Genomic DNA, 72,089 nt, shown 5'->3' with positions numbered 1-72,089 from the left:
TCAGTATTCGATCCCAAGAAAGTTAGCCAATATTTCTAAAGAAAAAACACTCTGCAAGTTGTCAGTTGCTCACTGAGATTTTATTGACTTTTTGTATATTTTCAGAGATTAATACAAGTCTTTGAGTCAATACGGTGCATATACACACATTGACATTTTTATTGTGCAACCATAACAATATAATTAAATGCCAAGGTGTATGGCAGATAAGCTATAAAGCTAAAGTCCTGGGTATGCATGAGATTGTTCCGGAATCCTGTTTAAATCAATCAGCTGCCTCCCCTACTTCCATCTGGTAGATCTCAGAGCAATTGTGAAGGTTCAGGAGGCCGCCATCAAGAAAAAGAAGCTGTTCACTAAACTATAAGCTCTTCAAAGGCAAGGTGGGATGCTACAGAAAATGTCTTTTTAAAAAGTCCTGTGATATGTACATTATAATTTTTGATACATGATGCTTATTTATGGAAAATTGTTCATATGTGTTCACTGCTCCTTCTGAAAACATGCTTAATGATGGTAGGACCTCCATGGAGGTGACAAGGAGGCCATAGGTATTTTGGAGGGCCATGGTACTCTCCATACATTCAGATAACTTTGAGTTTATTATAATAAGGTCTGGTACATATATTTAACATACTAATATTGATTATGCTATATTATTTAATTAATATTTATTTAATATCCAGTTAATCACTCCCCATTAGTTGGTTCTTGTTTCTTAAATATTTTATCACAAGTTGCTGAAATACCTTTTTGCTGAGTTTCTCCTGCAGCCTTTATAATCCTTTTTTCCAAGGCAGAATGGTAGTGTTATGTTTTGTGCTCAAGGGATACTTGAAAAACTAAGAGTTCTTGAAAAAGGTCAGGCAAAGCTCAGCAATAGAAGATGGACTAAGCTATCTAGCCAGGATTAAATGCACCTGCTGGAGGGACAGAGAGATGGGGAGAGGTGTAAGAGAGAACATAGCTACACATCGAGAAACCCTAGGAGAGAGTTCTCTGCAAATGTCAGGACGTTCCATGAAAGACCCACAGACATTATTAACAGTGAAACCCATACACATTTCATTGTCATAACACAAGCACAGGGACCCAGGTACTGCACCTGATAAAATAAGTACTTTGGGACTGATATAATAACCACTAAGAGAATATGAGGCCATAAAGTTGTTTCCTCCTTCAGATTCTGAAATATTTTATATAAAACAATGGCCATGTGAAGATGGTCTTGCTCAACATTCAGGGCCTTTTTGACATGTCAACCAGTGTGTTCCGACACTAGCTTCCACAAGGTAGAAGACATCAACAAAGGAGCTCAGTAATTTGGAGGAGAGTTTCCTTCAGGCACCCCTGCTAGGGTTTTGAGCCTATCTATTTACTAACAAGAATTAGTTTGCTACTTTCCAGAGACCACTTTTCCTCCAGTTAATCTGCAGGTAATCAGGATTAAGGAGTTTCAGCCTCTTAATAATGTGAGTCACCTCCACCTGTCTGTGGACAGATACAAAATTTGAAAAACATATCCGTTCTCTTCTACCCTCCACAGCTAAGGAAAATTTTTCTAAGGGGAGCTGAACTGTTACAATCCAGCCTTTTTTCATGGATGGGGTAATGGGTAAAGAAGTTGAAAATACATAGAAACACTATTTATATGAGTAAAAGTAAAATTCAAGTTCTCTGGCAAGGGAAACTTCCAGAAGACATAGGGAGAAGAGGAAGCAAGCCTAAGAATCAAGAGCAATAAAGAGAAAGCCACTGGGTCCTGGAGACATAGCACCTGGGGAGGATCTGGAGAATTGCCGAGCAGGTGGGCATTGAGGAGCTGATAGGTAAAGAATTTCAAGGCTGCTCAGTTGGATGCTCTGTGAAATAACTCCTCTTCCAATGACGTCATAAAGACTGATATTTTGTTCCAAGGATGTGGAACAAAAGCAGAAGTGTTCCCTTTTCCTTTTTTGTCTTGGCCTGGACCATAAAGCAGGAGTATGATGGTACCAATGTATTTGAGTAGAATCTGAAAAGGTCACATAAGGAGGTAATGACCTTTGAGGTACCTCCCCCAGAGAATGAAAAGTCATTAGAAACATTACAAAATCTGGCAAGACGTTGGACTCCCACTTGACCTCCAGTGGTACCCTTCTTCTGCTCCTCTCCCCTCAGATAGGCTCCTGTCGGGCATCAGTGACCTCTGAGCTCTGCCATCTCTGCAGTCACCCCCACCTCTTCCCACAGACCTTGCCATATTGCTTCTAGAAAGAAATACCTCCCAAATGTAGAACTCTGAAATTGTTCATGATTCATTTTCTTCATACTGTGATAACTCCTATACATGGAGGTGATAATAACAAGAAATGTGTTTGGTCTTTATCCCAATTCCTGGCAGAGAGTTCCTAAAACTTTTGGAATTTTTCAAGTGATAAGAGTGCCTTGTAATGCATGATGGGCCCCTTTGATCACACCTGAGTTTATGAAGATGAGGCCACTTAGGTGACTTATGTGACCCTTCCATAACCTGGAGATGGTGACGGTCACCAGAAAGACCAAGTGATATCCAACCCAAGTTTTCAGCCCTAGCCATAAACCTCCAGAAAGGTGTGGAAAACTGTTGGAAATTAAACTCTATGAAAATTCTTAAACAACAAGATTTAATGATTCTAGGCTTTGTAGTACCCAGTGACTCAAGAGGCTGAGGCAGGAGGATCGTAATTTTGAGACCAATCTGGGTAATGTAGTGACACTGTCTCAAAACTTTTTAAAAAATTAAAAGGGCTAAGGATGTAGCTCAGTGGTAGAATGCCCTTGGGTTCAATTCCCAGTACTAAGGAAAAAAAAAGAATTGATGAGCTTCCAAGTTGCTGAATATGTATGTGTTAGTATGAGGATAATATACTCAGAGAAACCAGGGAAGCTCCAAGTTTCCCACCCTTACCCTATACCTCCTTTCCATCTGGTTTTGACTGGGTTGTATCCTAAATAATAAACTAGTAAACACAGTGTTTCCTCAAGTTCTGTGAGCTAATTCTTGCAAATTAACAATCATGGGAATCCTCAGTTTAGAGGTGGTTGATCAGAAGTACCTGAGCCTTGACTTGTAGTTGGCATCTAAAGTGAGTACAGCCTTGTGGAACTGAGTCCTTTATTTGTGGGATCCATGGGCTGTAGTATATAAGAGTAGATTGGGAGGGGAGCTAAAATGTAGATAGAGCAGAAAGAGACAATTATATTTTGTTCAGTCTAGTGTCTCTTTCTGCTCTATTATAAAGGGAATCTACATTTTAGCTCCCCTCCCAATCTACTCTTATACTGCAGCCCACTGGATCCATGTCAGGCAACACATACTTTGACAGTGTTCAGAAAGCTACAATATTTCAGCTGACTTAAGTCACACTCCTCCACCAGGATTCCAAGGTCTTCCATAAAAAAACCCACTTTTCCTCAGACCTCACCAATCTCAGCTGACACCTTCTGCCTAATCCAAGTCCAACATGGCCCATGCTCCACCAGAGAACCTGCCCTAGTCCTACTCATTCGGGCCACATCTGCCCTTGCTATCTGAACCCCACACCCATTTTTCTCCTGGCTCCCCATATCCACAAGCCCTGTGAGGTCCTACTCAGATGTCTCCTTGCACCCTCTCCTATTGGCAAGGCTCACAGGCTGCCAAGTTGCACAGCAGGCCTACTGGTCCCTGCCGAAATGTGGCAGTAGAAGGGTGGAGCCATGGAGTGGTGACCCAGGGGGTTGGAGTGCAGGTAGCAAGCATGGGCCTGAGGTCTGGCAGGCTTGAGGTGGGTGGGGTCATTGCCACAGGTGAGCCAAGGTGCACCACCAACCTGTCATTCCACCACAGCTCTTGCCCAGTGCAAACACTGCTTCACATAGTGTGGCAGCTCCAGACCCCACACTGAGCATGCACAGTTCACTAATCTCAACCTCTGGCTTCCCGAGAATCAGGGAGAATGTGGAAGTAGAGCAAACTTGAATGGGATTCTGAGCTAACCAACAACAACAGTATTTTTCCAAACCCCTATTAACATAATTTTTGACCAATAACATTAGTACTTTTCCAAACTCTAATTAGCAGAAGTTTGGACAAATAGCATTGACCCAAGTGCTCTATAAATCCTTAGATTAACACACATAGACAGCAACCCTTGTTGGGTCCTCTCCAGATGTGCCATTTCTATGCACATTGAATAAATCGTACTCTTACATTTCATTCATCTTGGTCTCTGGATTTCATCCTTCAAATTCACAGAACAAGGACCCAGAAAGAAGAAGAAATTGATGGTGAGCTGCTGGAGTCTGCTGCAACACTGGAGGGCATAGCCCCCATTAAGAGCTGCAATACTCCTCACAACCTTATGCAGACTCCACCAGCCAGCAGAAGCGGAGAAACTCCAGTCTCACCTGCTAGCCAAAGTCAAGAATCAAAACTTCGGTTATCAGCCATGGTCCCTGCCATGCCCATAGCATCAAATTTCAAATTTCTTTATTTTATTACTTAATTCAGTCTTCAGTGGTTTTTCTGTGCTCTAATCCCCTTCTTAGTTGTTACACGCAATTCAGCCCTTTTGTATATCAATATACTATGATGCAGGTTGAGCATCCTTACTCAAAATGCTTGGGACCAGAAGTGTCTCTGATTTTTTTTTCAGATATTAGAATATTCGCATATGCATAATGAGATAACTTGAGGATGTGATCCAAGTCTAAATATGACATTCATTTATGTTTCATATATACACCTTTTCCATAGCCTGAAGTTTTAAATTATGGACTTTTTAATAATTTGGAGCATGAAAAAAAATTTCATAGGATCCTCTTGTGGAATCATGCCAGTGTTCTAAAAGTTTGAGTTTGGTGAATTTTGGATTTGGGATGTTGAGATTAGGAATGTACAACCAACACTCTTTTGATGCTGCCATTGCAATAAGTGAACTAATATGGCAGGCCCTCCTGGGAGTGAGTCTGACACATAGAATCTCACCTGGCTCAAATCATCAGTCCATCTGGCCCCCAAAGATCCATCTGCTTCGGATTCTTATTTTAATTGTCTTGGAAGGGCTCTTACTAAGATTGTAAAATGATGATGAGAAAAGATAACTTAAGACGCAATGATTTCACATTATGAGCTGTGGAATAAATTACATTACTGAACATTTAAATGATGTATTTAAATTATACAATAAAATGCATGGGAAATTTGTTCTCTGGGACATTTATAGACGTCATACACATCCACAAAGAATGTTCAGTGGTCATATAAATTCAGTAAGTACTGGATTAAATAAACAGATTTCCCTCTAGCATTGCTCAGAATCCCCAACATGTGTGCTTGGAATGCCCCTGAGTGGGTTAGTGTACACACTACTTTGCCAACTAAACTGACCACAGGCCTTTTTTTGGTACAATTTCTGTTCCAAGGAAATCTTTTTGTCCAACACTGGTGTGGTTTGGGTGTTACCTTCCAGCACCCTCCTCATAGGGATCTTGCTTCAACACTAACTAATGGGCAACTCCAAGAAATGTTTGTTTTCTGATCTTGGGTTCTTGTTGTGTGTAGGCTTTCTGCTCTTTTATTGCATGTATCACATTTCTCCATCTTCAATATTGAGCCACATCACAACTATGGGTGGTTCTTAGCCTTTTTCTGCATTTTCTCAGTTTGAACTTTAGTTCAGAGAGGCAGACTCAATACTGATTAATACCATGGATTCTGAAATCCCATAGCCCAGCTTTCAATTACAGATTTACAACTTACCAGCTGTGTAAAGTGGAGAAATTTTGTAAACTCTCAGTGCTTCAGTTATAAAGTAGAAATAATTAGAGAACATACCTCATAAGAGTTTTAAAGAGGCTAATACATATAAATTACTGTATTAATCTGTTTTCTGTTGCTAATAACACAATGCCACAGACTGGGTACATTATGAAGAGAAGAGGTTTATTTTTGCTCATGGTTCTGGAGTTGTGAGGCCTAGGGGCCTCATTTGCAGATGAATTTCTTACTGGCAGAGTCTCAAAGTGGCCCAGGGCATCAAGGGGCAAAATATAGGGAATGGGCATATGAACATGTCTGTGCATGTTCTCTTCCTCTTCTTATAAAGACCATGATTCAATCTTGGGGGCTCCATTCACTAACTTTATCTAATTCTGACCACTTCCCAAGGGGCCCCATCTCTGAACACTAAAGTTAGATTAACTTTCTACCCTTTTAATATCTCACAATGGGGATCAAATTTCAGTACATGGACCCTTGGGGGGCACTCAAACCATAGTCAAACCAAAAAAGGGTTTATACAGAATCTGGCCTCTAGTGTGTGGTGTTAGTATGAATTTACATCATAATCCTCCATTCTATTTCTGTCTACAGCGATACCTGTAACTATTACCTATTTTTGAAGACTCATATAAATCCTAAAATATGAAGAAGTCCAACTCTTAAGTTTTAAGAACTGCTTGCTTTAATTGCTTGAGAAAAGAATCTTTTGGGGCTTTGTTAGAAAAAGAGGAGAAATAGGAAGAATGAATTAACTAGTTTTGTTGAGAAGAGAACTGCTTCTGGGATGAGTGTTACCTTACAGAGTTATTCCCTTTTAATCTACTACAGAGGTCAGCAAACACTTTCTGTTAAGGGCCAGACAGTAAATACTTTAAACCTCGAATGACATAAGGTTTCTGTGTTAGCTACTCAACTCTGTCATTATAGTACAAAATTAGCCATAAGCAGTATGGAAAGAAACGGGCATGACTGTGTGCCAATAAAACTTTATTGTCATAAACAGGATATTGGCTGAATTTCTCCTGCAGGCCTGGGTTTACAGATGTCTGCTGTACTATTACCAGCTCTGAATTTCCCAACCGTGTGATCAGAATACCAACTCCAATGTGACCCTGTCTTTTCAATGTGAAGAAGCTAATTCCTCTGGGATCCAATAGAGATCAAAGACCTGCCCAAGGAAAAAGCCAACAAATTTTAGAAGGCAGCAGTGGAGACCATGGTGCATCCAACTTCTCTGAAGCCTGCCCTACCCCAAGCTTTTATGGTTATGGAAGCCGGTGAATTCCCATGGTTGCTTAAGCCAGGTAGCGTTGGGGTATCCTGTCACATGCAAACCAAAGACTTCTATTGATGTGACATGATTATAGCTATATTAAATACATCAGTGAATACTTTATGGTGGAAGCTCTTGGCATTCAATTTGTATTTTATATCTAGTTAAAACTTTTGCTGACTTATTCAGAAAAGGAAATTTAACAACCAAAGCCCATTCCAAAATGAATTCAGAGCCATTCATCTAAAAATTTCCAGGACACTTTAGACATTTCTAAATGGCCTGAGGACATTATCTTTTAAGTATCTATTATTCCTAGTTTACTTATAAAGCTCTCTTGTATTTTGGTTATATTGCTTGTGGTGGTTCTGTTATTTTACGTAATAAGAACAAGCGAGTTCATCCATCAATCTATAACCCTTCAAATGTCTGACTCTGGCTGAGAAGGCATCTAAGTAAAAACAGGAGAGGCACTTGTACTGCCTTCATAAATCAACTTCTTCTTGTAAGATTTCTTTAATATTCCAGGATCAGTCTTACGTGGAAAACTCCAAGATGTGGTACCCACGGTTGTATCTCCTGTTTAGAACAAATAGTATACTATGGGGTGCTTAGGTAAAGCATTCAGAAATGCCTTTTAAGTCCACTAAAGAATTTAATCTTGAATACTGGAGATGATGAAGGCCTTGCTCATAGTATTAACTCAGGACAAGGTCATTGCCTGTGAGAGCTCTGAACACACAACAGAAATGCCTCACACAGCAGACACAGTCCCTCACTCACATTCTCACACACACACACCCTGACACACTGTGCTCACATCTGATATGCTAATCACCACTGGGGAAACTTGTGGTAAAACAGTCCTAGGATGTGAATTTCTACACCCATCAAGCTTCAGATCCCATGTAGACTCTAGCAATGGGATTTGGTTCATGTTATGAATTAGTTTTCTACTGCTGCTCTACCAATGTGGGGCCTAAAACAACATGAATTTATTACATTACAGTTCTATAAAGAACAAATCTGACACAAGTCTCCCTGGGATGAAGCCAAGGTGTCAGCAGGGTTATACTTCTCCTGGAGGCTCTAGGGGAGAATCTGTTCTGTCATTTTTTCCAGTTTCTAGTGCATGCCCACAGTCTGGTTCACAACTCACCCCCATCTCCGAAGCTGGCAATAGCAGATTGAATCATTCTCACATGGAATGACTTCAACTTATGTTCTGCCTCCCTCTTTCATTTTTCAGGTTCCCTGTGATTATACGGGGCCCACTGAGATAATTCAGGGTAATCTCCCCCTCTCAAGGTCAGAGGCTTGGCAACCTGAATTCCTTCTGCAATTTTAATTCCCCTTTTCTATAGAGAGTCACAGATTCTAGAGATGAAGCCATAGACATCTTCGAGGGCCAATTTTCTGCTTTATACATGGAAACAGAGGAGAAAAAAAATAACTAAATAAAATATATTGAATGACATGGAGAGCACTCCTTTCTGTGATTCTCAGACTGGGCCCAACCTGAGTTACTCCATTGTATAGAGTAGTAGTTTGCCACTAGTTATTCCATCTTGAGGAAAAGTGCTGGGGTAGAATGACTCTATACCTTCTTTATATAAGTAAATAATTACCATTTGACTAACACAACCATAAGGTACAAACTTATAAATAAATTATTTATTACAATGAAACAACCAACTGTGAGCTTATCAATTTAATCAAAATCAGGTGGATGCAACAGTGATCAACCCCCTATCAGAAAAACCAAGCTCATGAGCTCATTGAACACACCAGGCCACCAAATGTATCAATCCCCTCACCAGAGACCCATAAAAGGAAGAGCACCCCAAGAGTAGACAGAGCAGTACAGTGACCACAACACCTGGTCACTTGTCATGAACCTGGTCCAGGAAAATTGCCACAGTGATGAACCTCCATTTCTGTCCCCAGGCTTAAGCTCAGCACAGTTTCTCCTGCCCATAATGACAATACCTGGCTCACTCCAAGCTGACACCCTGAAATTGATTGATGTCCATCCAGACCATGGCCCAGAATAAGTCTGGTGTTTTGACAGCTCTGCGCCCTGAGCAAGTTATTCAGCTTGTTTAGCTGGTTCCTGGTTAGTAGTCATCTTATCTGACCATCTGCCATGACTCTTGCATTTGTATCTGCTCTGTCTTTGCTCTTAGTTCAGCCTCCTGAACAGGTCGGGCTGCCTTGACCCTTTCATAGCCTTTCTGTAATACACACACATTTTCATCTCCACTGATGTCTTTCTCTGTCTCAGGATTAGTCCTCATGCCTCCTTAGTTTCCTCTAATCTGTGACCATTTCTTATTCTTTTCTTCTTTCTTGACCTTGACTCTTTTGAAGAATAGGGCATTTGTAAAATGCTCCTGAATGTGGATTTGCCTGATGTATTCTCACAACTTCACTGGGGTAATTAATGGGTGGTGGAATGTCCTCCTCACCTTATATCACAGGGTATGAGGCATTGGTGTGGCTTACTACTGTGACTAGGGTCGCATGGTTAAAATGGTGTCTGCTGGTTTTCTCTACTTAGAGTTACCATTTTTGCCCTTGGATACTCTCTTCATTGAAGAGAGTCATAAATCCAGGCCAGACTCAAGGGAAGTATTAAGTTCCATACTTTGGTACGAGGAATATCATTGGATATGTGGACATGAGTTAAAACCACAACAGTGATTAACAAGAATTTTGGAGGAAGTACCTTGAGACAATGAAAATATCCCCATTTTCCTTGAATCGATGCTCACTAATGGTAGCACACCTCCGTGGACCCTGACAACAGCCAGTGGTGTTCTAATGGCAACTTTCTATTTCCTTCATTGCACCTCTGTTTAAAATACTTGGAATTATTCTGAAAGGAAGATTTTTCCCTTTGTTTTTCTTCAATAAATTTTATAGTTTCAGATCTTACATTTAATTCTTCATGAGTTGATAACTGTGGTGTAAGATCAGGGTCTAGTTCATTCCTGCATGTGGCTATCCAGTTTCCTAACCTTGTTTGCTAAAGAGGCCATCCTTTCCCCCGTTGGGTATTCCTGGCACCCTTGTTCAGGATCAGTTGACTATAGGTGCATGTATCTATTTTGGCGCTCTCTCTTCTGTTGGTTTATATGACTATTTTTATGACAGTATCATACTCTTTTGATAACTGTAGTTTTATAATATATTTTGAAACAAGGAAATGGGATGCTTCCAGTTTGTTCTTTCTCAGGTTTGCTAATACATTATAGAAATGCTTTTCAATTTCTATACAAAAGGCCATTGGGATTTTGCTAAAGATCATGTTGAATCTGTAGATCCCTGTGGGTAGTATTTTAACAATATCAAGTATCCCAATTCATGACATACAATGTCCTTCTATTTGCTTATGTCTTCGTTAATTCCTTTATCAATGTTTTATGGGTGTGTAGTTTTCAGTATATAAGTTTTACACATCCTCAGTTTATTCTAAGTTGTTTTATTCTTTGGGGTACTATTGTAGATGAGAATGTTTTCCTAATTTGCTTTTCATATAGTTCATTGTTAGTGTATAGAAATGCAACTAAATTTTGTATGTTGATTTTTATATCCTGAAATTTAACTAAATTCATTTATTCTAGAAATTATTTTATGGAGTATTTAGGATTTGATATTTATGTCAGATTTGTTTCTTTCTAACTTGGATGCCGTTCATTTCTTTTCCTTGCTTAATTGTTCTGACTAGGACTTCTAGTACTATTTTGAGTATAAAGAAATGATAGTAGACAACCTTTCCTTGTTCTTGAGCTTAGGGAAAAGTTTTGTTCTTTACCATTGTGTATGATGTTGGCTATGGGTTTTTCATATATGGCTTTCATTATAGTGGAGTACTTTCTATTAATAATATGTTGAGAGTTTTTGTCATGAAAAGGTGTTGAATTTTGTCAAGTGCTTTTTCTACATTTATTGAGAGGACTATGTGATTTTTATCTTTTATTTTGTTCATGTGGTATATCACATTAATTCATTTTTGTATGTTGAATGAGCTTTTCATCACAGGATAAATCTCACTTGGTCATGATATGTGATAAATTTCATCATGCATTGTTGGAATTTTACATGGTATTTGGATAAGTTTGTTTGCTTGTTTATTGTGGTACTGTATATTGAACCCAGGGATACTCCACTACTAGTATTATTTTGAGACAGTCACTACATCTTACCTCAAACTTGCAATCCTCCTGCCTCAGGCTTCAAAATTTCTGGGATAACAGGCATGCAACCCTGTGTCTGACCAAGGTTTTTTGTAATATACACTTTTTAGCAATAATGGTCTATAGTTTTGGGGATCCCCCTCCCATATAATCTATCTGGCTTTGGTATCAGGTCTCACAAAATGAGTTTGGAACTGTTCCCTCCTCCTCAATTTTGTAGAAGAATTTGAGAAAGATCACTATCATTTCTTCATTAAGTGCTTAATAAAATTTACCAGTGAGGACATCAGATCCTGGAATCTTCTTTGATAGATTTTTGATTCAATCTCTTTAGTTTTTATTGGGTGTTCAGATTTTCTGTTTCTCCATAATCCAGAGTTGGTAGCTTGCAAGTTTCTACAAATTTATCCATTTTTTCCAGGTGACCCAACTGACTAGCATGTAATTGTTTAGTCTAGCTAAATGTTAAAAACAAAACAACCACCAGAAAACCCCAACTCTTAGTTTCATTGATGTTTGCTGATACTTTTCTAGTTTCCATTTCCTTTAAAAATTTTTAAATTTCTTTTAATTAGTTATACTTGACAGAATGCATTTATGCACTTTGCTACAATCATACATAGATGGGATATAATTTCTCATTTTTCTGAGTGTTCATATTGTAGAATCACATTGGTCATGTGGTCACATATATCCATAAAGTGATAATGCCTGTTTCATTCTACTATCTTTCCTATCCCCACATCTCCTCCTCTCCCCTCCCTTCACTTTCCTCAACCTAATGTAAGGTAATTCTATTCTTCTCTAGCCCCTTCCCCCCTCTGTTGTGAATTAGCATCTGCATATTAGAGAAAGCTTTCGGCATTTGGTTTTGGGGATTGGCTTATTTCACTTAGCGTGATATTCTCCAACTCCATCCATTTACTGGCAAATGCCATACTATTCTTCTTTAAAGCTGAGTAATATCCATTGTGTATAGATGCCACATTTTCTTTATCCATTCATCTATTGAAGGACACCTAGGTTGGTTCCATAATTTAACTATTGTGAATCGAGCTGCTATAAACATATCACTGTAATATGCTGACTTTAAGTCCTTTGGGTATAAACTGAGGAGTGGGATAGCTGGGTCAGAGCTTATTTTGTTCTTCTTCTATAGTTCCTCCATGTATAACATGTTGTTTATTTGAGAACTTTCTTTATTTTTCATGCAGGCATTTTCACTGCAAACTTCCCTCTATGAACTCCTTTTGCTGAATTCCATAATTTCTGATATCTTATGTTGCCATTTTCGTTTGTGTCAAGATGTTTTTAAATTTCCCATTTGAGCCTGGCAGAGTGGTGCACAACTGTTAATTCCAGTGGCTCAGGAAGCTGAGGAAGAAAGATCTCAAAATCAAAGCCAGCCTCAGCAAAAAACAAGGTGCTAAGCAGCTCAGTAAGACCCTGTCTCTAAATAAAATACAAAATAAGGCTGGGGATGTGGCTCAGTGGTTGAGTGCCCCTGAGTTCAATCTCCAGTACCCCTCCCCCCAAAAAAATTTCCTTTTGATTTCTTCTTGGCCCTCTTGGTTGTTTGGGAGCACGTTTAATTTCCAAGTATTTGTGAATTTTCCAGTATTATTGTGATTGATTTCTAGTTTTATATCATTGTAACAGAAAATGTGCTTGATAAGATTTCAATCTTAAATTTATTGAGATTATTTTGTGGGCTGGTGCATAATTCATCCCGGAAAATGTCTGTGTGCAGTTGAGAAGCCTGTGCATTCTGCTGTGGTTGGGCGGAAAGTCCTGGGTGCAGCTGTTCTGTCCACTTGGTCTAGGGTATAGTTCAAGTGTAATGTCTCCTCATTGATTTTCTGTCTGGATGATCCATCCATTGTTGAAAGCTGGATCTTCAAGTCCCCTGCTATTATTGTATTATTGTCTATTTCTCCTTTCATTTCTTTTAATATTTGCTTTACATATATAGATGGTATGATGCTGGATGCATACACATTTATAATTATTATACCCTCTTAATGAATTGGCTCTTGTATCACTATGTAATGACCTTGTTAGTTTCTTGTTGCAGTTTTTGACTTAGAGTCTATTTTGTCTGATATAAGTAAAGCAATCCTGCTCTCTTTTGTTTTATGTTTGCCTAGACCATCTTTTCCCATCCCTTTAAGTTCAGTCTGCTCTTAAAACTGAATTGAGTGTCTTGTAGTTTGTGTATAGTTGGTTGGTTGGTGCTTTCTCTTCTATTCAGCTAGTCTTTTTTATTAGAGAATTTATTCCATTTATAATTAAAGTAATTATTGATAGGTAAGGACTACCTATTTCCATGTTGTTAATTTTGAACTGCATATTTTTTCTGTCCTTTCTCTCTTGCAGACAGCAAATCATCAAATCTTCTGTGATTTGATGATTTTACTATAGTGGTTGTTTTGTTTGCTCTTTCATTATCTTTTGTGTATCTAGTATAGGTTCTTCCTTTGGGGTTGTCATCGGCTTACATAAACACCTTGTAGTTATAATGATCTATTTTAAATTAATGACAACTTCACTTTGATGTTTCACTTTGAAAGAGCATGACCCAACTATGTGCCACGGAAGAACCACTTATTTCAGTTTTAAGAATAAACAGACTGAAGTAAAGTGATAGCATATAAAAGCTCTACTCTTTGACCCCTCCACATATTTTGTGTTTCCCATGTCACAATTTACACCTTTATTTATTTTTAAGTTGTCATTGTGTTAATCAGATTTCCATTGCTATGATAAAATATCTGAGAAAACAACTTAAATGAGGAAGAATTTATTTTGTCTCGTGACTTCAGCGGTTTTAATCACTTGCTGTCAGGGTAGATAGGTAATTAGGTGGGTTCAAGAAAATGAAGGCCAGTTTGGGTCCAGGAAGTTGGAGACTGCTGGAGAATTAAAATGTTAATGCCGCCAGAGCCCTTCCTCCACCCTTATCAAGTTAACCTGTCCCTGCTCCAACCTGTTGCTAAGCTAACTTGTTCCAGGAATTGTCCCTCCCTACAAGGAGTTGTAAAAGTTGTTAATGCTTCCTTCCTGGATCACCCCATTTGGTCCTTCCCCTTGCCCATCTGCTTCTCACCTTTTGGCCATCCCACCTGCATCTCCTGAGCCTAATCACAGTATACAGGAAGGAGAGCTATAAGCAGGGAAAGAGCAGGAAAACAAAGAAAGTCTAAAATATATAAAAGGGGAAGAGACCCTCACTTCTTGGGATACCAGGATACCAGCTATGGCCCCCATCTCCCTCCCAGGAGAAGTCTATGTTACTATTTTTGAATAAAACCTGCTTTACACGCTTGCCTGGGCCACTTCTCTTAAGTTCAAATTTCAACGTTTGAGGAAGCAGAACTCATCACTGATAACCAGTGGGTCTCAATTGCTTGGTTCCACTGTTTCTGGGCCTGTGGTGAGGCAGAGCATCCTGGCAGGGAGCACATGGAGCCAGGAAGCAGAGGGACAGGGACAGTAAAAGAGACACAGGGGTTTGGGACAAAAAAAATCCCTTTCAAGCCCATGCACCCAGGGACCTACTCCCTCCCTCTAGAAGTTTCCACCACCTCCCAGTAGCCAACCAGACCTTTAACACATAGCCTTTGGGTGACATTTCAGATGCAAATTATCACAATCAGACAATCCACAGATCTCCAGTTCCTAGGGGTTGGTTACTGGAATGTGATTTTATTTCTTTGGTAGTGTTACATTTTATTGATTTTTTTTATGTTCCTTGAAAGTCTTGTATTGGTATATTTGCATCTGAAGAGCCAACTCTTCTATCAGTACTAATTGGCTTCACCAGACAGCTCATTGAGGGTTTCCCTGCTCTCTTTTAGACATTTTCTGTGTATGTGCCTGTTCCACCCCTATCATTCCCTCCTGGTGGGTAATTCTTAAAGCAGTATGCCTTATCTTAGTTCTACAAAGCCGAGCTGTGTTAGCTTTTTGTCACTGTGACCAAAATACCTGACAGGAACAACTTAGAGAAGGGAAAGTTTATTTTGGCTCAGTTTTAGAGCTTCAGTCCAGCGTGGACTGACTGTATTGCTCTGGGCCCAAAGTGAAACAGAACATCATGGTGGAAGGGCATGGTAGAGAAACTCCAATCCATTTATGGTGGCCAGGAAGCAGAGCAAGCAAAAGCAAGGGCCGGCAGAGAAGATGCACCCTTCCAGGACACACCCCCAGTAGTCCCCTGCCTCCAGCCACACCCCACCTGCCCATAGTTACCACCTCTTCAAACTAGGATGGACAGATGGATTAGGTTATAGCTCTAACAATTCAATCATTTCACCTTCAAACATTCCTGCATCATCACAGGAGTTTTTGGGGACCCCTTATGTCTAAACCATAACACAAGCTGGGTCCTGAGAGCCTCCTGTTTATTTTCTTTATAGTGGTGCCCCCAAAGTCTCAAGTTGGAGTATTCTCATCTTTTGTACTAAAGCCTGCTCTCCATACAAGATGTTTATGCTCTCTGTTGCTGTCTGCAAGTATGTGCTGAGGGAGCTGGTCTGGTAGGGTTGGGGCGGGGGGAGTGAGGCCTGAGCATCATTTAGAGTGGGCCAGTGGGTTGCACAGTTGAGGTGCTCTGAGTGGTTCATGGTGAGCTTCCTGCTGGAGTCTACGGAGCACTTGGTGGAGTCCATGGCTCCTGACCCTGCTTCCCAGCCTCTCCTAACCACTCAGCCATTCAGATCATCTGAGTATTCTTGGAGGGATGAGAAATCAGTGGGCCTCCAGCCTGGTATGCCTCACAGCTACATTCTCACGTTCCCTTATGGGGAAATCTCGGGCTGAGGGTGTGTTTCTTGGAACTGAGCTGTGCAAAGAGTGATGTATGTGGGTAAAGCGAAATTCTTTTCAATGCATCTGTTCTTGTTTTGTTTTGTTTTGTTTTTCTTTTTCATTCAACAATGTGCTGGAACTTCTCTGCTGGACTCCCAGACTCCCATGGAGGTGATCTCATCTTTGAGTAGCTGTCACAGTGCACAGTCTTCTGCAGGGGGATAGTGATAGAAAGTTATTTTGCTATCTTGCTGATGTCATCTTTTGATTTATGAATTTTAAGGATTTGTCTTATTGATTGGTTGAAAGTAGCTATATGGAGATGACTATTGTAATAATCCAAACTCCTTAACTTTAATTTAGGAAAGTTGATCAATAACATACTCACTATGCAGCCCCTCAGGGTTTGCTTTTGCAAACCTCTGCACAGACCACAGATATTCTTCATTCATCAAACTTCGATTGAGCATCATTGTGTCCCAGGCATTGTGCCATTTACTGATGATGCAGATAGGAAAAAAACAGTTTTCTTTCTCTCTCAGGCATCCAGATACAACACATAGAAAAAATGCAGCACTTGTAGTAGACACTGGAGTAAAAATTTGTTAAAATGGACAGTACTGGCACCAAAGAGGGAATGACTATTTTCATTTGAAGCAGAAAAAGCAGAACACAAGGTTAGAGCAAAGTTCTGGAGTCATATTTATAGGGCTGGAATCTCAGCCCTACCACATATAAGCCATTGACACAGAGTCTTTGCGCCTCAATTCCCTCACGTGGAGGTGATGATGAGACCTATCTACAGTAAAAAACCAGGCAGCATGTGCCACACAGTTTCATTTTCAACCTGGATAAAAGAAAAGCTCTATTTCCTGGTTCCCCTGCAGCTAGGAGAGACCATGTGTCAGACTTTGGGCACAGAATGTGCCCAAAGAAGTTGTTGGATACCAGTTGGAGCCTGGGACCCTAAAAATATCTATGTGATCCTCCACATGCTCTGTCCTTTCTGTGGAAAGACTCTGGGATGACTGGGCCATGTTATGAAAGAATCTTAAACCCAGCACTCAATGACTTGATGACAGCTGCCCATTTTAGTCAGTTTTTAGTCACTGTGACCAAAATACCCAACAAGAACAACTCAGAGGAGACAAAGTTTATCTGGGGCTCACAGTTTCAGAGTTCTCAGTCCAGACAGCCAACTTCATTGCTCTGGTCCCAAGGTGAGGCAGATCATAACAGGGGAAGGGTATGGCAGAGGGCAGAGGTTATAGGAAGAACATCTCTTCCAAGGCACCCTAAAGTGACCCACTTCCTCCAGCCATGTTCCACCTGCCTACAGTTACCACCCTGTTATTCCATTCAAACCAGAATGGACTGATTAGTTACAGCTCTCACAATCCAATCATTTCATCTCTGTATATTCCTGCATGAACAGGAGCTTTGAGGGGACACCTCATATACAAACCACAACATGCCCAAGAGGGCTGCCCAGCCAGGCACATGCACATCAGATTCTGCTTGAGAAGACAGAAAGCCCAATCTCACTGCGATGTTGGAACTGCCTTATTCCAACGACCAGCCTGTCCTTCAATGTTCTACTTCAAAGGTCACTGAACGCTGAATGAGTTAAAAAGCTCATGAAATGCTCTCAGTACCTGCTAGCCACTAAGGCTGTCATCATTGCCAGGAAACACATAAGGAGCCCACTACAGAACTGGGACTTGAGGGAATGGAAGGTGAAAGGGTTGTCAAGAGTTTTTGAACAGAAGGAGAAAAAAATATGAAAAGTCAAGGAAGGTAGAGAAAAAGTGACAGAGAGGGAGAAAAAAAAAAAGAATATAAAAACCACTGAAATGGGACAAAGGAGAGCAAGAGCAATCCAAACAGTGGCCAGAGCAGCTGCCCTGAAAATATGTCCTTGCCGCCTAGCGTCCAGCCTGCGCTGCTCAAGGCAGCGTGGCCAAGCCCATGGCGCCTGCTGACAGCTGCTCACTGGCGCTCTGAGATTCCTCCCTCATCCATTCCAGATCCAGATGGAGAGACAGGAGGCCTGGCCTTTTCATTTGTTACCACCGGATGGAAAGCTCTTTCTTGGACACTTGTTTTTACTACTTGAAATGTGTTTCTTTTATCACCTTCCGGTCACAGGCTCAGTCTTAGAAACAGAGACAGCAGAAAGCCCTGCATAGGCGAGGCCAGGCGAACAAAGGACAGAGCAGTCTTTGTCTCTGGGCTGTGAGGGAACAAAAGACAAATGTGTAGAATAGCACTAGGAAGCTGCAGAGGGCTGTCTCCAGTGCCCCTCTGAGTGACACAGTTCCCTAGGCCCAGGGGTTTCACCTGCAGCCAGGCAATGATTTTTCTTAGTGCTAAGCTCACCAGCAGGCTGAGGAGCTAAAGCAGCTTTCATCTCCTTATCCCTGTCCCACAGACCCACTGAGAAGCATCCTGGAGGGGGACAGCCCTGGAACTTATCTGAGCCGAACTTCCTAAGGTTTGCTTATCCAGAAAGCAGTTGTGCTGGGGTCCCTGTTAAATGTTGTTGAGCTTTGAGGACAGTTAAGCCGTCACTTCTGCTTGTGAGAAGAAAAGGAACCATCTACACAGTTAGAAAATCACACCAAACTGACCAGACTAAATCAACCTCTTTAATATGGAAATCTTATGGAACAGAGAGCTACCTGGGCAAAACACAATAGTTGTCCTTTCCAGGCAAAAAGGCTACCTGTGCCTGAAAAACAGGAAGAAGCTATAAGGAAAATCAGATCCAGAAAAACAAAATATGGTTGTATGTGAAATTTATGAAACCTTTACCTTTCTCTCCAAATTCTTCTTCTGTCCAAGTCTTCCCTGCCAATTTCTGGCCCTGGTGTTTTCCCAGATTTACTTTCCATCAGGAAGCATTTGAGAGCAGTGCTTCTTGCTGATGGACTCCTTCTAACCAAGCCCCTCCTAGGAGTCCTGAGCATATAAATTAAAGTGCATTAGCCCCCCTCAGGCCTTTTTCCAGGAGAGGAAATCACGTCTACTTACACATATCTGTAAATCAAAACCGATTTGTCTATGGCGTTTTTGTGGATATGGGCAAAACAAAACCCAGGCTGGCTTGGCTTGCATGAGAGCTGAGCACACAAAGAGATCCATTCATGCCTTTGGGCTTCAGAGAATCCTCTGGTCCAACCAAGGTCAATGATATGATCACAGCCTGATTTCAGAAGTTAGTTTTTTTAAAGGTGCATTTCACTGCTGCTAAAACTATTTTTCCTCTTTTAAAACAAATGCTCAGAAAAAAGAAACAAGCCTAAGAGGGCATATCAAATCTGAATGGTAGTTGGGTCCCTTTAAAATACGCAACGGTGTTATATAGTAGATTAGCTGTAAAGTCTAATCAAAAACACCTCCCATGCTGCAGAATTTGACTCACAATATATAATACAGAAAACTCTCAGAAATGTTCACAATTATTATTACTATGTAAATGCACAACTCCTTCATCTTAGCTGAAATAGTCTCCTAGGGTGGGGAGTAGCTTTTATTCTTTCTTTCACTCCTTTCCTTTCTACTTTCTTTCCTCCCTTCTCTTATTTTTTCTTTACTATCCTTTTTTAAAAAAATGAAAAACAGGGAAAGAAAAAGTGACATTTATTGAGCACCCACTCTGTTGACAAGTGCTTTCCAAGTATTTATGCAACCTCACAGCAACCACGATTCCTTCCATCGGTTTAATCTGATAAAAAATCCTGTCATGCTTCCAATGAGCCCATTTTTAATAGATTTGATTTTTAAAGTAGCAAAGGCAATTTATTAAGTGTATTCCTCTAAGATGTCCAAGACCTTAATATGTCCAATATCTATTTAGATACCTGTGTGATCTGCAAAGCCTACACATTGTCTTTAATTTAATCACACATGCACATCACACATACTCACAAATGCACACTCTTCCTCTTTGTGATGTGTGTGCAAGGTTTCATTTGCTGGTTGTGCTGTGTCCCTGGCTCTCTCTCTACCTCTTCTTCCTCTGCTTCTCAAATGCCTTGATTAGCCTCTGAGTGCAAGGCAGATGAACAGTCTTGAGAAAAGAAGTCCCTCTGCCCTTCCCATCACCGTTCTGATTTTCCTTGACTAATCCCTCCTCTGCAGCCTCCTTGCCCTGCCCTCTGCCCTGGTTGGCTCCTCCAGGATGTTGACCTGCAAGGGGTAGGGAGTTAAGGAAGGGAACTTGGTCCAAGTGAGTGGGGAAGAGACCTGACACTGCCCAGTATTTTTGCAAAGGAAAATTTCTTCAGATCAAATATCTGAGGAATGAGACAATTATTCAAATGGAAAGAAGTTGAATTTATTTAAAAGATTACATGGAATCTCGAGAAATTAGTAGATAATATCCCTTATTTGACCCATTTCCATCTTGATGTTTGTCTCACACCTGGGGCAGCATATAGCTTCCAACAGATGGGACCCAAAGTTGCCTCCAGACCTGCTCTTCCTTGGTTGCGGGGAGGTCTGTATTTTCCCAGTGATGTATTCACTCTTCTCCATGGTTTCCCACACTTATCAAGCTCCTCCTCTCTTGCTTTATCACTTTCTTCCAGGAAGGATTAAGAAAATCAACCTTTAAGTCAGGAATGGTGACTTAAAGTTTGAGGCCAGCCTCAACAAAATCCTGCCTCACAATAAAAAATAAAAAGAACTAGGGATGTAGCTTAGTGGTAAAGCGCTCCTGGGTTCAATCCCCAGTACGAAAATAAATAAATAAATGGAAAGGAAAAAAGAAAATCAACCTTCACACATGCTTTTGGCCAAATAAATTTTACAGTGAAGAAATTTATACTTTTTACCAAAATAGCTTCTAAGAAGCATGTAGGGAAGTTAAATTTTGCTGGGCAGAATTGTGCCCTTGAGTTCTCCCTGGATGTAAGGAAAATAAAAGCTCCTGACTGTTGGGCTCTTTGCTCTTTACAATCATAAAGGAACGTAGCATTATATCTCCTGCTGAGGCACAGAGAGGTTATGTGACTTCTTCAGGTCACAAAACTAATCAATAGTGAAGCTGCGAGTGGCCCACACCTGTCTGATTGAAAATCCTTATCTTACCATACGTTTCACATGCCGAGGGGACTGTGGGGGCTCTGAAAGTCTGTCTGTCCATAAACATCTGTACATACAGATATCTCTACAACTAGCCCCACAAGTACCTTGTAGGGCCTGTAGGTGGTGCTGGTAGAAGCACAAGAGGGACTGCCTTTGTAGGGTCTATTAAAAATGCTTTCATCTACAGTAACTTGTTTTACATATGGAACTGAGTCACAAATTCACAGTTTCTTCAGTATTCCAGGGTTTCTCGGAGCCTTTTGCTATAGTAATGTTAGCTAAGAATCTCAGAGAAAAATGGAGCATTTTAAATTTCCTAAATTTTTGACCAAGGGGCCCTTTGTGTAGGCAGAAGCATGGAGCCATTGTTTTGCCAGGCATTGGCTGGGAGATGCTGGGGTTGGTGGTCTGAGTCTTAACACAACGTTCTCAGGTATGCCAGTGAATTAGTTCATCAGGACCCCCCCCCCATTCCTCTTCCATTCTATTCTAAAAGGAAGCAGAAGATAGAAGATCTGGGAAGATGGTGTTGCAGGGGTACTTGAAGGGTCATGACAGGACTTACAGGGTGAGGGGATAGCAATGGTAAAGGTGGGGGTCATTTGGGAAAGTGATTTAACCTTTCCCAGCCTGAGGCTTCTAACTCATAAAATGGGCATGGCAATGTCCCCCTAGCAGTCTTACACAAGAGATGCTGAGTATGGTATGGGGTATAAGTATCATCAGTGTAGCTGCTATTTATCATCCCATTACCTCTTTCATTGAGCATCATGACCTGGGGAAAATTTTGAAACCAAGTGAAGCCCATTTCTTCCCCTTTAAAACAAAAACAAAGGTTCTATATCACAAGGCTGTTGAGATGTTGTAAGCCTCTGCCCAGTGACAAGCACATGGTGGCTTCTCACTATGTGATGTCAGGTTGTTTTCCTCCACCAGCCCTGCCTCTCGGGGGATGGTGTGGGGTGGGGTGGGCACCCTCCAGCTTGCTTGCCTCAGTCCTGGAGAAAACGCACAGGTTGAAGGCTGTTGTAATTCATACTTCTGAGTCCTTCTTTCACCTTCTATTTGGACAAATTTATTTCTCTTGGGATCATGAAGCTCATTCATCATGATAGGCATTTTGCTGTGCAGCTATTGGGTTCATGTCCATGTAGTAGGATGGACATTAATTACAAAGCACACTGACTGCAGATCTGATGTGACACCTCACAGCAACTGCCACGGCAGAACCCAGCGCTCCCACAGTCTCAATCTTGTGACCTCTCGTCAGGTGCGAATTGTAGCTGATCTGATCCAGGTGTGCCTGGGGTAGGCAGTCTCTGTAATTTTATTCAGTTCCGAATTCTTGTCAGTGTTCAGCAGAATCTAATGGTTCTGTGATGAATATTCCCCTCCTTTTTTCCCCCTCTGGTCAAATAATAACTATGAATTGGGGAAAACATTACAGATGAGAAACAATGAGCCCAGTTTTTGCTTGTGTAAACTCAAGCGAGGGCTTTCACAGGGGTTCGGTTCCCAGGGGCAAACCCAATAGAAACTGCCACAGGCAGCTTCCCCGTGACACTTCATTTCTGCAGAGTCTCAGGTAGTGTTACATAAATTGAATGTCCAACCTGCTTTTCTTTCTAAAATTTCAATAGATCTTAACTTGCAGGTCTTACAGAGACATAACTATACTCCACACAGAGTGGCACACTATAGTTTTGCCAGGTGGAGGAGACTTCCTGTTGATATCAACCATTTTCATTTGTTGCAGGAACAGAAATAAAACCATATGAAAAATTCATATAAGATTCAGACATTAACCAGCACATGGTAAGAGCCAGATAGATAACTGGTAGCAAAGTTCATGCAGAGTCCTGTAATTTTGTGAAGAACCATTTGGTCTTCAAGTCTGCAACTTATTAGATTTCTGAACAAAAGAAAAATCCAAGAGCACTATGAAGTCAAATTTAGTATGCTTGCTTCACTCCGTAGCAGAAATGGAGTTACTAAAGACCATTTGCAATTCGTAGTTATTTGAAGAACATTACTGGATTTAGACACCTAGGTATTTTATGTGCACCTAGTGCCCTCTAGTGACAGGGTGAGCAGGGTCCAGTAACATTAAAGCCTCCTTGACGTTGAGAAAGCCTACCCAGACTTACAGGGAGCGAAGAGTCAAGAAGCTCTTGGATCAGGAGGCTGAGGCAGGAGGATTGAGAGTTCAAAACCAGCCTCAGCAACTTAGCAAGGCTCTAAGCAACACAGTGGGACCCTGTCTCTAAATATAATATAAACAAAGGACTGCAAATGTGGCTCAGTGGTTAAGTGCCCCTGGGTTCAATCCCTGGTACCATGTTGGAGTCCCTTTATAATTGAGAAAGCACCTATCAACGGGCCACCTTAGGTTTATCAGATAAGAGTTCCTAAATACTTTTGAAGTTTCACTTTTCTTTAAGAGAAAGGACAGTTTCTGCTTCATATCTCTAGGAACTTCACTAGGATGAGTGCTGAGTTTTTCAAGGTAATTGAGGTATACTCCCCAAATCACACAAGTCTCTCAGCTCCAGGAGACCCATAAAGAATCAGAATTCAAATGTTCTACAAGCCACAGCCAGAGCAGAATACAGGCCCCTCGTGGGTTGAGATCCTTTCAGGTCAGTGGAGGACCTAAGTGCCTCAGTATCTCCCACACACATCTGCTGGGCAAACCTTTTTATTCCTCCAAGCAGTTCCTCGGCCCAGAGCACAATCTCTGCCAATGAGACCCACATAGTGCCAGGGAGAGACCATGCTGACATTCTTATTTCCTTCCCTGTGGTGGCATGGTCATCAAACTATGTGACATCTTCTATACATCTGTTCCAGACACCGCTGCCTTAATTCAGGTCTTAGAACCATTTCCCACTGAGACTATTTTTTTTCTCTTCCAAATTGAATTTGCTCACCAGTCATTCATCTTCTACTCTGCTACTAGCTCCTTTTCAAAAGAAGCATTTTCTTATCTAGCAATATCATGAAACAGAACAATAATAAGAAATGGCCCCAACCCACTTCTTTGGGCTCCCTTCCCATTTCTTCAGATAAAACATGCTGCCTTTCTCTGAACAAACTAAACCTTCATCTTTTCAGGCTCCCACACACTTTGCTCTCCTTGTGGAGACCTCTGGCCATCCTGAGAGATCTATAAATGCCATCTCCTCCAGGTACCATCCCCCAACATCATGTTGGCTCCCACCCAAGACCCCACACTGTGCTCTGACAGCATTGTTGGTCACAAGAGTCTTGTTATCTCATTTATGCCTTTGTTTCCATGTCAACCTGCTCAAGAGCAAAACTCTAGTCTTTTTTCATACGTCCCGGAGTTGTCTGGCTTGCAGTAGTATGCACACACACAGTAATATATAATTATACATTCATGTAATAAAAGATATGTATGCAATCTTAAAGGCCAGCTTCATTTGATCTACATCTCATCAGTCAAAATTCATTTTGTAAGCCTTGTGAAAGAGCATGGAATTCAGCATCTGACAGGACAAGGTTTGAGTCCTTTTGCCACCTCTTACTCACTGTGTGAGCTGAGGCCAGTAATAAACCTCTCTGAGCCTCAGTGTTTTCACTTGAAAAATGGAGACAATAATACTTCTCATGCAAAGTGAAGACTAACTAAGTCACTATATGTGATAGTGCCTGGAATGTCACAGGCACTCACTGGTTGGAGTTTCAGCTTGCTAGTTATTCTCTATCTATCTGATATACAACATATATATGCACAGGGTAAAGTAGATTTGCTCTTTCTTCCTTCAGGAACAGTGGAAAGTCAGAGAATCCAGTTGTCTCTGATTTCATGCTGAATATATCTACCCTTTACATCATGATTCCTTGTACATTTTCACTTGTATGGGCATAGACTGATTAAAAAAAAAAAAAAACTAACGGAAGCTTATTCAAGGGTCAAGTATTACCTCATGGAAATGTTTGTCTGCCATTCCTCAGTTTTATACTGAGAAGTGGGGGAAAGTGTGTTTTTACTAATAGGTGGTTTAATAATTTTTCCCCCTCACCTCCTATATATGCTCTGGGGTGAAGTCAGCTGAAAAAACAAATCATGTAAGCAAACTGCCACTTCATCTTGTTTCAGAAGCTCCTGCTAGCAGCACAGCGTCACCTACCCAAAATGGGTGATCTGAAAGAGATACGTGGACTCCACTTCCCCCGCACCCCCATTTCCTGCTTTCTCTCCATAGCATTGGATTCATAAAACATTGCCTGGGTGGCTAGCTCACTGTCTTGAGGCCAAAGCAAGGCACAGGGGGACCAGGGAGGAGAACTTGGTTGCCAAGTCCCTGCTGATGAGAGTATTTGTCTACACTCTTTCAGAGTACTTAACACAGGCAAGAGTACAGGGGAAAAAGACCCAGCTTGCCAAAAAACCATTACGCAAATGTAAAACTGTGGTATTAAGGCTTGTCCTTGTAAGTGTTCTTTCCATGACCAGCTCTATTAATTGGTGCTCAGTCTCAAAACTATTTCAGTTTTTATGTTACAGAAGAGACTTAAGAATCCAATTAGTTAACATTTATTAGAAACATTTGTATTTTTCTTTTATTTTTGTATTGATAATGGGCAAGGTTACAGGAAGAGTTTTAGGCTACTGCATTAGACTCTAATTTTTCACCAGGTGTTGGGACACATCCTGCATAACTAACTCTACACAGGGGAAACTCACCTTTCCCCGCTTTGGGAGAAAGAACAGATGAAATAGCTGGATTCCAGGAAAATAAACAGGAACACTGGGTAACCTGATAACTGAATGTAATCTTGGTGTTTAGGATACACGTTATGTAGCATCCCAGCAATTTCAGCAATGATCAGATCTTGAGTTCCATTGGTACCAACTCACCAAACCATATGTAACCATCACAAAACTCTCATATTAAAGCTCTGTTTTATTCCAATAGGTCACAACAGGGAGTCCAAAGGTTGACTGCCAACCCTCTATCATAACTACTTTCATCAGTTACAAGAGGGTGGGCTAAAAATCCAGACATCTTGATTCTCTTGGGGAAAAAAGAAAAAAATATATATAAATTAGATGATTTGACCACAGAGTGCAGTCCCTGAGGCCACAGGTAGCGGACACTGAGTGTGCCTGGGCCTCTGGATGGGTCTTGCTTTCTGTTGCTTGTCACCCATGTCCCCTCCCATCACACTCACTGATGATTGCCTGACCCCTGCAGGTGCTGGCTTTGCCTACAGTAGTTTACGAAGAGCTTTTATGCATATGGTCACTGGTTTCTAATAAGCATTAGATGAATGGCAAGTTCAGTCTGTCCTGAAACAGCCAGCCCATGTTTCTGCCATAATTAGCTTAATCATAATTGATAGGCAGTGTTGGTTCATGTAACCAAGTAACAGCATCTAACTGCAAAGTCACAAATGCAGGGGAACTCCTGAAGCCCTGCAGTTTCCACTGATGACGCTTTCAACATGTGTTGACATTGCCTTAGATGAGTTCTCTGCCTTGCCCTGGAAGTGCTCATTGCACAGTTCTCCCTGAGCCTTCTGTAGTTTATCTTGTTGTCCCCCCCTAAAATAACTTAGTACACTTGGCCCTTTATGACTGCCCTCCCTTTCCATCAAGCTAGTTTCCTAAGTTTTCCCCCCCATTAAGGTAAAGGTCTGTACTGTTGAATGTAACATTTTAATTTTTTTTTTTCTTTTTAGATATACAAGAAGTAGACTGTATTTTGACATATTACATATATGGAGTATGACTTTTTCTCATTAGGATCCCATTCTTGTGGTTGTACATGATGTGGAGTTTCACTGGTTGTGTATTCATACATGAACATAGGAATATTATGTCCAATTCATTCTTTCCTATTCTGAACATCCCCCCTTCCTTCCCTTCATTCCCCTTTGTCTAAACAAATGAACTTCTACTCTCTCCCCACCTGCTTATTGTGAGTTAGCAATTACATATCAGAGAGAACATTCAGGCTTTGGTTTTTTGGGAATGGCTTATTTCACTTAGCTTGATAGTCTCCAGTTCCACCCATTTATTGGCAAATGCCATAATTCCATTCTTCTTTATGGCTGAGTAATATTCCATTGTGTATATATACATTTTCTTTATCCATTCATCTGTAGAAAGGCACATTGGTTGGTTCCATAGCTTAGCTATTGTGAATTGAGCTGCTATAAATATTGATGTGGCAGCATCACTATAGTATTTTTTTAAGTATTTTAAGTCCTTTGGGTATATACTGAAGAGTAGGATAACTGGGTCAAATATTGGTTCCATTAGGAATGTAACTTTAAAAATTTGGGCTATTATAGTAAGTGGTTATTACCAGGTTTATTAGGACTCTGGCTTCAAAATTATAAAGGTTTTGATTAATCTGTCCCTAACTTATCTTTTTAACTTCTGTTAACTTCAAGCACACAATTTTACAAAAAGCAGAGGTTTTCAGGAATACATAAATCAAAGTACAATAGAATATGTAATATAGTCAAAATGACTCCTGAAAAATTATTTTAGAAGTAATTGACATGTCAAATGGTCAAGTCCAACAGAGTTTATCCCCTTGCCCTATATAGTCTTAAGTAATTGGCCAGCATTTGGGGGCTGTTACTCAGCTTTTCATATCTGCAACTAAAATAACTGATAAGAATAACTTAGAGCAGGAAAAGGTATTCTTCTTTCTTCTTTGTATTGGGGGAGGGGGAAAACTGGGGATTGAACACAGGGTCTTGTCTTTAGAACCTCATTAAATTGCTGGCTGTCCTCAAATGCAATCCTTCTGCCTCTGCCTCCCAAGTTGCTGGGATTAGATGTGCACTGCCATGCCTAGCAGAAATGGTTCTTTTGACTCACTGTCCCAGAGGTTCAGTCCATTTTCAGCCGACTCCTCCATTACCCAGGATCTGAAGTGAGGCAGAAGGGTCTGGTAAAAGAAAGTTCTCTCCTCATGGTAGCCAGAAAGCAGAGGGAGGAGAAGCGCGGGGAGGTGGGGGGATAGAATCACTCAAGGGCACACACCTCCAGCCATGTCCCACCTGCCAGCAGCTACCACCCAGTACGGTAGTCCTGGTAGGTTCCAGCTCTCATAATTTCACCTCTGAATATTCCTGCAACAACACAGGAGCTTTGGGGGGACACCCATATCTAAACCCCAACAGGGACCTTTCATGAATAGTCCATATACTTAAATGCTTCTGAGTAGAGAGTTGTTCATGAGAGAGACCAGAGCTGAGTACATATCTTGCTTCATTTATATCTCACAATGACCCTGTGCCTTTGGTATCTCCAATTTTATTTTTCTGATGAAGAAAGTGAGGCCCACAGGGATGCAAAATTTGCTCGAAATTTCTGTACTCCCAAGAGGTGAGCACAAGTCTTAGCCTAGGGTTTTAGGCTCAAGTTCTTCCTTCCTCTAACAGCTTCCTTTCAGAAGTCACAGAGCTCCACTGGACCACCCTTACATCCATTCAAACCCCTTTCTACATCATCATGTAAAATTGTCAATGGATTTTTAAGTCTTTTAAAATCTAACTAGCATGTGGCATTTTAAAAAAAGCGTTTTTATCGAAAATAAATGAAAACATCAATTAACACACTGTATAATATGGAAAGAAAATAATGGCCTATGGAATCAGACTTGTGCTCCTTTTATCAAATATCTATTCATTTTTATTAATGTGTTAGTATTTATCATTATGTTAGGCACTGAGGCAGAGTGGTACGGATGCCACCAGGGTGCTGGAGCTCAACTTCCAGTCATTTAACTTTATATTAAAATGTACAGAACAGAAATATCATCTATTTTGCAGAATTTGGAACTATGAATATAGTATATCACACAAAGGAGCTGAAAATGTAGTCCACCCAAAAGCCTGCACGTAGAAGTTTAGAACAACTTTATTCATAATTGGCAAAACTTAGGATACAACCAAGATGTCCTTCAGCAGGTCAATGGAAAGCAGTCTGTGATATATTCAGATAATAGACTATAATTCAGCATTAATAAGAAATAAATTGTCAGGCTATGAAAACACATGGATGAATCTTAAGTGCCTATTACTAAGTGGAAGAAGCCAATCTGAGAAGGCTACAGAGTATATGAACATTTGACATTCTAGGAAAGAAAAACGAGGGAGACAAAAAAAATATCAGTGGTTGCCAGGAGTTTGAATAAGTAGAACAAGAAGTTTTAGGAATGAAATCACTCTATGAGATTATAATAATGGATCTACGTTTTTTTTATCCAAACAGTACGCACAACACCAAAACACCAAAATGTAATGTGATCTAATGAAATCACCCCATACATTGGGATGATTATGATGCATCTATGAGATTCTTGATTGCAACAAATGAACCACTTTGGTGGGAAACCTTGATAATGGATGAGGCTATGCATTTGTGAGACAGGGGCATATGGGAAATCCCTGTATCTTTCTCAATTAATTTTTCATGAACCTAAAATTAATATTATAAAATTATTTAAAAACACTTCTGGAGGTCAAGGATAAATTAAACCCAGTACTAAAAAGGTTTCCAGAGAAGCACAAGCCGTAACTTCTTGCCTATTACCTTTATTTCTCATGTATCTCTCTCCTAATAGCTCTTTCTCTAACCCTGACCCTACCAACTGTGGTGTATTTGAATGTGACAGTTCCACCAGAAAGATGGTATTTGAAGTTGCTGTTCTGTAAGAACTCTTGACAATCAGTAATCACTTCAGATAAAAAAGTAATATCTAATGTAGTATCAATATAAGTTAGTATTTAAAAAATCACTATACACCTTTGAGAAATAAGTATTTATTTATGTAATATGTACATACTTACAAAACTGATTTTATCTAACACATGATTCTGCATAATATCACAAAAAGAACACCATGTCCCAGAAGTAAAAAGCCACATAATTTATGTTTAACCCAACAACTTTTAAACATAGAATGTTATCAATTTGGCTTTGTAAGTCACAAAGTCCTATTTTGAATTTTTTTTTCCAGCCAAGGAACAGAGTAAATTCAACAGCATGTTAATTTAGTCGACCCTGAGTAATTGCTAATTGCATAATTTGAATAGATATACATTATACAGTTTCATTTATACTCTTAAATGTACTCACACTTACTACCATACTATCTTTTTGCCTTTTTCCATCCTAATTTTCTACTTTATTAATCCTCAAAAGACTGAGGAACAAAGAATGAGAAAGCAATAATAACAAAGAATCAGAAGATGAAACTACCAGCATCACCCAAGGCCTTTCCAACTTAAGAAGTACATGGCATAGCCAGGTCCATGGGTGTCTCAAAAACTCAATAGGGGCGTGGGGTTACAGCCCAGTGGTAGAGGGCTCCCATAGTGTGCTTGAGGTACTGGATTCTACCCCCTAGTACAACAAAAAACAAGAAAAAAAATCCAATACAATAAAAAAACAATACAAGGAGAAACTTGGAACTGAGCAATAATCTGAAGTTGATGTTAAATTAATCTTCTGCATTTTTCCTATTTTTCTCACGCCAATTTAAATAAATAAGTGTAGAAGCTTATAGAATTCACCAACTTGGATTAAAATACATAAAACATGAAACTCAATAATCTGGGGTTCTTCAGAAGAAAAAAATTTCAAGCAACCACAATAATGATAACAAACTGTGTTAAAGACAGGTTTTCCTAAAAGCTTGAGAAAGAAAAAAAGCAAATAGCTATCTATCACAACTTCCCAAAATGCTCTTGTGGAGTTATTAAGGAAATGGACAAGAAGAAAAGGCACAGAGGAGATGGAGGCTCTGGCCTTAAGACTGATGATCACAGCAAGACTGTCTGGCTAAGCTGCCAGGAGAGAGCAAGTTACTTTCCTTGATCATAATGTAAAAGGAAAATCCCAGGAGGTTGGGAAAGCTGAGCATGTGGAGTCAGCCGTGCTCTACTGCCTTTCAGAGAACTGGGCCAAGGAAACGGAGGCCAGACGAAAGCATGTATTTCTCTCTTCTATCTGCCCTTCTCTCCTCCACCTCTCCCACTCCCACTGTTCAGACAGCAGCAGAAGGCTCACCAATAACTAGGTACAGGAACGCTATCAAGCTCCAACCTAGCCATGGAGCAGCTCTGCCCCAGAAGTTTGAGGATTCCAGGAAATGGCAATGTTTGTGATGCTATCAGAACAATCCTCAATGATATCAAATAAGATGTTTCAGACTTGGGAAAACAAAATGGAAAGAAAAACTCAGATTTTTAGGCTCTATAAAATTTCCCTATAGTAGGAGGGAAAGTAGCAGAAATATTTTAAGTTTGGGCATACTTGTCTTCAGTCTATAGTAGACTGTTTCTGTCATGGGACCAAAGCCCTGATAAAATACTGCTAGAGAAGGATGGACTTAAAGGAGTGAGGAAAATAGTATAAAAGGCTTCTCTTTTCACTCACAAAGAGGGAAAAATGTATTTTGATCCTATTATCCCAAACAAAAGTGCACCACAGCAACTTGTTATGTCTTGTTTCTATTTCTCATTACTCTGATTGATATAAAAGTTGGAATTTCACTTTATGGTGCTCAGAAATGAACATACATTATAGTTTCAAAATGAATTCTTAATTCTTCTCACTCTCAAGTTAAAAAAAAGGGGAAAAATGAAATAATTACTTTAAATAACATTAATACAAAGCAAACCTTACATATGAAGACAGTGCAGGATACAACCTTCATCACCCTTTATAAAACTGCCAGATTGTGCTAATTCTTTTACATCAAAATAACAGTATAGAAGAGTAAATAAAATCACATTTATATGTGAAACTATTATCAAAGTTATTTGAAGTTGCATAGAGTTCAACTGTACAAGAAAAAACATTTACTTAATTTTTATTTATATAAATCCCAACTGTAAAATATATTACTTGAGGGAGGAAAAAGCTTTCATTAAATACAAACATAACGAACTAAATAAACCAGATTGAATATAAAATAGTTTATTTGAAAATTTCCATAAAAAAATAAAGGCAGAATGGCAGTTAGAAAAGTTGTGCTTAAGGCAAATGAAAGAAGAAGCAACCATACTTAAAATCTGAGGCATAGCCTCTCATAGGCAATAAAGTAATCACCTCTCAAAAATGTCTTTTGGAAAAGTTTGGAGAATGGGTGGAAGCACATACAAATGGCCACTGTCAGAATTTATTCTTGGAAGTACTGAACAGTATTATACAAAAATAATATGAATACTCTGATCTAAAATATACTCAAATTATTTGCCCTTTAGTTGTCATATAGCAATGAAAAAATAAAATGTATTACCCAATGTTCATAGTATAAATCTATAAAATGCCAAAAATTAGTTTTTTTTTAAAAAAAGGAAACAAGGATGACTTTCCAGATTGTATGTGTACATGAAGACTAGATAGAAATGATCAATTCTGTATTTGGCCCACTTTGTATAAAACATGCATAAAAATGTGTGACATCTCTCTAAATACAAGTAGGTGTCCTAAGGTAAATTGTTGAGCAAGCTGCTCTCCATCAGACCTGAGGCCATGTGCACATACAAAAAAACAAAAAGAACAATGTTTTTAAAGAATATTCAATAGACATGTTCCTTAATTAACTATGTCTTCTTTAAAAACAAAACAATCAAGTACACATCTTTAAATTAAATGTCTTTGCACATGAATTTCCACTATATAAATTTAGTATATTAAACTGTGCTATAAATATACTTGTACATTTTTTTCTGAGAACTATATGTATAATTAGATGATTATAAAAAGGATCTATTTCTTTTCTTCTATTGGAATAACATGCCTCTCTAGAAAAAAAAAATTGCAGCCTACAGGAAAATTACAAAACTGTTAAATTCATTGAAGCTATTCAAGAAGGTATAACGACATCAAGCTAAAAGTGAAGAAAGTCTCAGTATCCTAGACAGGTCTTCCCTCATATGGTCCTAAGGGGCAGGCGCTGTTTATACATGCCTGCAATTGCTTTGGCAGCACTGTAGATCATCTGTCGACGAGACATGCCAGTAAAAGCCATGTGCCAATCAGTCCGGCTGACATTCAGTAAACTTTTTTCCAGAACTTCGCCCACTGTCACCAAAAGGCCTGACCACCTCAGATTATAGTCCTGGGGAGTTAGGTTTTGAGCCTACAGAGAAACAAAATCCATATTACTTATAATGCATTAAAACGTTGGAATTCGATATGTAACATCTCAAAGTAACATCTCTCAGGTTACTTTTAATATAGCTTATGACAAATCCTGAGACACAGTTATACAGGCAATGGTATGAAGTTACAAGGCCATGAAAGAATCAAAATAATACAGCACATATCTACTTTGTTAAAAAATAACACCATTATGCTCTTTGGTTGTTGCTCAAATATAATCTTGTGTGTGTGTGTGTGTGCATGCGTGCATGTGCGTGTGTGTGTGTGTGTGTGCTGGGAGTTGAACTTAGGGCCTTGAGCATGTCTAAGTCTTAAATCTCAGAGCTGCACCTATATAGAGCTCAGAGTCAGAAGACTTAAATTCTAGTTCCATATTCAGTGTCACTAGATTATTATCTTTGCTAAAGTTATCATTCTATAACCATAAAATTGCAACCAGAAAAAAAAAGGAAACTGCAATAATAAAGGCTTCAAAACTGCATGATTAGTCTGTAGAAAGTATCCCCAGAAACATGATTAGCATGTCAAGTAATGTCCAGTCCAGGACAGTAACAATCATTATTATATCATTTGTAGCTGGCCCAACCTAGCTATATCTGCTTCCACTCAAAAGCCAGAAATGGTGTGGTTTTTCATTAGATGTGGTCAGAGGAGGACATCCATATGTAGAATGGATCTACTATACAGTGATCCCCAAATGTGGTGGGTATTACTATCTGAGGGGCTTCCCTCCACCAAAAAACCTTATAGTTTCTCACATCCTAACTAAGAAATCTAATTGGAAACTCCATAGCTGGTTCCAGGAGAAACAAAACAAATATAAAACAGCTTTCAAGTAAATTTGACAGAAACAGCACACCATCTGGTAAACCTGCTCCAGTGTTGTTTTCCAAAATATATATTGCACTGTCAGTATCTGACTATATGAAAGAGACATGGCAGAAAAATGATTAAGGTCTCTAGAGACACTATAAAACTGTGCCTCTCAAATTGCTATATGAACACAAATCCCAAGAAGTTCTTGTTAAAATGCATATCCTTATTTAGTAGCTCTGGGTATGGCCTGAGAGGCAACATTTTTATCAAGTTCGCAGGCAATACTTAAGATGTTAGGCCAAGGATCACACTTCTGAGGGACAATGTATTTGATATTATCTGCAAAAATCCAGAATAGCAGGCTTGTAAAGTGGGAGAAGGAAGAATCGTTCACATTTATCAAGCATAAATTACATAAAACTGTTTCCACATTTTCATTACTATATCTATTATGGTAACAGTTATTCCTTTAAAGGCTGATTTCTATTCCCTTAAATTAAAAAATTCCAATAATTCAGTAGCACAAACTTAACACATTACGGGATGGATAAAAAGAAATATAAAGAGCTGAATAGCTAGAAATAAAAGGAAGGCATTTCAACGCACACACTACTGTATCTTCTGAATGTTAAAACCATGTGGCAAAAAAAAAAAAAAAAGGAAAAGTAAATGCCACCCTTTGAATATCACTCTTCAGTTAACCACATTAACAGACTGCTGTGCATCTTTCCAGGCCTTTTCCCTCTATTCATTTATATATACTTTAAAGGGTATATATGTACCTGTTAATAGGTAGGATCATACTAGCTGTGTTGACTTTGACATTTACTTAGCAATATGTCATAGGTATCTTTAGATACTAGTATATGTAGGTCCACTTTGTTTTTTGAGTATCATGTCTATTTTTTTTCCAATCTATAATCCTAAAAGTGAAACAAAAATTGTCTTTTTAAAACGGTCAGACATCTATCACAGGGGTCAGCAAACTTTTTCTATAAAGAGCCTGAGAGTAAATATTTTAGGTTTGGGAACCAAAAAGTCTTTATTACAACTACTCAATTCTGCTGTTGCAGTACAAATGCAGCTATAAACAACATGTAAGCAGACTGCAGGGTGTGTTCCAATAAAACTCACTCACAAAAACAGGGAGCAGGCCAGATTTGGCTGTGGATCACTGTGTGTTGACCTTGATCTACAGCAACGTTAACAATGGCTGTGATAGGAACATCCTTGTAATTATCAGGTTTCTAATGTTTTATCATTAGACCTGAAGTTTACTTTGATTTTCTGGTACACTTATATCCTTCTAATCTTAATTAACAAAGGCTATTTAATAGTATAGTATTTCTAGCAAATACCTTCAATTCTACTGAAATCCTTTTTATTCTTTACTCTGTTCATATGTTGAACTACTAAACTAATTTGCTATTGGCAAATGGTTCTTTGACTCTTGGAATCAATTCTTTATGGTCAGGGTATATGTTCTTCTAATGTATTTCTAAATTTTATTTATTAATTTTACCAATAATTCTGACCTTTAATTCTTAAGTGATAGGACTAAAATTTTCTATGGCGTTAAGAGAGATGCTCTATCAATACAATCATCACCTGTGAATATTCTGTAGCACTCAGGGGTTTCTGATTAGATGGAATTCTTTCACTATACTGCTTCGCTGAGGTAGGTAGGTTGAATCATATGGAAGTGACAACATTTGACTGTTTTTGACTATGAATGACAGCAACTTTTTATGGTTCAACCTAATACTCTTGAAGCAACAAGTAAAATTTATATTTTTCTAGAAAAATCTATCATTTTATTTAATTTTTAAAAGTTAATGGAACAACAGTAATCTATTATTCATTTACAATCTTTTAATCACCTTCTCATTGGAGTGAATTTAGTTAACATCTATAAAATGGTTTTCTTAATCCTCTGAAAAGAAATTATGGTATAAATAAGTTTCAGCAAAATTTCAAAATTCCAAGCATTAATTCTTGGTCCCTTTTCGAAACCATAAACCTATAAAAGGCCAGTGATTGCTTTTAGCAATTTGATAAACTCACATGCCAAATTAATATGTAACTGTATACATGCATATTCTTGGGAGAAAACCCAATAGTTTCAAATGCCAATAGTTTCAGACTCTCAAATGCCGACATGTGCCAAATAATTGTAAGAGGGGAAAAAAGTCTAAATGCCATTTAACAGTACAGAAATTTCAGTATAGATATATGTTCCATTTTGTCCATTAGAGAATTAGAAAAAATTTACACAAAAATATAGAAGGATCATTACTTATGCTTACAATCTTCTGAAAACTACAGACAGGTACATGGTTAAATCTATTTTCAGTCAACAACCTTAAAGACATACCTGTCACCTAAAGTTTCTAATACTGACTTGTTACTAAAGATGAGTAACTAGAAAGGAAGATCAGATGAAAGAAAAAGGAAATAGAGATAACAATGAAAGTAAAGATGTGAAATAAAGAGGAAAGTAAATGAAATGTGGACATAAGCAGAAAAGCAAACATTCTGATCTCAGAGTAAAAAACATAATCATAAAAAAAAAGAAGCAAATGACAATTGGCCATTGAATGTATACCTCTCAAAAACAGGTAGAAAACAAAAACAGGGAAATAGTAAGACATGGAATGACCAGGAATGACCAGAGATCTGTGCAAAGAAACAGACTGAAAGAGAAATAAAACAAAATTAAAACATTTTAAACAAAAAATAAATTTAAAATTTGAAGGATAATATTGCAAGTTTCTCTGGAGCATAATGAAAAAGCCAAGAAAACCAACCTGTTGTACAAATTCCAAAGGCACCGGTGTGGCTTGCGTGAAAGCTTCTAGGTGAATGCCATGGACAGGGTCTTCAACTATCAAACAACCAATGTCAAACCACCTGCAACAGAACACGAGTTTCATACTGATTACCTGCTAAATACGTTACAATGAACAAACAAAAAGGAAAAACAAACTAATTAAAAGAAAAATTAACCTGTAAGAAGACAATCCATAAAAACAACATAAAAAATTTCTTGGCTGGCTAAATTCCAAGAAGAGAAAAACAATCTAGAACAACAGCAAAGGAAAAGTTTAAAGGTCCCCTTGCTAAGACAGGGAAACAATGGAAACTGGGAGCTTAAATATGCAACAGATGAACTTATATTCATTCAAACATGAATATAACAGCTCCCCCTGAGTGATATTTTTAAAAATATTACTAGGCTCAACATGAGAAAGTTAATATATTACCAATTTCATTAATATTCAACCAATTAGTAAAGTTATTAGCAATTTTTAAAACGTTCCTCCAAAGGAAAAGATACTTATAGGGGCTGGAGTTACAGCTCAGCAGTAGAGCACTTGCCTGGCATGTGTGAGGCATGGGGTTCCATCCTCAGCACCACATATAAAAACAATAAAGGCCCATCAACAACTAACTAACTAAATAAATGAAGTCTATTAAAAAAAATTATAAAAAAGCAAGAGTTTCAAGTTATCACCTAAAGTTTCTAATACTGAGTTGTTAAGACAATTACAGCAACACCAGAATCTCTATTACATGAATTATGAAACAACCAGACACCGTGAAATCATGAATTTAAACAACAAAAGCAAAGGAGCAGGAAAATAATCTCTATTCTTAAAAATATGCACATCTAATAAAGTGCAGTGAAATGTAAGATGCGTCAGGAGACTATTTACATATTCAGGGAAAAAAACCAAGTAAAATATGGAGTAATATAAGCAACTCCGCTGAATATTAAAATGGCAATCTGTAATGCCTATAGAATTCATATACTAAAACTGCTACAAATTGAGAACACTATTACAAATATTTTATAATGTTCTAATGTCCATAAATAAAATTTTTCAATCATCTAATTTATCCTAAAATGTAATTCCATAAAAGGTTAACCCACTAGTTTGGCATGATAGATCACTCCTCTAATCTCAGCTACTTGGGATGGCAAGTTCCAGGATCAACTGGATGAGACTCTGTCTCAAAATAAACACTAAAAATAAACACTGCCTGTAATCCCAGTGACTCTGGAGGCTGAGGCAGGAGGATTCCAAGTTCAAAGCCAACCTCAGCAATTTAGCAAGGTCCTAAGAAACTTTGCAAGACCCTATCCCAAAAATATGTAAAAAAGGACTGGGGATGTGGCTCAGTGGTTGAACACCCCTGGGTTCAATCCCCAGTGCCTAAATAAATAACTAAATAGTGACTTATTTTGTTTGGTATACTAATCAATATTTCATATTTTGTTACAATAATTTTTCTCACTCAAGAAAATGTATTTATGAAATATCCACAAAGCCAAGCTTAGCTGAATTTTATTTTGCATTATTTTGCATGATTTGTGTACAGTAATGTCTATCATGAATAGTATACTGACTAAACTGTTAGGCATGAGAAGCAGAGTCACTGAAGCATAAATAGAATTTCTCTTGTCATGCAAGTGAATATACATCAGAACTTCAGGGTCCCTTATTCTTTAAAATACTACCATGCTAGAGAGTGGCTTCCCCTTCTCTTCAAATCAGTCAACATGAAACTGCAACCACCATTATCCCTCCCCACAACTCCTCCACTTCTGTTCCCAGTGCTTCTTTCTAAGGAAACTTTCAGTTTCTCTCCCTAAACAAGCTCTATTCCTTTTTAGGGGCCATACACCTTGTATTTCTTCTTTAATTGCCTTGCTTTTCCTGAATTTGTCTTTTCTAGACTCAGTTCCAAGCATGCATTTTCTTCAATTCATTTTCTGTGCATTTATTTCCTATAGGAACTCTGAAAGTAGCCACAGTATGAAAGAGCAAGTGTTGGGGATTCTAGCTTTTACTCTGTTGTCTTCTCTTCCCTCTCTCAGCACTCTGTGTACTTTACTATCACAAACCCTCTGTCCTCTTTCCTCCTTAATCCATTACTAGCAACCATCACCAGACTTCCTGATATTATTTAGTATTTAGCATTCTTGGTCTTTGTAGTATTCTACTGTTTTGCTTAAAAGGTATTTTAGAGGGGGGAAATACCACATTAAGGTGTGATGGAGGAATTTATGGCAGATCAGTGCTCCCGGTGAAAAGCCACATGAGTTACATCATATACTGAGAAAAACTGAAGAGCTGCAGAAACAAGGACAAAACACGAGGACAAAAACCTTCCTTCCCCAGCTTAAAGCCTTAAGCTGACCCTGAACAAAGCTGAGACTGTGACTAAAACACACACTGCCAGCTTCCTCATACAGCTCTGCTTATCGGAGAAAGGTGTGTACTTCTCAACATCACTTGAGGACTCTGGAGTGTTTTCTAAACAACATCTGGTTTTTCAAGATTAGTAGGCCTTCATGGAGAGCACCATATTCAGGGACAGACTAGAAGGAAAAGGAGACTAAAGCCCCAAATATTAGGACTCAGAGACAAGGAGTTAAAAATAACTGATACAAAATAACTGAACAAAGAAGAAAGACAGTCAAAAGAGATAAATATATGTAGATACTCAGCAAATACATTTTTTTAAAAAAAAGAATTTAACATATGAGCTGCCAAAAAGGCTGGACACAGAAGGCAGGATCAGTGGACTAGAGAAGGAAGAAATTAATGAGGAAATAGAAAAAGCAGAGTTTGGAATAAAAACCTGACAATGTGGAAAGTGTGTGACTCTGTCAAAAGGTGAACAAGTTGTAATCTGAGTCCTAGACAAAGCAGCAAGTCTTAAAGAGTGACTTAGAATCCCAAACTGATGAAGGACATCAATCTACAGAATCAATAAGCTTAGTAAGCTCCCTGCCCCCCCAGAAAAAAAGAATTATAAAAGGAGGCCGGCAAACAAAACATACCTAGGCATACCACAGAAAAACTGCAAAAACAAAATGACAATGTCCTAAAAGCAGCCAGAACAAACAACAAATTATCTTTACACAAATGAAATAATATGATGATGGCTGACTTCTTTATTTTATTTTATTTTTTTGGTATCAGAAATTGAACTAAGGGGTACTTAACCACTGAGCCACATCCCCAGCCCTATTTTGTATTTTATTTAGAGACAGGGTCTCACTGAGTTGTTTAACACCTCACCACTGCTGAGGCTGAGGCTGCCTTTGAATTCCCGATCCTCCTGTCTCAGCCTCCTGAGCTGCTGGGATTATAGTCATGTGCCACCGTGCCCACCATGGCTGACTTCTTAATTGAAAGTGTTGAAAGAATTACCAACCTAGATTTCTACATCCAACAAAAATTAAGATGAATTAAAGCAATTTCAAGTAAGTAAAAGCTAAGAGAATTCACAGTGAGTAATCCTATATTATAATGTAGTATCAAAGGAAGTTCTTTAGGCAGAGGGAAGATTACTGACAGAAAAACAAAAATGTAGGAAGAACTTCAGAATCATAATAAATGAATACTGACTGCACAGAACAATACTAGTGATGTCTTAGGAGTTTAAAACATATGCAGAATTAAGATACTTGACAAGAATACTGCAAAAAGTAAAAAAAAAAAAAAAAGAGAGAGAGAGAGAGATGAACAGCTTTAAAAGTGATTCTAGTATTATCATAGCTTTTATTATAATGTAATACACCAAAAAGGCACACTGTGATTTCTGAGGTAGCCATTAAATAAATAGTAAAAGGTTACCAGAGAGGGAAAATAAAATAATCATCACTGTGCTCACAAAGTTCAAACTTTTCAACCTAGAATGCAAAGCTCTTCACAAACTGTCCCCACTTCTTGATATCCTATTCAAGAAACCTCTGCTAACCCTAGAATACCTTTTAATTACCTTCAAACATTTCCTCCACCCAGAATGTCCTACCTACTTCTTTCTACTTATCCAAATTTTACCTCCTTTTCAAATTCCAGTTCTAGTCTTAACCATTCCTGAATTTCATGTGACATTATTTCAATACTGAGTTACCTCCACTGAAACTTCATATAATATTATATTAGTAAAAATTAGATAATTTTTATATAATCATATAAAGCAGTTCACCTGTACATAACTCTTCTCTCAACTGGCTATCTAATATGCCCTCAAAATCAGAGGAGTTTTCATTTCTTTTTTCCATATTAGCCACAAAGTACTAGGCACATTGTTATTCTATACCAAACATACCAAAAAAAAAAAAAATTAACAAAACCACAATGCAATTAAAAAGAAACATTTTTTAACAAAGGGTAGTTATTACAACAAAATGTAACAGCATATCCACAAAGGTTTTTCCATTGGGGGAAAAAAAAGAGCCCTCAAAAACAATGATCAATTATGCTATCTGGAAGTTTTCTAAACTAAATACATGAGAGACTTCACTCAGTAGAAACTCAAACTCAGTGACTGCCATCAAGCGGTCTTGCTTGTGCCTTCCATTATTTTGAATTCATCATGTTGAAGGACTGTGTTTTCTACCCAAGGTCATTATAATCAACACTTATCATCTTATATTTAGTACTATCTAGCAATCATCAGCACAATCTTAGAAAGCAGGCATTATTATCTCCGTTTATAATTAAAAAAAAAAAAAAAAAAAAAAACAGAAGCAAAGACAGAAGTTTCAGCTAAGCTACACAGGACACAGCTGGGTAAGGGATGGAGCCAGCATCAGAACACACTTTTCCTTCTGATTCTACAATAGGAGATAATACTTTTTGCTTGGCATTCCGTATGAACTCTCAGACCCAACTTTATTTTGCTTCTAAGAGAAATAAGTCTCTTACTTGTCAGGCAGCAATTCTGCAATGAAGTGTTCTACAGACACAGCAGTCTGCTTTTCATGGATCACTCCAGTTCGTCGCAAACTGTCTATACGTTCCTGGGCACCCTAAAAAACAACAGCATAGACTGGAAACCATTTTTCTAAAATATACTAATTTATGATTACACACATAATATTTGCAAGCATTTATAAACAAACACACATTATGTATTGTTTGAACATTTATAGTGATATAAATGTTTTATAGTGATATAAATGTTCAAACAATACATAAATATAGAGTGAAAACTGAAAAAGTCCAATCACATTCCCTTAGTATTGAGTTTGGGGAGCACATCCTAAATTATTCCCTTCTGTGCTATTATGCTGGATACCACTGTTAAGTTGATTATTTTAAATTACATTTTCTAACTGAACACTAATATAAGAAAATTGCATTTTTTAGTGTTTATCTGGCAAGAGACCATCTAACTTAATAAAATTTTATCAATCCCAGTAGTTTCTTAGCCAATTCTCTTGACTTTTTATGTAGGCAAATGCTTTCTCTCTCTCTCTTTTTTTAAAATAATTTCATTTAAATATACATGCATCAAAATGACTAGTTATTTACAATAAAAACTTGAAAATATATACATTATACCAAAGCTTATTCATGAAATAATTACCATTAATGAAGCAAAACTGAGTGGTTGGGAACACTGCACAGATAACTCAAAATCATGCACTAAACATATCATACAATAAGAATTTAAAAGTTGGATTAGTGAGGAATGGTTCATGTTTACTACTTTTATCTGAATCAGTTCATGAATGAAGTGATAAAAATGTTCATAAGGCAATGTGTTCAAAATCATCCCATTTCTGAACAAAATTAGTGATGATAATATACCAATTTTAAGGAAAGAAGAGCTAAACAAAGAGAACAAGAAAAAAATGATCAATCTCATTCAAATGAAAATTAAGAAGGCTAGAACATTTTTAGGGACAAATAAATTTTTTTAAGACAAATGAAGAGAACATGACCACTCTAGGAGAACAGGTACAACATTTTAAGACACTACCTTGGAAAAATGAAATTATTTAAACTACAATAAAATCAAGACCAGATACTTTTGCTTGCTCTAGCACAGAGCCTAACCTAACAGGCATTCAAGTAAGAATTTGCTACATGAAAAACTAAACTAAAGGAAAAGAAAATAAAGGCTTCCCAAGGCCTAGGTGGCAAATGTTCATTATATAAATAGTATAAATACAATGCCATTAAATCTAATGACACTGAAATAAGGAGGCAACTGCTGACTCTGATAAAAACATAATAGGTAAGATGAACTTATTTCTTTATAGTAGATATTATAAATTTCCCTAATTCACTCATCTCAGGAAGGAGTTATGGCTAGATTCTTCATTGATAAAAAAAACTTAAGGGCAGGGGACATAGCTCAGTTGGTAGAAAAGTGCTTGCCTTGCATGCACAATGCCCTGGGTTCAATTTACAGCAACACACACACATACAAAAAAAAAAAAGAAAGAAGGAAAAGAAATGAAACTCAAGTACATGTTAATTAAAAAAAAAAAACTAATAGATTAGTGGGATTTTGCATAATCAAACCTAGATATCATGCTTCCAGGGAATAGAGACTGTCTCTTCACTTTTTACTATCCCACAGTGCAGAATTTATATTTAATATGATTCACAAAATATTCACCAAATTAATTGGTACCTGCAAGCTATAAGATGATAAACTAAGCAGAAAAGTTTAATTCTTTTTTTGTTTGCGGAGTCCAAAAGAGAAAATGAAAATGAAGTCATATCTGGCCTTTTTATTTCCCTCTACTACATTAATTAAATGTGGCCTCTTTCATTGGAATTACAAGATACTTTAACATCAATCATTCTTTACAAATGTTTTAAGAATAAAATTTTATATTGTAGGAGGGATCAATAATTAGGTAAGTTAGAGCTCACAATGAAATAATCATCAAACTGAGCTATGAAACAGACGGGTCCTAGAGCTTACATTGTACTCTGAGAATTTATACTAGGCAACTTGGTTCAGATAAGTAACTATACTTTTACACATCTTGAAATGGCTTCTAGGTATTATCTATATCTTTATTTGTTGAAAATAAGCTATGAAACACTGATCATAGCTATGATTTGCTTTTTGATAAAACTAATACCTGGCATAGAAGTTTCAGAAACTTCCTAACTTTAATTTTGGCTGAATTGATTTATTTCCTTAAATTATTTCATATATTTAAAGGGGCAAATTAAGTTTAGTTCAGAAAAACCACTCATTTCAAATAAAATCTGATAGGATGAAAAAACAAACTGGCTAAGTTTTGTATTTTAAGATTCTACATTAATTTTTTTTTTCTCATTAGCTCCCTCTGTTTCTAACACACACACACACAACAACAACAAAAAAAACTGACAAATTAATAAAAATATTAGTTTTGATATTTTAAAAATATGTATATATTTTAAAATATCTTTATTTATCTACTTTTATGTGGTGCTGAGGATTGAGCCCAGTGCCTCACATATACAAGGCAAGTGCTCTACCACTGAGCCACAACCACAACTGTAGTTTTTATTTATTTAAAAGATTGTGAAAAAAATATCTAAATTTTAAAGGCAAAAACTTTAGAGCAGAAGTAAATCTGTCAAATATGAATAAAATCATGAAACAAACCAAACTACCAATAATACTCTCAAATAAGGTTTTTCTTGAGGAAAAACTCCCTATCAGCCTTTCAAGTTCAGTGTCTCTTTAAAGTATCTTGTGGGTAATAATATCTAATGAAACAAAATACTTAAGACCCATTAAAAATCATAATGAAAAAGCAGGCTTTCTACATGATCAATTTTTCTAAATTTATATTCTTTTATGCTGCTAAAATTTTGTAAACTGTCCCCGTCTCCATCTTTAATACATTTTATCTTCTTAAATATGTATATTTGCACCCTTTCTTTTACCCAGTGACAAGCTCATACTTCAGTACCCAATCATCTTTCCGAATGCCTGCAATCTCAGCATCTATTCTTACTCTAACCCCTACAGTCTTCACCACCTTTGCCTTGAAACCCAAAGCCATACATTCTCACTGCTTAATACAACAATGGCAAGTTCTAATCTCCCAGATTCAAACAACCTCTACTAGAGAATTAAATGAATATTTTTTTTTTGCCATCACACCTATGTAATACCAATACTGTCCTCCATATTTATATAGTACTTCACAATACACAAAGCCCTTGCTTTAGTCTCTAAGCTCAAAGAAATGTACTTACCATTTTCTTTGTTCAATAACCTGTTTCTATTTTATCCAGGTTATCCTCTCTAAAAGTAAATCTGGAAAAGTCTTCCTTCTCAGATCATTAATACTTTCTAATTTGCAAAAGCACTCTTAAAATTTGGCAAGTACAAACTCAGTATTAGGTATGTGACTTGCATCTTTAAAGTAAATATAATCTTTTACAATGTTAATATTTACCTGTGCACAACTGATCAAATGTACAATTATTGTGTATACAAATTTAACTTACCATACTTTTTTCAAAATTAGATTGAAGACAAACCCCACAGTCCACAGTTAGCTTTGCTATATTTTATAAAGAGTAAACCTCTAGCACCATAGAAATTCTAACTGAAAATGTATAGTGAAAGCCAAGTTCAAGGGAAATCCCCCAGAAAGTAGAAACATTTCAAAGTGCATGTATTCTCCACAGCATTCTTCTGTAAGAACAGATAATTATGAAAAGTAATCTGATTTGTATTGTATATAAAGCACTATATTTATATATAATGTAACCATTACCTGACAGCCTCAAATTCAGAAAAGTGATTTTGGGTGGTGGGGGGCATGTAAAGGGCTTCATATTCTATTCAAATAAAGTACTAAACATGAAAAAGTACCTCAAATTCATAAAGCACTATCCAGTACAATTTAAAATAACCTAGTATCAATGTGGGCTAATTATATTTAGTAGCTAATTATAATCAAAACTTGAAATATGCTATGCTAGTTACCTCATTCTGTTATGAAGAGAGTGAATAAGGTAAAGTGGCTTTCAGATGGTCTCAGTAATGTACACTATTATACATTCCTTATGGCCGGCATGTCATACCAGAATGTATTTCTCCTTAAATGCAAATACAGTTATCTTCATTATTTGTGAATCCTGTATCGGTGAATTTTACTCATCACTAGAATGTATTTGTTATCTCAAAATCAGACATACACAGAAGCACAAGAAATTTGAATTGTCTGATATGCACATTTCCCAATATGCACATTTTCAGTTACATGAACAAGGAATACTACCTGTGCCTTCTTGTTTCAGTTTGTGTACTGGAAACAAGTGTCTTTTTCTCTATCAGTGCCTTGGTTTGGCATTTTTGTGCTTGTTGTTGATTCTCTGTTTCAAATGGCCTCCAAGTGTAGTGCTATATGCTGCCTAGTGTTCCTTAGCACAAGGAGGCTGTGCTATACCTCATGGAGAAAATGTGTGTATTAAATAAATCTCATTCAAGCATGAGCTACAGTATTGTTGCCTATAACATTTCAACATAATGAAGCAAAACAAAACAAAAAACACCAAAAACATGTATATAAAGATGTATTTAAACAGAGCACAAAAAATATAGGCTGGCAAAAATGTAATCCTGTATTTCCCTTGCAAACAATGGTTCAGTATGCCCTAATTCAGTGTCTGAGGCAACCTCCTAAGGCATAACCAGAACAAAAGCTAAGAACTGTCTGTCTCACAAACAAGATTTCTTAATGAATTATAAATGAGAAGTACGAGAAGCTAAGAATGATTCCAAGGTTTCTTGCCTAAGAAAATGGAAGGATAGAAATGCCATCTATTGAGACAGAGACGAGTGGGAAAGCAAGTCTGGAGGACAGAAAAAGTTTAATTGTAGGCATTAAATTTAAGATATTCAAGAAAGTCATCCAAAGGGCAAGTTTTATATAAATTAGGACTTAGGTCTCAGTGGAGACAGAAACAGAACTACTGGTACACCTAAGAGGCTTAAGACCAAGAAAGGTAGGAGATCACTAAGGGAGTAGACAGAGAAGAGGACCAAGAAGAGGCTGAGAAGAGGCACAGAAACATCAGGGAAACAGTGAACCAGGAAGCCAAAGTGTGGTATCAGGAAGACAAGTGAAAAAAAAAAATTAAGAAAGAGATGGAGACAACTGTCTAGAAAGCCACTGGTAAGTCAAATAGCATGGAGAACCCTGAATTGTCAGGGGAGTGATGCAGGCAAACACCTGCTTGGGGCAGGTTTAAGAGACTGCAAGAGAAGAATTAGAGAAAAGTGTTGGCAACTCTCAAAGAAAGCAAATTTAAGTAGTAGGGTATAGGGCAAATGAGGTCAAAGAATTCGGTGGTGCTTCCTTTGGCTTATTTCTTTTTTAAGTTGGGAGAGACGCTTGTATGCCACTATTTATCTGTAACAGTACAATAGAGACCAAAGAAAAAAGAACTTAAAGAGGAGAGTGCAGAATTCCTGGAACTTTAACATTTTCAGGATTATTAATACTAATAATAACAAATTTGTGAGATTCAATATATATTATAATTCTAGGTGCTGATCTGAATGTTGTTACTAAGTTTTAAAGATTTCTTTTGGGACTCTCTTTGTGCTGAGTATATTTCATTCCTTCCACCAATAATTACAACCTATCTTAGATTTCTTTAAATTAAAACGCCACTATATCTTCAATATACCTAAGAATTTTCTAACTAAAAATAATCATTAATTCAACATCATTATAAAAACACAATTAGCTCCATATAAACCACAACATCATTATCACAATGATGAAAAATTAATTGAAAGGTTCCATAACCTGAAAAAGGTGTTTTTACTCACTTTTAATCCAGCTGCATAGCCCACTGGTTGTGGAGCAATATTAGACTGTCCAGCTTCCCCTATAACCACAGCTAAGCCAAAGACTTCCTGAAAGGCATCTCGGACAGCAGCCACTTTTACTTCTTTATTTGAAGTCACCACAATATCCAGCTCACCTCCAGATTCTACAAAAAAAAAAAAAAATACAATTCCAAATTAAAATAATGAAATTCTCATAATTACTACCATACCATATGCTAATATTTACATAATTACTCCAACTTCATAAAACCAGGCAAGATAAAAATCATTACCATTTTTGTATGGCTAAGGAAACTGAAGCTGACAAAGTCTTGCCTTAGGCAACACTGCTGTTTAGTGCTCATGTCAGGACCTGAACCCTCTTTTTACCACACCATTTGATATAACCAGATATATTTTTCACCCTTTAATCAAGTATAAAAGCATCTCATTCCAACATGTGATTAGCCCCAAACTGCTAATTTTTTCTGAGTTTTAAAAATAGGAATTTAATACAGTATATGAAGGAGTCTTAAATGGTACATACCTTCTAATAATTCTGAGTATCATATCTGCCATAACTAGGATATTTTTTGGTAGTCTATGAAATGTTCCTGAATACAACAGTAGTTTGCCTGAAAACAGTATTCTGTAGTCAAACACAGTGGGAGATACTGCACACTGCATCCCCTTCTGTGAAATTCACAACATACACTGACAGAGCAGAGATTCTGAGAAATCTCACAAATCATGAGTTTAGCCAAGTTCTTCCCACATTTAATCTGTTCATTGAATACTATTACAGCATCTAATAATGGTTCCTAAAAGTACTCCACAGATTATCTATTTGAATTCGATGACACAACAGATATGAAAATAGCTTATTTGTCTACTACACTAATTTAGCTAAGCTTCTTCTAATTAAAATTTGGGTGGAGACATTAATTGCATTTTTAAGATTATAAATACAAATAATTATTCTGTTATTAGTTAATAAAAACAGATACTTATTATATGAAACTTCTAATACCATGTGCTTGCAGTTTGCAGTCCTTCAACTATACAGCAATCCTAGACTTAAACTTCCAATTTGTGAAGTATAAGTTATATATTTGTGATATTCCAGAAAATGAAAATAAAAACTATTACTAATGGCAAGTGGTGCATCAAAGAGTTTCATAAAAACTATGAACTAAAAACAAGAACTCTCATAACATATGCTTTTTATCAAAGAAATAGTTTCAGTATGGGGATCATCAAATTTTTTATTCTACATCTTCATCATTTTTTAAAAAAGCATTTATCACACATTTATTTGTAAATTACACATGCACTACTGTCCTAATACAAATATTTAAGCATATCTGAAAACCGAAATAATTTATGAAATCTGAAATTTTAAAAAGGTGAGTATACCACATTTTATTCATCAGTTCAAATACTTTAACTTTCAATTATGCTAAAAACCTGTGTTTTTGTCAGAGTACTAATCTCCAGGATATATGAAGAACTCAAAAAACTTAATACCAACTAAACAAACAACCCCATCAATAAATGGGCTAAGGATCTGAACAAACACTTCTCAGAAGAAGATACACAATCGATCAACAAATATATGAAAAAAGGTTCAACATCTCTAGCAATTAGATTAGAGAAATGCAAATCAAAATTACTCTTAAGATTTCATTTCATTCAGAATGGCAGTTGTCAAGAATACAAACAACAATAAGTGTTGGAGAGGATTTGTGGGGAAAGGCATACTCTTACATTGCTGGTGGGACCACAAATTGCTGCAATCAATCTGTAAAGCACTATGGAAATTCCTTGGAAAACCTGGAATATAATCACCATTTGACCCAGCTATCCCACTCCTCAGTCTATACCCAAAGGACTTAAAATCAGAATACTATAGTAATGCAGCCACGTCAATGTTTACAGCAGCTCAATTCACAATAGCTAAACTATGGAACCAACCTAGATGCCCTTCAATAGATGAATGAATAAAGAAACTGTGCTATATATACACAATGAATACTACTCAGCATTAAAAGAGAATAAAATTATGGCATTTGCTGGTAAATGGATGGAGTTGGAGAATACGCTAAGTGAAGTAAGCCAATCCCAAAAATGTTCTAATAAGTGGATGCTGATCCATAAGGGGGGTGGGTAGGATATGTGAAAAATGGAGGAACTGTAATTGGGCAAAGTGGAGGGAAGAGGATATGAGGGCAGGGATGATGGTAAAATGAGCTGGATACTATCACACTAGGTACATGTACAACTGCACATGTGGTGTGATACTATATCATGTACAACCAGAGAAATGAAAAGTTGTGCTGCAATTGTGTACAATGAATCAAAATGCATTCTGCTGTCATATATACCTAATTAGAATAAATTAATTAATTTTTAAAACCCTGTGCTTTGTTTCTAAATATAACTATTTGACCAAGTATGTTTCATTATTTTAAAAAATCTTAATCTAATATTTTGTGATACAAGTTGACTATTATCCCTTATCCAAAATGTTGGAGATTAGAAGTGTTTTGGATTTCCAAATTTTTCAGATTTTGTAGTATTTACCTATATATACCTAATGAGATATTCTGAAGACAGATCCATGTCTAAATGTTAAATTCATGTCTGTTCCATATACACCTATACACATAGCTGGAAGGTATACTATTTTTAGTGAGTCTGCATTTTGACTGTGACCTATCACAGGTCAGGTGTGGAATCTTCCACATGTGCCATCACAACAGTACGCAAAAACTGTCAGATTGAGCATTTTGACTTCAGATTTCAAGATTAGTGATGATCAACCAGCATGGTAAATTCAAAGGCCTGGTTCTAAGCACAGTATATTCTGATATTTAATAGCCATTAATGGCTATCCTTGGTAAAAGAGATATCTCATAAAAGATGTTTGTAAGTAAAACATCTGCCTCTAAAGCAAGGCTATTTTTGCCAACTAAATATCTGTGGAACAATTGAAGTTTTTTTTTATCAAAGACTCCTTCTCCTTGATTATGTAATATTCCACATATCACTTCTCAACTGGGAATTTCAGCAGTTATCAGAACCTACAAGCAAAGGGTCACATAGCAAAGAGAAGAATAAACACTCCTTTCTCACTTTTTCTTCCACGTGGGACATGTCATTTTTTTAAATTGATGAGTATAATTATACATAATAGTGAAATTCATTATTACATGTTCGCACATGCACACAGTAGATCAATATAATTGACATATCTTGACTATCACTAAATACTGATCCATTCAGCTGCAGCTCAAAGGCTTTTCAGTTTGTGATGAGTGGCCCTGTCTTTAATGATAATAAAGAAAGAACTAGTTAAAGGAATTTAGAAAGATCCAATTTGGAGGCAATTAAAATCTGTTTCTCACAGTAGTTCTTATGATTTCTTTGATATATTTGAAATTTTATATCAAGTGATTTCTAACATATTTGTGTAAAAATGCAATAAGTTTTATTGAGTTTTGTTAGATCAGAATGGTATTGCTTTTGCTGTCAGTAAAGTGTCAGCTTTTACACACTGTTGTATCACATATTAAAGGTAACTAATTATATGTTGTCATAATAACAGAAATTTCATTTCTATATCTTTCTTCACCACCCCTGCCTTTGATTTTATGCCTTTTTCTTGGTGTTGTGCAGACTACTGGTTTGAGAAATTATCTTGGGTTGGAGTCCTGGCTTTATCATTTATCAGCTTTGTTACTTTGGGAAAGTCACTGAGCTTGTTTCTTTGTAGAAAACTACCTGCCACCACCTGCGTAAGGATTAAATAATTGCTTTCACAGTCTAACATGGACTACATCCATTAAAATAGCAAAAGCTCCAAAAATATACATTTCTTTCCTTCATTCAAAATACATACTTCTGAAGAAAAGAATACATATAATGCATTAAGTATGTCAAACTGGTTATTACGAATATACAAAACCAAATATATAGAGAGTCAAACTTCTCAATTCTTGGACTGTTAGAAACATAAAGAACAACTGAACTGGTCTAATTTTTTTTAAGTTTTATAGGCACTTTTTCTTTGATATAATTTAATTCAGAGAATTATCACAAGACTACTTTTTTCATTCCACAATGAGTCAGCTTATTTTAGAAAGGGACATACAAAATCAGTTATGTTGTCATGGTTTCTTGGCTTCTAGGAGTTCTTGTGAGATGCCTTTGTATTTTCACTTGATATATCTCAGCACTATTTTATTTTTTATTTATTTTTTTTCTTATATATGCCATTCTTTTATTTTTTTAATTTGTTTTAATTAGTTACACATGACAGTACAATGATCTTGACATATCATACATTTGAATCAGATGGAGTACAATTTCTCATTTTTTTGGGTCTAATTTTTGATTGAATTTTCTACTTCAAGGGAAGCAAAGTGGCTAAAATGTAAAAAATTAAACTTGGATTCAATCTAGCTTCACCAAGCTATGGGTATGTGACCCAAAATAATTACTAACACATCTTTGAATTCAATTTCCTGACCTAAAATTTGAGAAAAATACCTACCTTCCAGAACTCTTATGAGAATTAGTACCTGGCAGAATAAGTATTCAATAAATGGTACTTAATCATTGCTAGGTCTTGTCCACTGACATGTACTAGACAGTGAACTAACAACAGAGTTAAGACCAGTGAATGCTCTTGATTTTATACTAACACTAAAAATAATTTTCCTATGTACCTATATGAATACAGCATAGTGAATCTTACCATGATGTACATCAACAAGATTGGAGCCCTAATTAGAATAAGATATATTCTGTGATTGTATAATTATATCAAAAATAGATTCTACTGTCACATATAACTATTAAAAATAATAAAAAATATAAACAAACAAATTTCTGTTTGAGTACCTGTAATAAAGCTCTTGTTTGCAAAAGATCTTCTATAGGACTACTAATAATGGTTACTGACCTAGATAAGAGATATTACTTTACATACTGAATATGTATACAAAAGCTAAATAATAGAGAGTATCTCTATGCCAACTGTCTGAAGGATTCTTGGTGATAGGAGCTTAAAGGCATTTAAAATAGTTCTCCCAACAAACCTAGTAAACATTTATTATTAATAACTAGATTAGCATCCTTAAAAATATTATTCTTGACTTAAGCATACATACATTATCTAAAACAACTGGAAAAAATCCCAAACCAAGTATAAACAAAAGCATCACTTCAAATGTCAACAGTGAATAAAATAAAACAAATTAATACAAAGCAGTACTAATTTATATTTTTAAGAAAATAAGTAATGACACTAAAAATTCATATTGTTTTTACAGTCTATTCTGTGGCGTTTTCAAAACTTATTTAATGGTAACTAAGTAAAGGGTGAATTAATAGCACCAAAGCTAAGATGGACAGCTTAATACAAGAATATAAGAGGAATGTCCACTGATTACATGACCAATGGAAATGAACTGAGAATTACAATTAGTGGCTGACATTTATGCACACTTTAAAACATGGCAGATACGTTTAACTTATATACATACTAATATATGGAGCCATGCCAGGGTCCAGCGTTGTAATCATGCTTTCTACTGAATGTTTTGTCTTATCAAGCACAGACTTCACCATAGGATTTCCAGCCACACCCTGCATGAAACAAGTAAGTACATAAATTCATAGATACTCATTCAAAACAAAGAATATCATGAACTTTTTTGACTGTGAGGAAAATTTTTAAGTTTACAATGCATCCCAGACCAGAACTTTTTAAAAATATTTATATATTAAAAAATGAGGTTGGAGCAATGTAAATTGTTATTATTAATATTTCTAAATGGTCCTCTCAAGTTCTCTTTCCATTGGCATCACAGATCCATAGCTAGGTGTAAACTAGCAGCAATCTTCAGACCACATTTTGAATAGCCCTGGCCTGGAATGTATGATATTCTATGTACATTTTATTTATAAATATATTTTTATACTTCATCTCTACTTATTTACCTAAAATATTAGATGAAACATCCCTCAGGTTCTCAAATACAGACTGGAATCTGATGTCTATACATATCCATACATATCCATACTCTGTTCCCTAATACACACAAAAATAGTAAAAAAAAAAAAAAAAAAAAAAAAAACTTTTCATTTGCATCCCCCTGAATGGTTCCCTATTACTTTAACATATAACATTTAGCTATATTCTTCTAAAGTTTCCTTTCTTCCTACTTCCAGTTTCTCATTTTGTTCATTCCCATTCTCTTCTCAGCCAGACCTCTTCCTCTGGAGTCTTAGAACCACACTGTTAGGCTGAGGAACCACATCTCAGGGCCCATTCTTTCCTTCTGCTTCTCCAACAGTGAAAGCACCTGAGGAAGCAGTGCCTCGCTTAGATGGCATCTGAGTAATAAGTCAGATGCCCCCTCTCCTAACTTACCATTAAACTAAGGCAACTCAGAACAAGATGAGTTCCTGAGACTGAAATTTAAGACTACCTACCAACTGCATGCTAGGAACCATGAGCTATTACTATTCCAAGCCCTGGAGAGCTAAGCTGGGGATGACGAGTGGAAAGAGAGACGTTCTTGGCAAGGGATAAAATAGTTATAGTCTCTATGCAAAGAAAAGTTTAAAAAAATTCTTTTGTAGTTGTAGATGAACAGAATGCCTTTTGTTTATTTTTTATGTGGTGCTGAGGATTGAACCCAGTGCCTCATACATATACTAGTCAAGTGCTCTGCCACTGAGCTACAGCCCCAGCCCACAAAGAAAACTTTTAAATTACAAAATATTTTTTAAAAAAGGAAGCTCTGAACAACGCCAGTCATAAAACATGAATGTAAAATTTCACTGAATCACTTACCAATGTAAAAAATATTTAACATATGTAAAAAAAAAAAAAAACCTTCAGAATATTGGGAGTAATTTGGCAGAATGATTCCAAAATTCATTGATAAAAATAAGTGGGAAAGACCAACAATTAATGTTTTGTTTCAATAAGCACAGATAAGACACAACATTTGAAGACAAATCAGCGAGCTTATGCAACTGAATACTGACATATTTTTGAATGGAGAGACTTTAACTGCCCTCTCTATCGTATGCATCACTGAATGCCCCCCATGCCCATCTCAGCACACAGCAGGCTTTCAATATATACTAGTATAATAAATGAGCCTAGAGTTAAATTAACCCATGATGTTATTTATCACTGTGCTAGATCTTTTCTCATATAACATCTTCTTGGGACCCCTGTCCCTACCCTATCCTTTGTCAAACACTGTATTAATTTCTTTCTGTTTTTTGCCTTATTTAGGGTGTCATATATGAAATAAAATATGGCTTAATTTTCACTTAATATAATGCTTTTGAAATTCATCTGTTATTGGAAGAATCCAATTGCTGAGGAGTATTCCATTGTATGGATATATAATTTTTCAATCCATTCAGCAGTTGGTAGATGCTATGATTTGGATGTGTTTTGTCTTCTAAAGGCTCATGTGCTAGAAACTTGGTTCCCAATGCAGTGGAGCTGAGGTTGTAAAACTTCTAAAAGTGAGGCCTAGTACAGGGTGATTAGGTCAGAGCAGCACTGCCCTCAGAAGAGATTAATACTGGTTTCATGAAGTGAGTTAGTTCTTGTAAGAACAAGTCGTTATAAAGCAAGGCTATCCCACAGGCTCAGCCCCTTCTACGTGTACTTCTCTGCCATGTTATGATGCAGCCAGGAAGGCCTTCACCAGAGACCAAACAGAACCACTGGATCTCGGACTTTCAGCTTTCAAAACTGCAAGCTACCTAAACCTATTTTCCTTGTAAAGTACACAACATTAGGTATTTTGTTAAAACAATATACAACAGATAAATGCAGTAGATGTTTAAGATGGCTACTATTAATATTCATGTACAAAATAAAATAAACAGTATGCTAATACTGAAAAGAAAGGCAGAGGGAGTAGAATAGAGTTTAGAAGCTGACATTAACATACAATTTAGTAACTAAAATAAAGGTGACATATCAAGTCATTGGGGACATGAGGTTCAAAAACAGTCCATTAAGTAGCTGAAAAATAATTGTTTGAGCTCTACCTCATATAGTAAAGTCTTTTGGCTATATTAAATAGATGTAAAAAATGAAATGATAAAAACCTTAGAAGATATCAAAGAAAAACATTCATCAAATATTATGGCTAAGAAAAGGTCTTTTTTCTTTGTAGCATAAAAACGTAAAATTGAAAAGAGATTTACAGAAATGACTCCTAAAATTTTAAGAACTTTGTGTCAAAAAGGATAATAAAATTAAAATAAAGAAAACTGCAACATATGATATGGGCTAGGGAAGTGGCTCAGTGGTAGAGTGCTTGCCTGGCATGTATGAAGTCCTGGGTTGGATCCCCAGTACCAAAACCAAAACAACAACACCAACAAACCTTAGGAATTCTTACAAATTCATCAAGAGAAAAGAAAGTTATCACAAATTAAAAATAAAAAAATGAACAAAGAATTCGCCAAAAAAAAGTGGCAAAAAAAATCTCAAGAAAATATGTTCAAATTCACTACCTAGCAAAGAAATACAAATTAAAATGAGGTTTTGGAATTTTTTGCCTATTAAATCATAAAATACTCTATTTCAAATTAACAACTAGTGCTGCCAAATGAAAAATGCTGAACAATGTATGTTGGCATAATACATGATTTTTAAAATGTCTACTTGAACATTGACCAGAAATTGAAACAGAGATGACCATAAAGATTTACATACAAGAATGCTCATCATAGTTTTATCGATAAGAATAATGCTCATCATAGTTTTATTGATAAGAATCACAATTAGGAGAAACTATACAACATGGTGACTTATACTTAACAGCAATGGGTTGATTCTTGAAAAATCACTGAGAATAGATTTCAAGTTTTCTCATGATAAAATTATATGTGAAGTAATACATATGTTAACTGACTCAATTCTGTTATTCTACAATGCCTACATATTTTAAAACATCATACTGTATATGATAAATCTGTATAATTTATTTCTGAATTAAAATTAACTCACTAATTTTCAAAAATTACAATTAGAGAATGTCAGTATTAGATCTGTAAAATAACAAATGGGAAGTAAATGCAATATAATGCATATAAAGTAGCCATTAAAAATGCACTTCTGAAGAATATTTTATGGATGGGAAAATGTTCATGATAACTACTAGGTAAAGACAAACAAAAAAACACAAAATAATACCCACATCACTATCTATTTGATTTTAATTAACAGAATAGACAAATATCCATAAATATGCACAAACAACAGATTATAGCAACCACAGAAAGCTCATAAGAAAAAGGACTTTTATTCTTTCCTTATGAATTCTGTACTTTAAAAATTTCTCTAATGAACACCTATCAGTTTTATAATTAGAAAATTAAATATAATTTTAAAGTAAATATTTCTTACCTTAATAAAACCCCATATTCCACCAGCAGATGCTTCATCCTGACCTCTATTAATTCTAGGATCTTCTTGTTCCTCTGGGAAAGTGATGGCTGATGTGGTTCCAGTTCCCGGTGCCAGAGATGTCAGACTAGCTTGCTGAGAAATAGGAGTTGGCAAAATACCTATTCAATGGAAAAAATTTTAATATGTTAATTTATTCCACAAACTTTGTTCCTGTAACAAGACAAAGCAAATAAGTAGCTTAAAACAATTTTAATAATGTAACCATACAATTAAGCATTTCAAGATTAAGTTATACAATTGCAAAAAATTTCTTTCCCTTTACAGAGGCTTACACCGAGTGTCCTAAAAAAGGACAAATACACACACATGTGCATACATATATATATAAAAAAGTTTTGTATGATTGTCCCATTTAGCACTTGGATACAGACAGCTGTAGTTCTAATCTCCTTAATCCATAAAAATAATTGGGCAACAAGCCCATCATTAAAAAAACATAACAATCAGTACATATACTTCAATTTAACACAAAAATAAAATTCACATAAACAGACAAGGGTATAATACCTGTACTCTGTAATAACTTTTGTTTTTAAAGGCAGATAAGCAAAGTTGGACAACAAAAAAATCACAGCAATGTTGTTTATTTTCCCTAAAATGAGAAACAACAGGCAGAATATGACAAGGATCATGTCCCCACAAAAACTTGAACAAAAACTTCATAGCAGCATTATCTAAATAGCCAAAACATGGAAGCAACCTAACATCAACTGATGAACTGAATACCAAAATACACTAGATCTATTATTCAGCCATGAGAGGAATGAAGTACAGACACATGCTACAAAATGCACGAATCTTTTCAGCTAAACCGATGCTAGTCAGAAAGATCAGTTAATACACAATTCCATTTATATGAAATGCCCAGAATACACAAACCCATGAAAAAAAAAAAAAATCACTGGTAACAGATATGAAGTTTCTTTTTCTGGTGATAAAAGATTATGAAATGAATAATGGCAATGTATACAAAATTTTGTAATAAACAAAAATTAGTGTTTATATGAACTGTATTTCAATAAGGCTGGAAATTTAAAAAGAATAAAACATTTACTATAGCCATATATTTCAAAGCATTAATAAGAGAAAACTACCTGTTACTGGAGGTGCAGAAAATGAGGGCATCAGAGGTGTCTGGGGAGCTCTTCCTGCATGTCCCCTTGTAATATCATAAGTTGTACCAACAGAAAATCCTGATATAGGAGGACCGGAAGTGGGTGCAGGTAAGAGAGCACTCGGGGCAGAAGTTGAAGGTGGAAAGTGGGATAAAGGAGGACTGGTGAAGGCAGCAGGAATTGATGGAGAAACAGCAGGTGGCCCAGAAGTACCTAGTGGTGGTACAGGAGGCACAAAAGGTAGTGGTGCTGCAGGCTGCACTGGAGGATGGGCTGGTGGAGGAGTAGGATAGACTTGTGGTGGCAAGGAGTCCACCACAGACACATTAGGAGAAGAAAAAGAACTGGATGCAGCTGGAAAAAAAAGTGGAGAGGATAAAAATCATAAAACTGAAAATACTTTTTATTTAGTCATCAAACTCTCATTAGTGTCTTGCAAAATTTTTTAATTTAACAGACCATATCCCAAGAATTAAAATGTGTAATTTAAGATATATAACAAACATGATCGAGCGCAAATGACTGTCAACTCCCCTAACTAAAAGCAGCATTATGGCATTATGCATTATGGCATTGTTAACAAGTAGATCTGTTCTTTTTGTTATATTTTGAATAAAATAAAATTATTTTTCACCCCTGGTTTGTAGATAAAAACCTACACACAGAAAACTCAAAAAATCACCACAAAGTCATTGAACACCAGACAAAGAAAATACATGCTTTTTAGGACATTTCTATCATAGTAAAAAAGATGACTTGTAGTCAATATGAATATAAAAGAACAAAAGTCAACCTAATATAAAATATTGGTATTTTCTAAAATAGCAATAAAGTAAGACTATTTTTTTCCGTTCTTTAAATTTAAAAAAGGCTATTTTCTTTCATCCTGACAAATATTACAGAAAAGTTTAATATATTCTTCTTTTAATTGATTCAGAAAAGATAACAGTATCTTCATTTTACTCAAAACACACTAGGTAAGGGCTAGAGATATAATTCAGTTGGTAGAGTGCCTCACATGCACAAGGCCCTGAGTTTAATCCTCAGCACCAAAAAAAAAAAAAAAAAAAAACAAACAAACAAACAAAAAAAAACAAAAAAACCACACTAAGTATGAGACAACACATGTACCTATAGGAACAGGGGTAGAAGACATGGTGGCAGCAGCCAGTCCTGCAGGATTCGGTGGAGGAGTCCCAGGCGGGGTTGTCTCTATTCCACTTTCTTCCATCATTTTTCTTCAACAATGGCGTGCTGCAAAAATGTAATAAATTTTACACAGTAACCAAAATTATACTTTTAAAGCTTACATAGTTAGAGAAAGAGTAATCATTAAAAGACAAATGTCTGCCTTTACTATTTATAATATAACTTATTTACAGATGACGGACTTATCAAAATTCCTAAGAACAAGGTCTACGAAATTATCTATGCAAACAATCTGTGATATTTCCACACATACTTTATAGTTAGAAAATATTTTTATGTTAACTATATAACCAACATTTCAAGTAGCAAATTGCCACCATTGTCTTATTTTCTGCCATATGAATACATATTAAAGTTATGCCTAGATTCTGGTCACTATTTTATTTAAAATAAAAATAAAACACTTGACGTAACTTTGAAATCCATCTTCTTCCCTCAAAAAGCAGTCTATTTAGGTTGCATCAACTAACATTACAAAAATTTCTAAATACGTTTGACTTGATAAAGTATTAATCGCTTCCCACAACTCTTAACATTTTATGTTAACAATGTGCTTAACTTGGTAAGTGCATTCATTTATCATTTCCCTAGTTCACATTGTAAAGGACACTTAGTAACAGCTAAATGATATGTCTCAGGTTTTAGAAATGTTAACTACCAAAAAAAAGGCACTAGAGAGCAGACTCCCAACAGATGATAATAGATTATAAAACATAGGAAAACTTCCTTCACAAATCTTAAAGTTCACCTCAAGTATAAACCAACCTCTAAACATGCCTAATTTGTTTTTAATGTTTTTATTAATGTAACAGACATTCAACAAAGGTCGACTGCTTCCTAAGCACTATATTGGTATCTCTACACAAACAATAACACCAATATACATTGACACCTATACAATACAATAATACCAATGTACCGATGTAGTCTGAATTATGTACCATGAGGGTAGGAAGAGCTGTTTGACAGAAATATGATTTTGACTTGGAAGCCAGGAAAAGGGTCCCCCAAAGAAGTCACAGAACTGAGATCTGACTACAACAGGGCAGAACTACAAAAATGGCAAGGAAGGGGACAGAGAAGGGACAGAGAAGCCAGTTTACAGTGAACATAGGTCTAAATACAAGGTAAGGTAAAGTGGGCAAGACACATTCAAGAATACCTGTGTGGGCTGGGGATGTGGCTCAAGTGGTAGCGCGCTCGCCTGGCACGCGTGCGGCCCGGATTCAATCCTCAGCACCACATACAAACAAAGATGTTGTGTCCGCCAAGAACTAAAATATAAATATTAAAAAACTCTCTTTCTCTCTCTCTCTCTCTCTCTCTCTCTCTAAAAAAAAAAAATACCTGTGTGGCAAAGGTAAAAAAAAAAAAAAAAAGAATGAGGACTGGAGAGAAGCAGGAGTCAAGGCTGTGTTGGGTCCTATCAGCCAGGTTAAGAAGATGAACTTTATTTTGTTTAAAGAACAGAATGTCACTATACAGCATTCAAGCTGGACGTAGCATATTTGTCTTTTAACTTCCTTGAAATTTTAAATTCATAGGAAGATGCAAAACTAGTAGAGTTTTTCAGTATCCCAAAGCCAGTTTCTCTCAATAACAGCAAAACGTTATTAAATAACCATGTTATTATCAAACCAGGAAATTGGCATTGGTACAGACTATTTACTAACCTACAGGCCTTATTTCAATTTCACCTGTTTTTATATTCACTTGCATAATGTCTCTGAGATTCATCCAAGTTGTTGTATGTAACATGAACTACTTTTCATTTCATTACTGAATAGTATTCTATTGCATATGTGTCATTGTGTATCCATTTACCTGATGAAGGACATTTACACTGATTCCGGTTACTAAAACTTCATTATTTGTGTACTGAAAAGTATGCAGACTAGGCCATCTCACAGACAAAGCAGACTACTCAAGAGAGACATAGAAGTAGTTCAAATAGGAGGTGCCAATAACTCAGAATACTGATTCTCATAACAAGGAGGGGGTGATTATGCACTACCCAGTAGGGTTGTGTTGGCAACATCTGCAGATATTTTTTTATTATCATCACCAGAGGGGTACTGCTGGTATCTAGTTTGTAAAGGCTACAGATACTGTGAAAAAACCCATCCATAAGAATTATCTGGTCCCAAATGTTAGTAGTGGCAGGTTGAGAAACTCTAGCCTAAACAAAGGGGATGATGATGGAGATAAATTAGATGGATTTAAGAAATATATAGGTGGTAGGGCTGGGGTTGTGGCTCAGTGGTAGAGCGCTCGCCTAGCATACACAAGGCACTGGGTTTGATCCTCAGCACCACATAAATGTAAAATAAAGATACTGTGTCCACCTAAAACTAAAAAATAAATATTATAAAAAAGAAATGTATAGGTGGTAAAACTCAATGACTGGCGATATAGATGGGGAAGAGGCATGGTTTGCAAAATTAGATGAGGAACACTGTAAGAAGTCAAAGCTGATGTTGTCTTTGGAGGAAGAGGGTTGGGATCACAAGGTGTTTTGTCTTTGACATGCCAAGTTCAAACTGCTTGATACATCCACGCAGGGACATGGAGTTGGTCTGGAGTGCAGAGACCACACAAGTCTGGGTGTCATCAATGTACTGATCTAAAATCATGTTCTGAGATGAGATTATCTAAGAAGAGACTGTGACTTTATATTTAATTTTGTTTAGTTAGGTAGTAAATTAATATGCAGAAAATGAGATAGTCAGAAAAATAAGAATATAAGGAGACTGTGGTGTCCAAATGACAAAAGAGTGTTTCAAGGCACAATAACAGTATTAAATACTGCACATAAGCCAAAAAGAACACTATCTGAAAGGTTCATGAATTGCAAATTAGCCATGAACTTGATGAGAGCTGTTTTCAAAGACAGAGTAGAGATAGAAACTAGTTTGAATTGGATTGAAGATTGGAGGGGTGGGGTGAGACAAATAACAATACTTTAACTAAAAGTTTGGCTGTGGCAGGGCGCAGGCATGTAATCCCAGTGGCTCAGGAGGCTGAGACAGGAGGATTGCATGTTCAAAGTCAGCCTAAACAACAAGCAACTCATCCCTGGCTCTAAAAAAAGTACAAAATAGGACTGGGGATGTGGTTCAATGGTTGAGTGCCCCTAAATTCAATCCTGGTAAAAAGTTTGGCTGTGATCAGAGAAGAAAGATCTATGGCACTAACATAAGACAGGGGGGTAAATTCTTTCATTCCATACCTATATCCAGAGGTAAGTAACCTGAGACAGAAATGCCCCTCCAGGGGTCTTATCACTTCCCATAATTCTTCATCATTTTTTTCATCAGTCATTCCTCTTCCTACAACATAAGTGAATTCTTACAATGAGTAGTGGAGGTTGTATTTTAACACAATGCTGATCCCAAACATTAGCAAATGCATTGGCAAAAGAACTTGTACAATGAACACAAAGTCACTGCATTAAAAAGCTTTACTAGTTGAGAAAAGGTTTAATGGGAATACTGGTGTAAATTTTTAATATCATAACTTCTACTAAAAAAAACTATCATGATAAAATAACATTGAGACATCAGTTGGTAAAGCTTTTAGGGGAAAAAAGTAATAGTATTAATATATCGAGATGCAAGACAATATAATGGGAATGGTTTCGACAACTGAGTCCTCAGTCTCTTCCCAAATTCTGCTATTCTAATTTCCTTGGGCCTTGTTTGTTTTTTGGTTGTTTTTTTGTTTAAAGTGGATAACTACCTGTAAGAAAATAAATGGAATAATAGAGCTTTGATGAACTTTAAAGTCTTAAAAAACATTATTACTTTTGAGGTACTAAGAGCCACATGATTGCCTCGACTACCAGTGAGCACTAGAGCACTGTATTTTCTCCACATTCTAAGCTCAGTTCCTAAAATTAACTCCCCTAAATGTTCACTGACTGAAATAGTGTCTGCACAGGGCTGGAATGCCAAAATGTGTCACGATCGCAGAAATGTACATGTTGTCTCTCAAAACAACTACTTTTGACAAAAAAAAAAAAAAGAACAACAACAACAACAAAAAAAAAAACCTCTCCTGGGCATATATTCTGCCAATCTAGGAAACTGGCTATTCTACAAATTTGACTGAAACGGGTCCCAAGATCAAACAAAGGGAGAGTGCAAAAGCCCTCTGGAGCAGCGGTAGAAACCTACGAGAGAACATCGGGGGTAAAATAAGCTTTCTCCCAATGCCAGTCCCGGTTGGTTAACGCTCAAACTTTCCAGGGCCACAGAGACCGAAATCCTATTTCACGAGACGGCGGCCATCCTCCAGGTTCTGCCACGTCCCCAGGCCGGGCAGGGCCGGGCTAAGGTCCGTAGGCGCCAGCCACCGGTCTCTTCCTGTGGCCAGCCCGCTGGAAGGTGGTGTCAGCTGTCCAGAGGCTGCAACCTCGGCCCAGGACAGAAGCAATGTCCGAGAAAAGACCCCTCACCCCCCGAACCGCAAGCACCGTGCAATCCGCGGTGGGGACTCACCCCTTGTGACGCGTGCCCCTGCCGGCAACGTACCGCAAGCTCCCACCGCGGCGCTCAACCGACGCTACGGGGGGGGGGGGGGGCTTGGGAAACGACCCCCGCATCCCGCGGCACCGGCGGCCCGCCCACCTCCCCGGGGCGCGACCCGAGTCCGGCTTTGGCGCCAGCATCCCACACCACCGTCCTCGTGCACGCGCGTAGCTGCAGGGGTGACACTCACCTGGGGTCCCGAGCGAGCGCGTGTGTGACAGGCACAAAGTGGGGAATAGGGAGGTCACGGTGTAGAACTGTGGCTGGAGAACACAAGGAAGATGCACTCCAAAGCTCACCTCTGCGCGTCCCCGCCTCCAAGATGGCCCCCGGCTGCGCGCGCCCCTGCGGCTGCCACGTCGCCGCGCGTCGCCCCGCCCCGCGCCGGGCCGCCCCGCCCCGCGCTCCAGGCTGACTGGAGCCCCGGCCCTTCCTCTGCGTCGGTCCGAAGATCCTCTGGACCGCTGAGTTTTGGCTGTTCCTGCCCACTGTAGGACGGTCCGCCATAAATTTCCCCTCTGCAGCCCCCACACCGCGAACAGCAGCCTTGCTACCATGGGTAGCTCAACCTGTGCCACAATCGCCCACAGAATGGAGATGAGTCAGCCAGCGCCATCAAGTCCAGTCCCCACCTTCAGAAAGGACCTTGCTCCAGATAGAGGGAACTTATTCGTAGCAGCGATGGGAAAAAGGGACTTGGGAATGGAGCAGGGGGAGGGGGAGAAGGGTGTCATTTACTGTACTGATTTTTCCCCCCAAGTACGTATATTGCACTTTTTTTTTCCAGTTGAAAAAGCGAAGACAATTTTGTTTCCTTAGCTGCACAAGTTAGTTATTTTGATTATAAATTAACGGAAGTCTACATTAAATGCACATCTTATAAAATGATCACTTTGAGAATATATATATAAAAACTGCTGGAACAAACTTTGTAATTTCTGATACTCCCTGTAGCTTCAACTAGACAATTCCCTTCCCAATCATAAATTCAAGACGTCAAGCCATTTAAAAAGACTCATAACTGTGCCAGCAGGTGGAAATTATGAACATCCCCCTCTTCAACTCAATTGCCTTTTTTATCCTAGTATAATGCTCTTCCACTGCCATTTCAATGCCTTTATGATGGTTATTCAAGACAGTTTTCAAGTTTAGAAATATTTCCTGGGACTTCAGTTTCTCCCTTCCAGTGGCATCTTTTAGTTGCCGAATTCCAAATTTAATTTTTTTGATTTCGTGATTAATTGTGGCTACTTGCTCAAGATAACACTTTTTTTTTCTTGAATTGTATTGTAATCTTCAATTACTGTTTGCTCATACTACCAGAAGACAAAGATTATTGACTTTTTTTGTATGTTTGTTTGTTTGGTTGGTTTTGGTACCAAGGATTGAACCACTGAGCAATATCCCCATCATCATCATCATCATCATCATCATCATAATCATCATTTTACTTAGAGACAGGGTTTCATTGAGTTGCTTAGGGTCTCACTAAATTGATGACGCTGGATTTGAACTCCTGACCCTCCTGCCTTAGCCTCCCCAGCCACTGGGATTACAGGCCTGCACCACCATGCCCAGCTTGACATTTTTATCCTTATATGCTGCATCTAAAGGAGTTCCTGATACAGTTATTCAGTGATAAACTTTAAGTAAATCAATGAATGTAAGGAAATAAGAATTTGAAACCAGAAGTCCTGATTTGGGTCTTCGACTGCCCATAGGCCAATTGTATAGTTGTGAATACTCATACAGGTCATTTGGTCTCCTTATTTTCATCTGTAAAATGGGAGTAATATTATCTGCCATCACTAACTCAGGCAAGTAACAGAATCAAATAATTTTCTTTTCTTTCTTTTTTTTTTTTTTTTTTAGTACTGGGGATTAAACCCAGGGATGCTTAACCACTGAGCCACATCCTCCCCAGGGCCTTTTTAGTCATACATTTATTTATTTATTCAATTTTGAGACAGGATCTCATGAAATTGCTTAGGGCCTCACTAAATTGCTGAGGCTGTCCTTGAACTTTCAATCCTTCTGCCTCACCCTCCCAAGTTTCAGTAATAATAAGCATGCACCTCCACACCTAGCTCAAAGCACTTTTTAAACTACTTAGCATTCAACATATGAAAAACTGTATCTTCTTATAGTCCTCAAATTTTCTTCAGGAATCAATTCTTAGATCTATCTCTTGAACATGACAGCCATAAATATTATAAAATACCCCACTGAAAACTAACACAACTTAACAATGCTCTCACTCTATATCTGGCTTTGTAACTACAATGGGTTGGTCCCTTTGGTGGTGCCTCTTATCCTGTTCACTGAGAATGTGTGTAGGTGGCCTTCTAGATTACTTTCTTGAAAGTTCTGTTTGGAGTAGTGCTGAAAGTAGATACCATCTCCATCCTCTTTGGCCCACACCCTTTATAACAAGGTACATTGGTTCCTTCATTCATTCAACAATTATTTATTAGTGGCTGCAATTGCTGAGCATTGGTACTGGAAACACTGCAATGAGCAAGATGGGCAAGTCTTGACACTTAGGTAGCTGTCCTAGTAAGAGAGAGAGACTATAAACAGGAACATAAACAAGAAAAGACAATAGAGTGTTGGCTATAGTAATTGGAGTAAGCCATTTAGGACAGGACAAACAGGCAAGACTTGTCTCAAGAAGAGAGTTTTGAGCAGGGACCTGCCATGAAATAGACTGTGGTTATTTGGCAGAAGGGAGATCATGCAAATACTTGAGGTCGAGTGTGCTTGGCACTAGTGATAAACAGCAAGAAAGTGCAGGAAGTGGAGTGATAAGAGGACAGAGAGAGCACGGGTGAGATCATATCCAGTCTTCTAGACACAATAAAGCCATTTGGGTTAGATTCTGGAAGAGATGGGAAGTACATGGAGTGTTTTCGGACAAGAACAACAAGATTTGATTTCAGTTTTTAATCACACTCCAATTGCTGTGATGTGTTTTTCAGGGACTAAGGAAGGTCTCCAGTAATGAGACCATGGTGGCTTAGAGTAATTAATGGCGTAGAGGCAGTGTATGGTCCAGGCATATTTGAAGATTGAATTGCCATGATTTATTGGTGGACCAGATGTGGATTTTATTGATTTCCTTAGACCACCACAAAAAATTATTATAGCCAATCCGTTATAATAGAAAAGTATTCTTCCCCAGTTCTGGAGGCCAGATGTCTAAAATCAGCAAGACCTCGCCGAAGCTCTAGGGGAAAATACTTTTGTGTTTCTTCTAGCTCCTGGTCACTCTCAATGTTTCTTAGCTGGTGCCAAAATAACTCTAGTCTCTGCCTCTGTCTTCAAATGGCCTTCTCCCCATGCCCCTGTGTCTTGAGTCTCCCTCTGCCCTTCCCTTACAGATATATCCATCATTGCACTTAGGGCCCAATCTAGATCCAGAATGATCTCATTTCAAGATACTTGAGAGTCTTACAAAGATTATTTCTAATTAAATTCATGTTCAGAAGTTCCAATTGAATATATCTTTTGGAGGTCACGATTCAGTCCACTAAATGGATAGAGACAGAAGTCGACTAAAGTTAAGATTATAAGATGCCTTTAGAATGGTTAAACTTGAATTACATTTATAGTTATTCTATGTTTTACTTACCACTTTTCATTTGAATTTCAAAAGGACTTTGTGCAACTGAAAGATTCCTGAAGAAAATCTGAGAACTATAAGAAGATACACTGACTTAAGTCCTGGCTTGCTTGCCTCTTACATTTGAATTTCAGATGAATGATGGATAACTTTTTTACTACAAGTGAATCCCATGCAATGTTTGAGACAACCTTTGCCATATCCTCTTAGCATGGCATGATCGGAGTCCCCTGATGTCTACGTGTGGGCCAGTACCCCAGAGCACCTGCTGAAGTGCTCTATGGGTTGCAAAACTGAGGGCTGTGCTCTCAGCAGGGCTCATCATCTTAAACCAGAATCAGTTCTGACTACACTGCTGGTTATGCAGAAGATGCTGAGTCTCAGTCTCATCCTTTGCCCACCTGGAAATACATATTTGAATATTTATATGAGCATTACAAACATCAAGAACTGCCTTAAGAATATTTAAGAATAAAACATTAACTGAATTGACCTAGAAAAAAACCCTTAATTCAAATGAAAAAAAAAAAGTTTTGTTTGCCTCTATTTTTGAGCAAGAAAGGCAAAATTCTACTGTCATGTTGTTTCATCACAAGTCACAAATGATCTCTAGTATGTATTAGAATTCCTATAAAGAAAATCTTGGCGAGTTTTTAGCAACACTTAAAATGCTGAGCAGTCTTTGTTCTTCCATTAAGTTATAATTGTCCTCATTGGCTGACATCTAAGAACATACCTTACAACTTGAAAAGCAGGAAAGCAGTTGGAGTACCATCTATAAATTCTGGGTTCCAACTCCAGCTCTGCATGTAATTATCAGAGCCTTAGTTTCCATATTTCTAATACTGAACACCCAGCTGAAAGCACTTTTTAAACTACTTAGCATTCAACATTGATGGATAATATACTCTCTATATATCAGTTAAGTCTAAGTTATTGATTGTATTATTGAGTTCTATAGTTTCATTGTTGAGCTTTTGTTTGGAAGATCTATCCAGTGGTGAAAGAGGTGTGTTAAAGTCACCCAGAATTATTGTGTCGTGATCTATTTGACACTTGAACTTGAAAAGAGTTTGACTAATGAACATAGATGCTCCATTATTTGAGGCATATATAATAAATGTAATGTCTTGTTGATGTATGATTCCCTTAAGCAGTATGAAATGTCCATATTTATCCCTTTTGATTAACTGTGGCTTGAAGTCTACTTCACTTGATATGAGGATGAAAACCCCTGCTTGCTTATGTAGACCATGTGAATGGTATATTTTATCCCAACCTTTCACCTTTAGCCTGTGGACATCTTTTCCTATGAGATGAGTCTTGAAAGCAGAATAGTATTGGGTCTTTTTTTTAAAAAATCCAATCCACCAGCCTATGTCTTTTGATTGGTGAGTTTAGGCCATCAACATTTAGGATTAATATTGAGACATGATTTGTATTACGGGTCATTTTTGTTTATTTTAGGTATTTAGCTTGACTTGGCTTATTCTTTGGGTGTCTTTTCCTTTATTGTAGTTCTTCCCTTTGCATATTTTCATTGTTGTTTTTCATTTTCTCCTCGTGGAATATTTTGCCAAGAATGTTCTGTAGTGCAGATTTTCTTGCTGTAAATTCTTTTAGCTTTTGCTTATCATGGGAGGTTTTTATTTCATCATCAAGTTTTAATTAATTAATTTTCCTGGATAAAAGATTCTTGGTTGGCATCCATTATCTTTTAGAGAATGGTATATGTTGTTCCAGGATCTCCTGGCTTTGAGGGTCTGGGTTGAAAAATCTGCTGATTTGAATTGGCCTCCCCCTCTATGTGATCTAATTCCTCTCTCTTGCAGCCTTTAAGATTCTATCCTTATTCTATATGCTAGTCATTTTCATTATAATGTGCCTTGGTGTAGATCTGTTGTAATTTTGTACATTTGGTGTCTTACAGGACTCTTGTATTTGATTTTCCAATTCATTCTTCATGCTCGGGAAATTTTCTGATATTATTTCATTTAAGAGATGGTGCATTCCTTTGGTTTGAATCTCTGAACCCTCCTCTATCCCAATATCAAAAAGATAGTGCACCATGATCAAGTAGGGTTTATCCTGGGGATCCAAGGTTGGTTCAACATATATAAATCAATAAATGTAACTCATCACATCAGTAGACTCAAAGATAAAAATCATATGATCATCTCAATAGATGTTAAGAAAGCATTTGATTAAATTCAGCATCTCTTCATGTTAAAAATGCTAGAAAAACTGAGGATAACAGGAATATACCTCAACATTGTAAAGGCTATCTATGCTAAGCCCAAGACCAACATCATTCTAAATGGAGAAAAATTGAAAGCATTCCCTCTAAAAACTGGAAAAAGACAGGGATACCCTGTTTCACCACTTCTATTCAACATAGTTCTTGAAACACTGGCCAGAGCAATTAGTCAGATGAAAGAAATTAAAGGGATATGTATAGGAAAAGAAGAACTCAAATTATCACTATTTGCAGATGATATGATTCTATAACTAGAAGACCCAAAACATTCCACCAGAAATCTCCTAGAACTAATAAATGAATCCAACAAAATAGCAGGATATAAAATCAACACCCATAAATCACAGGCATTTCTGTACATCATTGACAAATCTGCTGAAAGAGAAACTAGGAAAACCACCCCATTTACAATAGCCACACACACACACAAAAAAAAATACTTGAGAATCAACTTAATGAAAGAGGTGAAAGACCTCTACAACAAAACTACACACATTAAAGAAAGAAATTAAAGAACACCTTAGAACATGGAAAGATCCACTTTGTTCTTGAATAGGCAGAATTAATATTGTCAAAATGACCATACTACCAAAAGCACTATACAGATTCAATGCAATCCCAATCAAAATTCCAATGACATTCCTCATAGAAATAGAAAAAGCAATCATGAAATTCTTCTGGAAAAATAAGACACCCAGAATAGCTAAAGCAATCCTTAGCAAGAAGAGTGAAGCTGGTGGTATTACTATACCAGACCTTAAACTATACTACAGAGCAATAGTAACAAAAAACAGCATGGTGTTGGCACTAAAACAGACTGGTAGACCAATGGTACAGAATAGAGGACACAGAGACCAACCCACATAACTACAGTGTTGTTGTTGTTGTTGTTTTATTAGACAAAGTTTCCAAAAACACACATTGGAGAAAAGATAGCCTTGTCAACAAATGGTGCTGGGAAAACTGGAAATCTATATGTAACAAAGTGAAATTAAAACCTTATCTCTCACCATGTACAAAACTCAACTCAAAGTGGATCAAGACTTAGGAATTAAACCAGAAATCTTGCACCTAGTGGAAGAAAAAGTAGGCTCAAATCTCCATCATGTCAGATTAGGCCCCAATTTTCTTAATAAGACTCCTATAGTACAAGAATTAAAACCAAGAATCAATAAATGGGATGGATTCAAACTAAAAAGCTTTTTCTCAGAAAAAGAAACAATAAGTGAGGGAATAGAGAGCCTGCATAATAGGAGCAAATCTTTACCACGTGCACATCAGATAGAGCACTAATCTCTAGGATATATAAAGCACTTAAAAACCTTAATACCAAAACAAACAAACAAACAAACAAACAAAAAACAGATAACTCCATCAATAAATGGGCCAAGGAACTAACAGACACTTCTCAGAAGAGGATATACAATCAATCAACAAACATATGAAAAAATGTTCAACATCTCTAGCAATTAGAGAAATGCAAATCAAAACTTCTCTAAGATTTCATCTCACTCCAGTCAGAATGGCAGTTATTAAGAATATAAGCAACAATAAGCATTGGCGAGGATGTAGGGAAAAGGCACACTCATACATTGCTGGTAGGACTGCAAAGTGGTGCAGCCAATCTGGGAAGCAGTATGGAGATTCCTTGGAAAACTTGGAATCGAACCACCATATGACCAAGCTCTCCCACTGTTCAGTTTATCCCCAAAGGACTTAAAAACAGCATACTATAGGGACTCAGCCATATCAATGTTTATAGCAGCACAATTCACAATAGCTAAATTGTGGAACCAACCCAGATGCCCTTAAGTAGATGAATGATTAGGGAAACTTTGGTATATATATACACAATGGAACATTACTCAGCATTATAAGAGAATAAAATCATGGCATTTGCAGGTAAATGGATGGAGTTAGAGGATATAATGCTAAGTGAAGCAAGCCAATCCCAAAAAAACAAAGGCTGATTTTTTTTTTTTATATGAGGATGCTGACTCATAATGGTGATGGGGGAGGAGCATGGGAGGAATGGAGTAACTTTAGATAGGGTAAAGAGGAGGGAGGAGAAGGTAGGGGGAAAGGAG

General features: G+C 37.3%; 1 protein-coding gene across 1 annotated transcript; it reads right to left on the bottom strand.

The window, feature by feature from the left end:
* Positions 1–30,485: 30,485 nt before the first annotated feature.
* On the bottom strand, positions 30,486–64,512 carry PRRC1 (proline rich coiled-coil 1). Its single transcript, XM_081283771.1, has 9 exons — positions 64,314–64,512; positions 59,517–59,639; positions 58,365–58,739; positions 57,208–57,368; positions 53,300–53,402; positions 47,751–47,914; positions 41,864–41,967; positions 36,944–37,046; positions 30,486–33,297 (listed from the first exon to the last, which is right to left on the bottom strand). The coding sequence occupies exons 2-9, from the start codon at positions 59,617–59,619 to the stop codon at positions 33,088–33,090; spliced, it is 1,323 nt and encodes a 440-aa protein (XP_081139897.1). The 5' UTR covers positions 59,620–59,639; positions 64,314–64,512; the 3' UTR covers positions 30,486–33,087.
* Positions 64,513–72,089: the final 7,577 nt, after the last annotated feature.

Source organism: Spermophilus citellus (genome assembly GCF_964194105.1).
Source record: "Spermophilus citellus genome assembly, chromosome: 1".
NCBI classification, from domain to species: Eukaryota; Metazoa; Chordata; class Mammalia; order Rodentia; family Sciuridae; genus Spermophilus; species Spermophilus citellus.
The sequence above is the reverse complement of the archived record's forward strand: the minus strand, read 5'-3'. Positions and strand labels throughout refer to the sequence as shown.

Coding starts and splice junctions, on each gene's coding strand:
- PRRC1 (XM_081283771.1), bottom strand. CDS start 59,619: ATGATGGAAGAAAGTGGAATAGAGACAACCCCGCCTGGGACTCCTCCA. Junction 47,915..53,299: donor TGGCATGGCTCCATATATTA/GTATGTATATAA, acceptor TTTTTTTTGTAG/AATCTGGAGGTGAGCTGGAT. Junction 37,047..41,863: donor GCAGAATTGCTGCCTGACAA/GTAAGAGACTTA, acceptor GTTCTGTTGCAG/GTGGTTTGACATTGGTTGTT.